Here is a 72089-nt window from a genome sequence, read left to right as displayed (position 1 = left end):
TATAAATACCCTCATGATGGCTTTTTCCAAATTACCACGTGATGTCACTGAACAGGAACAGAGAAGAGATGTAAATATCTTTCCGCAGCTCCTGCAAACAGGTTCTACATAACTCTGAGTAGGCCAGCACATGCTGACCTACTAGGGCTGATGTTCTTGGGTCTTCAGTCAGCCAACAGATGTTTATTGAGCAGCTACTGTACAGGGAACACCAGGAGACAAAGATATGCAGCTTTTGTGGGACCAAGAGATGGAAGATGAAAAATGGACATAATTAAAAACCTAACAATGAGGAAAGAGACTGTGTGTAGGGTCAGAAATAAGATCAGGAAAAGGGTACAGGACAGAGTGAGATATAGAATGTTGAACAGTGTGGGCTTCTCTACGAAGAGGGCTTTGAAGGAAGTAGCTGAGCAAGACATCTTGTTATCTAGAGTCAGGATATTGTTTTTGCTTTTTTGGGACAGGTTCCTCTGTGTATCCCTGGCTGCCGGAGAACTCACTCTATAGAGGAGGCTGGCCTCGAACTCTCCTGCCTCTGCCTCCCGAGTAAATGCTGAGTTCACAGGCGTGCACCACCCCTCCTCCCTCCCCCTTGCCCCCAGTTTGCTTTCCTCTTCTCATGAGGACACTGCTCATCTCAGAGTAAGAGCACAAGTTGACCCAAAATGCCCTTATCTCGACAGTTATACACAACAATGACTTTATTTCCAAATGTAGCCTGACCCTCATTTATAATGGTTTGACTTATCTCCCTTTTCTTTTTGTAAACTTCATAATGGTACAAGAGCAATAAGCATCCAACAGAAGCCATACTTTGAATTTTGAGTGTTCCCTCAGGCTAGCCATATGCAGCATGCGGCACTCTGGCTTGTTGGGTAGCAGCCATGGGTTGCAGTTCCTTCCTAGGCCCTAGACATGGAGGAGGAATGGCTCATAGCCTACCCTGAGCTGCAGATGTCTATGGGTTAAGTATAGTGAATGCATTTTCAGCTTAGGATAGTTTCAATTTATAATGCACTTATTACATGCACTTATTACATTACAGCAAAAATCATGTCACACACCAAGGAATATCTGTAATGTCAGACTCTGAGGTTTCTAGGAGAAGACCTTTACAATTTTAAGAGACATGATCCTTGGCTGGGCGTGGTGGCACACACCTATAATGTCAGCACTCCGGAGGCAGAGGCAAGCAGATCCCTGTGTTCGAGGCCAAACTGGTCTACAGAGAGAGTTCCAGGACAGCCAGGACTACACAAAGAAGCCCCATCTTGAAAAATGAGAGAGAGAGAGAGAGAGAGAGAGAGAGAGAGAGAGAGAGAGAGAGAGGATCCAACATATAACATGGCGTGACATACAACAAGTCAGGGTTATGAGGAGGCCACAGATGCAGTGAGTTCTTTTGGGGTTGGGGTAGAGTGAGAAAGATCAAGATTTCCAAAGAACACAAAATCATAGCCACATAGACAACTAGCTCATTGTTCTACGGCTGAAAAGGGAGCAGAACCTAAATTATTGTAATTTATGTGGATTACATCACAATAAGCCAGAGAAAAACTCCTCTTATTAGAAAATCTAATATACTTTGTGCACAGTACTCCGCCCCGTCTCTCGAGTGAGAACTTGAATAATTTACATCCAGAGGAAGCTCTAAATATTCCCCTTCACACTTGTCAGACACACTTTTGTTTTGCAAACTCACCTTTGTACCGGGATAGTTTAACACTGGGGATGGGGGTGGGTCGGGGGAGAAAGGCTTTTTGGGAATCCGCAGAAGCTATCTGAGCTCTAGAGCGGTTCTATGGACAGACGTCTGAGTAAATGCTTGCCTGTTATGTAAATCAGGTGTGTGTGCCCTTTCCTGACAGTAGTGCAGTTGACTTAATGTTCGGAACTGAGTCATTTTCAAGTAGTTCTGTCTTAGGAGTTACTGGATGGTGCAGACTGAAGCCACTTCCAAGTGCCCTAAATAAAGGGACAGTTCTATTGGAAGACACTGGAGTGCCTCCCTCAAACCGATGGAACCTGAGAATCTGGGCCTAGGAAATCTACGGGACCTCCTGTAGTAGTTCAGTACTTATCCCTAGCATTGGTGTGGACTTTGGGAGCCCATTCCACATAGAGGGATACTCCCTGACCCAAGACACACGGGGGGTGGGCCTAGGCCCTATCCCAAAGGATACAATAGACTCTGATGACCCCCTATGGAAGGCCTCACCATCCAGGGGGAGCAGAAAGGATATGTGATAGGTAGGGCTTTACAGTTACAGGGTGGGGGTTAGGGGAGAAGGGGAGGGAGAAGGGAACTTGGATTGTCATGTAAAACAATCTTGTTTCTAATTCCAACAAAAAAAAAATCTGCAGGAAACAAAAAAGAATCTAAGACTGCCACTCTTGAGCTCCACAGCGCCCTCTGGAAGGTCCAGGGCTCCTGACTCTGTGTCCTGTCTATGTATGGAGTTCATTCACCCTTCTAGCTGGCCACTCGCCTCAGCTTTGCTTGTCATGCCACCTACAACGACATCTCTAGCCTCCAGAACACGAGTTCGCAAATTTGGAGGGGGCTTGGTCCAACCTGCTGTGTCACCGGGAAATGGCAATTACCCTTCAGGGCAGACGCCAACCGAGATCCTAGCTCCTGGCTTCAATCCCTTGCTCCTGTACAGGGAGTAGAGACCTCACTCACAGCAGCTCCAAATGCATTGATGATAAGCAAAAGTGTGTGTGTGTGTGTGTGTGTGTGTGTGTGTGTGTGTGTGTGTGTGTGTGTGTGTGTTTCCCTATAAATCTGCATCTACCTGTGGTATCAATTGGCTAGTGGCTGGGCTTAAAGAAGGGTGGCCCCGCATCCTAAAGCAATGTTCCACTTTAGAGTCAGCCTGAGCGAGCCCACACATTGATCCTTTTGGCTATAATGACAATAAAGGCCTTCATCATCTTCTGGACCTCAGCAGAGGCCACGCCACATGCTGCTTTTGCTTTTTTGCCAGTGAATAAGAATCTTCAGCTCTTCACCAGTGCTTTCCCGGGCTGACCTAGCGCTCTTAGTGGCGGGCTGAGTGGGAGGGGCCTGTAGTCCCGTCTACAGTGCAATTTAGCTTGGCCAACAAGGTGAGTGACGCACTATCAGATAATAGAACCACTGTGGTTAACCTTTTAAAAATTATTTTACATTTTTAGCTTAGATAGAATAGACAGAGTCTCACTGTGAATAGCCTGGAAGTCTCTATGTAGACCAGACGAGCCTGGAACTCTAGCTCTGTACCCCAAGTTCTGGGATTAAAGGCATGTTCCGTCTTGCCTAGCAACTTCTTTTTTACTGAGTTAAATGTCACTTTACAACGTGTATGTGATCTCATTTAATCATCCAAGGACAAGACCCTCATTTTATAGATGAGAACGTTTAACAAAAACCTAGACCAGGCCCCCTGAATGTGGGTGTCAGTTGGGCAGTCTGGGCAGTCTATGAGACCAATAGCAGTGAAACCAGTATTTATAAACCGTAGTCCACGAATGGGCTTTGGGAGCCCATTCCTTTGGAGGGATACTCTCTCAGCCTAGATACACAGGGGAGGGCCTTGGTCCTACCCCAAATTATGTGACAGACTTCGATGATCACCCATGGGAGACCTCATCCTCTCTGAGGAGTGGATGGGGGGTGGGATGGGGAGGTTGGTGTGTGTGGGGGGAATGGGAAGACTTAAGAGAGAAGGAACTGGGATTGGTATGTAAAATAAGATTGTTTTTAATTTAAATAAAAATTTATAATATAATAATAAAAAATTAATACAAAAAAAAGCTCAAGTAATTTGCCTTTGAATCCTTAGCTGCAAAGTGATGATGAAGATTTGGACCTGGGAGCAGTTACTTACATGCCTTCAAGACACTTCAGGTACCCTCAATGTCTGGGACTTCTAACTGCTCTCAGTATTTTTCCTGGGGTAGGAATTGAAAGCTCCATGGAGATGCCCCCTTTTCCATTTGCATTGATTTCTTTATACTTTAGACTAAGAAGCAAGTAGGATTTTTTTCGTTTGTTTTTTGAGGCAGGGTTTCTCTGTAGCTTTGGAGCCTGTCCTGGAACTTGCCCCTTGTATATAGCAGGCTGGTCTAGAACTCACAGAGATCTGCCTGCAAGCAGGATTTTTAACCAAAAAGGCCGTAAGCAGAGGATCTGTGAGAGTTACAGCTTCATCAACATCAACATACACAACTTATCTCTCAGAAAAAGACAGAGCAGGCCACTGAGCACCCTGCACATTCATTTAGCTAAGAAGGATGTTGAACACTGAGCCCGTTATTCCAGAGGCCTGTGTGATGGTCAGGGAGTCTGAGAGACTGTGGAGTAGCTGTGGTCTGTGAATTACCATCTGCTCATTGGTACCAGAAAACAAAAAGGACATTGCTATATATTGGAGTGGAGGAGGTGGGGGCTTAGGCTCCTTATAAGACATGGGCCTAAAGGTCCCAGTTAATATGTCCTAAATTCAGTCCTTGTAACACTTGCAGCTTCCTTTACATTAAGCAGAGTTCACCACGTCATCCGATGTTCTATAATGTCCCTCAGATGGATGCTCATTAAATTATGCTGTTGTCCCACAGTCATATTCTTTTGGGGGGTGGGGTTTGAGACAGGGTTTCTCTGTGGCTTTGGAGGCTGTCCTGAAACTAGCTTTTGTAGACCAGGCTGGCCTCGAACTCACAGAGATCCGCCTGCCTCTGCCTCCCGAGTTCTGGGATTAAAGGCGTGCGCCACCACTGCAGGGCTCACAGTCATATTCTTATTGTGAATTTATGATCTGTGAGCTCCGACACATAAAAGGGTTTCTGTGTTCTGCGTGCTGCTGAAACACTATTGCCCAAGCACTTTGGTATTCAGGGGACATTTGTAGAAGGCCAGACAAAAGGAAGCAAGGTAGCCTTACTAGAGACCCGAGAGAGAGAGAGAGAGAGAGAGAGAGAGAGAGAGAGAGAGAGAGAGAGAGGAGAGAGGAGAGAGAGAGAGACAGAGAGAGACAGAGAGAGACAGAGAGAGAGAGTCATTCTCTCTGGCTACTTTGGAAAGCTTTTCAGTTGCTAGGGTCCTTACTTCTAGGATTAAACCTCTATAATAAAATGTCTAAAGCTCTTGCAGTCGGCAGAGGAATCTGTCCCTGTGGCATCCTTTTATGACTTGGTACTGAGCACAAGGTCATTTATTCTTGGTCACTTGTGAATTCACAAACCGAACCTCTGACTCCCTCTCCCTCTCTGTCTCTCTGTACCTCTCTCTCTCTCTCTCTCCCTCTCTCTCTCTCTCTCTCTCTCTCTCTCTCTCTCTCTCTCTCTCGTATCCATAATAACCCTCTCTCGAAACAGTTTGTGCATCGTAAGTGTTATCTACCATGAAGTCAAATTGAATTTCATTCCAGGGTAGTTTGTCATTTCCCCATCAAAAGTTATCAGAAGTGAAATTTATTCAGGTAATCACAAATTTACTAGTAGATTTTAGTCTCGAAGATAGTAATCTTATTATACACAAATCCGTGTGCTTTAGAAGCATACTGTTATCTAAGTTATAATTTGAATTGGTGTAAGGAGAAAAGGCAGCATCTCGGGTAACTCTGACACAATCAATTTCCCGACTTGGACCTGGTGCAGATGTAAATCCCAGACGTCAGGACCGTTATGGTTACAAGAGACAGAAAAACGACTTGCGGAAAAATAGACTTTATTGGGATCCAGAATGGAAAAGTTCAGAGAGAGACTGTGCTTCTATCTCAGATGGATTCAGGTGTTTTCATTTTTTGGAACCCATCCCTAATTTCTGCTTTGCCTTTTACTGAGGTATGCGTTCTCCATCTGTGTCTTTACCGACGCTTTAGTGTCAAGACTACGAAAAGAGATGATCTCTGTCTTCTTCTGTCTTCCTTGCCCTAAATATCCTAAGAATATACAGCTCCCACACTACTTGAGGAAGCCATAAGTGTGGGGCTGGCTGATGCTCTGTCTGATTCTGTAGTCACGGCACACACTCAACGATGGCTGTGACAGTGAAGCTGACTCCACCAGAAATGCCCCCAAGTACGGGTGGGTGAATGTGTTTCACCAAGGAAAATGCCAGGCTGCCCAAGGAGGGTGGAATGGAAGCTTACACGACAGAAACAGACGGCCGCTGCTTATTTCTGTGTATTGGAGTCAAATTAAAATTTTACTTGGGTTATTTGTATGGGTTCATATGTACCAGTATTTCTACAAGCTGTGGTATATATAGTTATAAGCTCTCGGTATAATTAATTAATCCACTTTTCAGCAACATCATAACCATTAGGTGAAGATGGCACCTGCCATGGCCTGAATATTTGTGTCACCTTTGCTTCCATTAATGTGTTGGAGTCTAGCCACTAACGTGTTGGTATGTGATCAGATCACCTGAGGAGTGCTGTTCTTTTTGTTTAAGTTTAAAATTAGAAGACTCGAGATGGAACACGAAGCATACGGAGTACATTAACCAGTTTATTACAGGGTAGGAGAGGAAGATAGAGAGAGGGAGAGACAGAGAAAGGGTAAGAGTGAGGAGTAGAGAACAAAGAGGAAAAGAAAGGTAAGAGAGCAGAGAATAAGAGAGCAAAAGTGGGCGGGGGCGGGGGTCTGTCTTTTAAAGGGGTCCTTCACACCTGTGCGCAGGCCAGAATACTGCCTGAGTGCATTCTGCCAGGTAACCGGGGCAGGCCAGCATAATGCCCCAACCTTTCAGGGAGAACATTAAAAATCACCTGCCACAGGCTGCCGCCCACTTCTGCCATGTAGATATACAGCCAGAGGCACACCTGTTAACCAAAATAGAGTCCTCAACAGATACCAGGTCTGCTGGATCCTTTGTGAAGGGACCAGCTCCCCATTTCGGCAGCCATAACAGCTGAACACGTGCTTGTCTGACCTTAGTCACTAAGAGGTCAGATGCCTGCCTTCTAACCAATCAGAAGTTAGCTGGTGCTAGCTATGCTTTACTGCTCTGGGTGTGCTTTACAGACAAATGCACAGGAATGACGCACAGAGCATAGCAACCATCCTGGGAGGGCCTATGGGCCAAAACAACCAGTTGACCAATCAACACAGGGCAAGCCCTCCAAGCCTGGAGGCACACCAATCTTGAGCCTGTGTGTACCCCTAGACACTCCCCTTATGCAGCTCTATAAGATCTCTATGCAGATGCTTCCAGCCGTCTTTCCTAGCCATCCGCCATGGTGGGTGGATGAAAGACCCGAGCTCACATGGGATTAGCTTGCTAAACAACATCAATAAAGCCTCTTGCTGTTTGCTTCAAGCTTTTGATTCCACCTGGTGATTGGGGTGGCCGCGTTCCTGGACTGAAATCCTGGGGTACTGAGCCTTCTGGGGGTCTTTCACTTTGTTTTGGACTTCCCACACCCCCCATGAGAAATAACTTTCTGTTGTTTGTAAGACAGCCAGTGTATGATATTTTTGTTATGGTGACACCAAAGGGCTAAGATAATACCCATCACCCAGATGAAGAATTCCACAGCCTGTCCCCATCTATGGCTCTCCATTCTTGCTTCCTCCATCTGGTTTTGGCCGCCAGGTATAACTAACTGGAAATGCTGAAAGGGAGTAGGACTATTAGCAAACATGACTTTATTGGAGTAAGTATGGTCTTGTTGGAGGAAGTGTGTCACTGTGGGGGTGGGCTTTGAGGTCTCCTGTGCTAGAGCTACACCCAGTGACACAGTTCATTTCCTGTTTCCTACGGATCAGGATGTAGAACCCTCAGCTACCTCCCCAGCATCCTGTCTGCCTGTGTGCCGCCATTCTTCCCACCATGATGATAATGGACTGAACATCTGAAACTGTAAGCCAGCCCAATTCAATGTTTTCCTTCATAAGAGTTGCCTGGGTCATGGTGTCTCTTTACAGCAACGGATACCCTAGCTAAGACAAGGCACGTGAGTTCGTACTCCTAACTGAGGACCCGAGGATTGCTGATGGCTTCTGGAGGAGGGAGAGTCAGTTTTCTTCAATGGCACAGCTCCTGGTGGGTCAGCCGTGCTCCACGCCCAGGAGTACATAGACAGCATAAATTCAATAGATAGGCTATTTTTATTTAAAGGAGGACACAAAGCTGGGCTTATAGGTAGGCAGGGGTGAGTCATAGAAGATAGGACTTGAGGGTAAATAGGATCGAACTACATAATATAAAATTCTCAAAGAATCCAAAAAATATTTTTAAAGTAAATTGCAAAAGAAAACCCCACAACAACTAATAACACATATGCAATAAAAATTAATAACAAAGCCAAAAGTCTCCCTCTCTCCTTGACTATCAGAACTATTTACACAGCTTAGGGATTTTGTTTGCATGACAGGACTAAATGCCCTTTGAAGTTCAATTGAATTATAACAGCTCACAAATGTGATGATATTAAATTATATAAGTGTATACCAAAGACCCATTTTTAGAGACATAATTTCCATTGTAGGGGGCAATGGCAAAGGGGTTTGGAACCAAGTCTGGTAACTTGAGTTCAATCCCCAGGATTCACTTAGTGGAAGAAGAAAATTTACCCTTGCAAGCTATTCATTGACCTCCATAACCATGCCGTAGTGTACACTCCCACCCTCTCTCCTAGCTCCCATGAAATAAATAAACAGATGTAAGAAAATAAATAAATTAGAACTTCAATATTCAAATACCTTGTGTCTTACATCTCGGTATTTAAAAGACAGTTTTTGGATAGATGTGTAACAAAGGATTATGATTAATTCTGTCATTTTGTGATGTTGTCTCAACAATGCTGCCACGTAACATTTTTTTTTCCTTAAAAAAAAAAAAAAAAAAAGAAATTTCTTATCCAAGCCAGCACTGCATTTTTAAAGGTAACTCATCTCCGCCCCTAGGGGGAGCTCCAGCCTCCTCTACAAATCACCTCCTCACCATTCTGCAATATTTATGTTTTATTTCTTTTCTTTTTTTGTTTTTACTATTTCTTTATTTTTTTCATAAGTTGTTAATACACACACACACACACACACACACACACACACCCCAAAATACATAAATACAACTTGCTCATTCTGTACAATGTTACTTGTATGTATGTTTTCAGGGCTGACTATTTGGTATTGGATAACCCATTGGTATGCTCTGGGGGATGTTTTATTTTTTTTTACTTTACATTAGAGAGAAATTGAGAAGAATCGGTTAAGGGCAAATTGCTGAGTATGTTTCTTGAAGTGTAGGTCTTCTGTCCAATCATCCACTGCAACACCTGTCCAAGTTTTCTGCTGTTTGAGACTATCCCACTAAGAAAGCCTCTAGTTGGATTTTGCTGTCCACATTAAATAGTTTTAGTGTGTTATTTAACTGCTTAGCAGGTGCCAAGTACAGTTATGAATGCAAAGAGCAGTAAGCAAGTGATAGAAGTTGTCTATTTCTTGATATATACACCCTGGTGTGTTTTACTAGCTCTGCCTTGGTCCATAGAAAGAAATCTTAAATACAGTTTCAACCTTAGTAGGCTTACCTACCCTCCAGATTCCTAGTGATGCAAGGTATTCTTAGTCATTTCCATTTTGGCAAGGATGGGTACTTAAATGTAGACTGCCATTGGGTTAACATGTGTCCCTTCCCTCCTGACCCTCACATGTCCTAAAAAAAAGTAATTGACTCGGGGTATTTGACCAGAAGAGCCCATCCTATGGGTTGATGATATTGTGGCCAGTTCTACAGAGACCTTGGTCATCAACATTGACCTATAAGATTCACTCTCCTTGGAGTTATTAACAATGAGGTATTGAATTGGTTTGCCACAGCTATTACAACAGATACCAGAATTGTTATGGCTTAAATAATAGGACTTAATTTCCTCACAGCTTTGAATGTTAAAAGCCTGTCATCTAGTGTTAATAATATTGGCTTCTCCTCCTCCTTCTTGTTTTTGCTATCTGTCTATTCTCTCTCTCTCTCTCTCTCTCTCTCTCTCTCTCTCTCTCTCTCCCTCTCTCTCTCTCTGTTTAGTTTGGAGACAGGGCTTCTCTGTGTAGCCCTGGCTGTCTTGGAACTTCTTCTGTAGACCAGGTTAGCCTCAAACCCACAGAGATCTGCCTGCCTCTGCCTCCTGAGTGCTGGGATTAAAGGCGTGTGCCACCACAGCCAGGCTGTTGGTTATTTCTGAAGCTACTGCCCCATGGTTTGTACAGGGCCAACTCCCCCTAGGTCTTCACTGTCATCCCTCTGTGTGTCTGTACCTTAGTTTCCTGTCATGAGGACACCAATCATGTCACATTTGTACTCAGTTTTCTAAGGACCGTGCGTTAACTTAGCCACCCCGCTAGAGACCCTATCTCCAAATACAGCCAATTTCTGAGGCCCAGGGTTTAGGAACTCAGCATAGGGATTTACAGAAGGTACAATTCAGTCTGTAATAGGTACAAAGAGAGGGGTCACTTGGGGACGGGAGGAAAAGTTGACACCGCCTCATTATGAAGAATGTGCCAAAAGAAGCAAGACCTTTTTAGGAGTTGAAATGTACAAGAATGAACGTATAAACTGTACTTTAAGTCCATATTAAACAGCATCTATTGAGTTAATATATGTGAAGTACTTAGTTCATTGGCTTGGGCAAGAATATTGGCTATGACCACAGAAGCACAAACAACAATACCAGTGTAGATAAGTGGGAAAACAGCAGAAACTCTTCTCTACATCAATGGAAACAATTCAGCTCAAAGAGTGGGAAAAATATGGACAAGTCACAACCTGACATAAGGACTACAATATTAAGGAGTGCTTGTTTTTTTTTTTTGTTTGTTTTGTTTTTTTTTTTTCGAGACAGGGTTTCTCATCTAGTGTTAATAATATTGGCTTCTCCTCCTCCTTGTTTTTCGCTATCTGTCTATCCTCTCTCTCTCTCTCTCTCTCTCTCTCTCTCTCTCTCTCTCTCTCTCTCTATCTCTTTCTCTTTCTGTTTATTTTGGAGACAGGGCTTCTCTGTGTAGCCCTGGCTATCTTGGAACTTCTTGTGTAGACCAGGCTGGCCTCGAACTCACAGAGATCTATCTGCCTGTCTCTGCCTTCTGAGTGCTGGGATTAAAGGCGTGTGCCACCAACTCCCAGCGGACACAATATTAAAAAACAAATCTCAACTCAATAGTAAGGAAGATAAATGTTCAATTAAAAATGGACAAAGTATTCTGGAGAGATGGCTTAGTAGTTAAGAGAACTGGGTGCTCTTCCAGAGGCTCAAGTTTCAATTCCGAGCTCCCACATAGTGGCTCACAAACATAACTAACTCCAGTTATAGGTGATCTGAAGCCCTCTGGTCTATTTGGGTACAAGGTACAACTGTAGTGCATAAAACATATGGACAAAACATTCATACACAAAAGATAATAAGCAAAAATGTTTAAGTGGGCAAAGGTTGTGAACTGGCATTTATTCAGATGGCCAACTAGTACAAGAACGAATATCTGCCATAACTAATCATGAGGTAAATGCAAATAAAACAACCGTAAGATGTCACTCCACAATGGCTAGAATGATTTTTTACAAAAAAAAGATAAATGCCGGGACCACAGGATGGTTCACCTAATAGAAGTGACTACTGCCCAGTTTGAGACTCTAAACCCAATCTCTAGGACCCAAACATGGAAGGAAATGTATGTCTGTTGTGTATCGGTTTCCTCCTAGATTGAAACATTTCGTTCTGCAGGGAAGTTCCTTAAAACAGATGGTAAACAACTCGAAATAGCTTCAGGAAGTCCCTGAAACTGACCAGAGTCGTTAGTTCCCCCACCCCTCCCAGAGTAAGCAATATAGCCTCCCTGCAAAGAAGACCCGGAAGCCAGCCAAGCTGCCTACAAGTGGTTTAGAGCAACTGAATCACTTGGAAAAAGCAAGTTCCAAGTACTAGCTGGCCATCTGAGGAAAAGTTCGTACAACCTATGAACTGCCTGGGGGCTGTGCAGTGTGCTCCAGCTTCCCAGTTTTGGTGAACAGTCACCTGTGCTGGGGTAAGTTTTGGTGACGCAGCTGTCTTTGAGTCATTTCTGCTTCTGTAAGTAATCCCTCATTCGTAATCCTCTAAGTAACCCAAAGAAAACTCACTGGTTCACCAAATTGGACTTTGGTGGTATCCCTACTTTGACCTGTTGTGGACTCCCTGTCTGGGATGAGTAGACATGTGTATTGTGTCTCCCCAGAAAAAATCTTGTCACACAACAATATCCCAAACAAATGAATAAAAAATAAGATATAAAAAGCATGAATTCTAAGAGTTGACTAGTATATAGAGAAAGGGAGATGCAGCCACTTCGCAAAGTTGTATGGGAAACTCTTTAAAAGCAGTAGGTAGAAATAACACATGGTCTAGTTTCCTCAGTTCTGGGTATATAGCCAAATATCAATATGTCAAAGTGATACCTGTACTCCCATGTTCATGTAATGTCGTTAAAAACAAAACAAAACAAAGCAAAAACCGAGATACACAATCAACTTAAATGCCCAACAGTGAATGAACAGATAAAAACGATGTGGTATATAAACACAGATATAATATATATGTGTTCATGCATACACAATAAATATTTCAGCCTAGGAATATGTGTATGCCATTTGTGACAACATGGATAGGTCTGGATGACATTGTGCTGACTGAAATCAGCCAGGCATATAATGACAAATAACTTGTGATCTTACATAGGAATCTAAACAAACTAACCTCCTAATTAGATGGTTCCCAGATTCTAGGGTTTGTGTTGATCATGGTGGTGTTGAGCAAAGGATACAGAATTTCAGCCAACAGGAAGAGCTGATATCACAGCTTATGCACAGTAGAGTAACAATTTGTCAATAATGATATATAATAATTTCAAAAATAACAGAGTGGATTTAAATGTCTAGCATAAAATAAAATAATATATACTAATAAATTTGATTCAGTTTTTCTGTACTGTAAACATTACAAAAATACCACCTTGTACAATTCCATAAATGTCTAAAATTATGGTTTGTCAAGCAAAAATAATAGTAAATTTTGTCAACTAAATTTAATCTTAAAAATGCTCAGTGTAGTGGTGGCGATGTATACGTTTAATCCCAGCACTTGGAAGGCAGAGGCAGGTGGATCTCTGTGAGTTCAAGGCCACCCTGGTCTACAGAGCGAGTTCCAGGACAGACAGAGCTGTTATATAGAGAAACCAGGGCTACATGGTGAAAACCTGTCTTGAGAAACAAAAAATAAAGTTCAGTGTGTTGCTAAGAATACATTGACTCTGATTTTACCCATTTCAGTGAGAAAACTGAGGGTCAGAGAACTGAGGCACTTTGTCCACATCAAAGAATTTTGTGGAAGAACTGAGATTTGAACTCAAATCTCAAAATCAAAGTGGCTTGGAGGCAGAAGAGGAGTGCGGGCCGAGTGGAATCACCATGGCTGGATAGGCTTATGCAATAAGGTGGCCATTCAGACAGCATTTACAGCTTCCAGGTGGTGACTCGTGATGTTTGGGTGGACTGTGATATCGCCACAAGGAACTTATAATTACTTTTAGAGAATAGATTGCTTGAAGGAGGAAGGGAAGATGAAAATACATTAATATTTCTTGTTCTCTAGTGTGCTTTTAAAACTTGTTCTGAAGGTAGTTTTAAAACTGGGAGGAATTTGAGACAATGTCAGTACTACAGACAAATGTACTTTTCCCCAGGGTATTATTATTTTGAAGTCTTGGAGTCTGTTCAGATGTGTCTGTCTCATTTTCTGAACAGCTACATGTATTGGGATTCAATAATAAGTAAGATACAATCTCCTCTCATGAAGTTTGTGATGCACTTGGGAAAGCAGATAGGTAAATAGTGATTTTTATTGCACCGAGATTAGCGGTGTGATAAAACTCCTACCAACCATAAAACCCTTTGGTTGTAGAATATGCAGCATCAATCTCACTTTGTTTGGCATCAGCAAGATAGTGTGAATGAGTAAATAAATGTATTTCCTTACAAATATTTTTAAAAATCATTCTTCATAGGAGTTTAGGGACAGCCGGATGGGGAGGTGATGTTTGGAGTGGCCCTCAAGGTAATTTCACAATACACACACAAAGCAAAAACACTGAGTCAAGCTTCTTACATGTAAGCACCAGTGAGGAAAGCTGTAGTAGTTACTTTTCTAGCTCTGTGCTAAAACACCATGACCAAGGCAACTTACAGAAGAAAGAGTGCTTTGGGATTCTGGCTCCAGAGGGCTAAGAGTCCGTCAAATTAAGGGATGGACTTAGAGCAGAAACAGCAAGTCAAGAGCTCGTATTCTCACCACAGGCTGGAAGCTGAGAGTGAACTGGGAAGGGTGTGAGTCCTTTGAAATCACAAATCCCACCCCCAATGACATACTTCCTCCAGCAAGAAAACGCCTCCTACACCCACCCACACAACGCCACCTCTGTGGAACCCACAGTGACACATCTGAGCCTATGAGGGACATATCCTCATTCAAACCTTCACAAAAGAATTAATCTTTGTTTCCCTTGAGACAGAGTCTGCCTTACACAGCCCAGTCGACCTCAAACTCGAGCTACTCCTGTCTCCACAGAAGTCTGGAATTATGGGCATGCATAGCTTCATAGCAAGCATCAGGGTTTTATTTCACACCCTTTATCTTCAACGTTTTGCCTTTATTTGAGCTGCCCACCCTGCTTAAATTACGTTCGCTCTGGTGGAAGTAGTGGGTTCTCTGAATGAATAAACGACAGTAGTACAATCTACCAAATGCAAGTTAAATAAATGCTGGCTGCTCAAACCTAAAGCTTGACAGGAGAGACCAGTGCCCAGCAGCCCTGGCTTCATACCCGGGGTAGTTATTGCAGCCATCCCGAGCACCCGGTAGGCTCTCACCACTGTTGAAGGGGTTCAACACTTCCCCAGCTTACAGACTCCATGTTGGCGGGATCGACTGCCAGCCACTTTGTGCTATTTTTCAGGCCCTTTCTTACCAAGGCACAAAACCAGAAATGAAATACGAGCTGGATTTCTCACCTTCTCACCCTACCAGGCACAGGCATCACTAGAGCAGGGAAGATTCTTTGGGTATAGGCCAGTGCCTCTCCAGGGTGGTCCACAGAGCCCCTGTGTCAGCATCACCCAAAGCTGTGCCGGCTCGGCACGCACTTTCCTGGGCTCGCAAGACCTACTCAATGCACGCTTTCATGGGGGAGCCTAGAATGTGCGTCTTATTTAACTTTGATCTTTCAAGCAAGCTAGCCTACAAAATAAGGGGTTTTATTATAGTGTTTTTGTGCCTATGCCATTATCCTCTGTGTTAATTTGCCCCGCCCCCCCCAACCATTAACCTCTCTTGTTCTCGTCCCTTGCTGGTCCCCTTTTTACCTCCAAATAGTCTCCTCTTAAGATTGCAAGTGACATATATCCCATTGTTCTTTCTTGTCTATCCTCTCATTTTAGGCCTCACTTCCTTACCTCCTATTTCCATGGTGTGGTGTGTGTGTGTGTGTGTGTGTGTGTGTGTGTGTGTGCGCGCGCGCGCGCGCGCGCGCTCGGACTTAAGTAATGACTTTCAAGTATCTTGAAATTTGAAATCCATTCAGAAAGATGTAGGAAATGAGACTCTTACCCTGCCTTCCTGTGGCTTCTAGAAATGGCTGGCAGCATGCTAGCCCTTCACCTGGGGCTGCCCTTCACTCCACAATTCTCCGCACAGGACAACTCAATTGCATAATTGTTACTAAGCCTGTTTTTACAAATGACATGGCTGGTTCCAAAGGCCCAGTGCTCTAAAGTTCACAGGTGACTTTGTGGCTTTCTCACTGGGAAGGTTGAGTTAAGGGGTGAGGGTGCTTGCTCTCACTGACATGCCAGCAGGGTAGGGGCTTGCACAGAGGCCCCGTAGAAATGACTAATTGCCAGCCACTTCAAACCTCCAGCGCTTCGGAAAGAGCAGGTTGTGAGCTCGTTTCGCTTTATTACCTTAAGCGCTGGGATGAACCTGGGGCCTTGGGATTCTAGACAAGCCCGTTACTACTGAGTTATTGCTGCCAGCCAAGGCTGCCAGGTCTTGAGAGACAATATCTTGCTTCTTCAACATTCTTTCCTTCCTTTTTTTTCTTTTTCATGAATGCAGTTACACATTTGTAGAAAAGTAAAGCATAGTGATATGACCTAGAAACTAGATTTTAAAATCATAAGCATTCCTGATAGGGACTGGTGATGTAAAACATAGCATAGTTCCCCTGCTACAGAATTCTGTGCGTCCACCAGTAACAAATTCTCACTTTCCAGAAGCAGAGGTAAAAGGCTCACAAGCAAGTGTGAGGCCAGCTTGATCTAAATAGCAGGGTTCAGTACACTCAGACCTACACTGAAAACAACTAGCAACTAACAGTGAATAACACTGGAAAAAGAAAACAACAACAAAAGCAAAAATGAAAACTGAAGCAGGGAAACAGGCATGATTACTGGAAGAGCTTCAAGGTATGTGAAGTAAAAAGGAATGTCAGAACATTAATAGGATCCCAAATATATGTACAACGACACAAAAGATGCACTTAATATATGTGTACTCACATATGTAAGGTTTATAGATGCAGAGAAAGGGGGAGGCAGTTGTTCACAAACTTGACAAACGGAGTAGCTTGGAGAGGAGCACATTGTGTTTTGTTTCATTTATTCTGTTCCTGAAATATATATTTCTGTGGGGCTGTATTAAAATATGTGTGTATGAGCACTCAGGAGGCAGAGGTGCATGGATCTCCGTGAGTTTGAAGTCAGCCTGGTCTACACAGTGAGCTCCAGGACAACCAGGGCTGTTACAGAGAAAATCCTGTCTTGAAACAAAACAAAGCAAAAATTTAAAAAAAAAAATGTGTGTGCAACTTAGAAGCAGCACTGTGACTTTTTAACAGTGAAAGTCCAGGACAGCTTAGCTGGTCTGAAAATGAAGAGCTCGGTATATGTATACTCATACAATCATACATAAATATTTATCTGGTGGATGCTGGATGAAGTGCTAAAGGTCAGTAAATACCACCCCTTGGGACCTTGACAGAGCCAGGTGGGGGCAGTTCAGCAGTAGAGCACCTATTTTAGCATGAAGAAGGGCATGAGGTCAATACCCAGCACTGAAAAATAAACCATTAAATACAACCAAACAAAACAACTAAATAACACTTTGTTCCCATGACTGGGTTAAATATGTGTATTAGGACTTGGGTTTGGAGCCGTGGTTCTCAACCTTCCTAATGCTGTGACCCTTTAATCCAGTTCCTCATGCTGTGGTGACTCCCCAACCCTAAAATGATTCCATTGCTGCTTCATAATGGTCATTTTGCTACTGTTAGGAATTGTAGTGTTAGGATATCCAATATGACCCAAGGGGTCATGACCTGCAGGTTGGGAACCACTGATTTGTTGAATCAGGCAACATTTGTCAAGAAAGAGACCTGTGCTAAGTCCCAAAGGATACACAGGAGTTAGGGAGAAAATGTGAAGCTAATTCTGCTTAATTTAATGACTTCAGAGGAGAGTGACCTGATTTCTCCTGACCTGATGGGAAACACTGGTCTCGGCTTCCCTGGGGGCAAACAGAATCCCATCAGTTGCCCAGTGGTTCTAGGGAGAATCCAGAGAAGGGGAAAATAGCAGGAGATTTTGGTTTTTCTCTATCTTGGCCTCTTTCAAGCATAGAACAAGTAAAGTTGGTGACTTGGGACACACTTGTAGTCTTCTTTCGATTTTAAGTGACACTTAAAAACGTGTTGAGTTGATTACCAACACAGAAACACTGGGAAAATGTACACACAAATGCGAAATAATTAGCTTTTTCAGAAAATACTTCATTATCTGGCCTTATTGAAGGGGCAAGAATTTTCCATTTCCCACGCGCCACTCTTGACTCATTGACTTGTGCCATTTGTCCCAGTCCCTGTGAATGCTTGAGTTCTGATACCTTTTTACAGTGGCTGTACCTTTCCTTGAGTCCTTGCAGAGGTTGGTGGGAAGACCCTTAGCACTGCACTCAGGAGAGAAGTCAATACACTCCCATGGTTCTCCCATGGTGACCAGCAGAAGCGGCCAGCGGCAATCTCCCTGTCTGACACCGAGACAGGTTAACAGAGCTTGGCACTACCTTTAAGTAATGCATGTGATAAAAAAAAAAAATCACCCCACTGCCCATTCTTTCTCTATAAATTCCCTTTGCATGTTTATTGCAAATGGAAAAGTGATGTGTTAGTCAATTTCTGGGTTGTATTGCAGTTTATCAATGTAGTTGTCTACCTGAACATCAATGACATATTTCTTAATAGCTACATCTTTATAGTAGCTTTGGGAGAGAAACAGTGTGGGTTTTCAATTTTGCTCTCTTTCCAGGTTGTTTTTTATTATTCTAATCCTTTGCTTTGCTTACAACTTACAGAATCTGCTCATCACTCTCCACAAAAGTGCTACTAAGATAATCAACGAAATTGTGTTGAAATTATATACATATATATGACTAACTATATCGTCTATCCATATGTCTGTCTACCTACCTATATATATGAACATACAGCTTTGATATCTGGCCCATAAACATACTATGTGTCTTCATTTATTTAAGTACTTAGCTACTGAAAATGGCAGGAAGACATCATTAATAACAAGCCTAGTGGGTTTAGTAAATCTACCTTTCAGTTCCTATTTGCAGCATTCACTATTCCTTTGAAATACCAGTCAGGACTGGCCTTGGCCAACAATAATCTTCTATCTTGCAGAGTTTAAAAAAGCTCATGTTTTCTGACCATTCCATGTTACAGTTGCCTTTGTCCAAGATTGGTATCTCACCATAGTCAAGGAACTTGTATACAAAATAGTGAAAACATTTTTCTCACTAGGGAGAAGAAAGACAATAATTGATCGGAGTCCAGCCAACCTGGGTTTTGAAAGACCACGACGTCCTTCCTTCTTCCCCGTTTTTTAAGGCTCTCATGTATTTTCTTTCGGTAGAGAAAGAAGATATAAATTCAATATGACTTGTAAAAAACCAAGATAGCAATGGCTATAAAAGAAGTGGCCAGGAGCAACCGGTTTATTCTTTCACCTCCCATGGTATATGCACTTTGTCAAAAAGCAATAAAATTTTAAAATTCACCAAAAATAACAAACAAGAACCACAAAGTCAATTTCCTAAAGGTTCTGGAGGCGGGAAGGACAGGCAGGAGGGTGTGGTGGCTTAGATAAGCTATGTCCCTCAAAGGTTCAAACATTTAAACACTCGGTGCCCAGGTATGGTGTTACACGTAAGTATTTCATTCAGTCTTGCCAAGGAAGGACGTCACTGGCAGTGGTCTATAAGAGTCCATAGCCTTGCTCTTCTTCCAGTTTTTACTACTCTGTCTTCTTGTGCTTGCTACTAAAGACATGATCTCTTAGCTCCTTGCCCTACCTGCCGGCTGCCGTGATTTCATTGCCATTAAGGACTTTCTCTCTGGACCCTTAAACCAGAATAAAGGCTTCCTCTTGTGAGTTTCCTTTGGCATAGTACTTTATCACAACAGTAGAAAAGTCCCTCGCTCAGAGAGTAAACTCCAAGGGGAGAAATCCAAGTACTGGAAATCCCTCCAGGCACAGGTGCTGGCAAATGGGAGAAAAGAGCTGCCGAGAAGCCTGGGGTCCACTTAGGCTTGGTGTGGTGGTGATCTGCTCATTGCTGTCAGAAAGACTCAGCCCTCCATGAGAGTTCCAGCTCTCACACAAAAGGTGCAAGCCAGGACCTTTGGCAGACTATGGGCCTCCCCTGGTGGGGAAAGAAGAGAGTACAGAGACCCCACAGCCTCTGCACTAACCTGCCCATCCATCAGGTGTAACAATAAATCTTTACACCAGCCACCCGAGTTCTGCCCACAGCCACGTTACCGCTCCAAGTAACATATAGAGGCTTATATTAATTACAATGCTGCTGGCCAATGATTAGGATTTCTTACATGCTTGCTCTGTCTTGAATATCAAACATAGCCATTAATCTATATATTTATAAAGACTTATCTTACAGAGGATGCCAGAGGCTTGCATCCTCCCTTGCCAGGCGATCACATGGCAGCTCCATAGAGAAGAGAGGAGTAGGAAGAGAGTGACTTCCTGCTTGTCCCTGCTTATATTCTGAGTCTGCCTGCTATGTCACTTCCGGCCTGGATCACAAGACTTCTCTTTACTACATTTCCCAGAATCCTCCTTGACTCCTGGTCCCTCCTAGGAGTCTTGCTTCCCTATTGACCAACAGTACTTTATTTATCAACCAATAAGACAAACATATATACAGAAGGATGTCACCCATCAATCATGGCCTGCAGCATCTTCAGTTTCGTGGAGACAGATGCAGTGGAAGGAAGTCTCTGTAGAGATGGAGGTGTCCAGGGCCAGCTGCAGGCACAGATGGTCCTGAGGAAGAGTCTGCTGCTCATGTCTCCCTCATGTAAGTTTTCAAGTGTGTTGACAGACAGTTGTTAATGACAACGACAAGACAAGATATTTTATCTTCATTTTCTAAGTGGTGGAACTGAAGTTCAGATAAACATAAAAAAAAAATTCTTAGTATTTCTCAGGTACTGAAAGTTATAGGTGACACTTAAAACCGGGTCAATAAAATTCCAAATCCAAATGCTTGCACAATATAGCACGCTGAAGCTACTGTAGTCAGCAACGCTGGCAGCTCTTGGGAAGAACCTTAAAGGTTGCAGAACTTAAGGTATGTGGATGTACTTTGGTGCTTGGGTTGCCTAGCAATGAAGGTGGTTTGCCAAGCATCTTCAGGACCCTGAATTTTATCCCCTGAAATCTGGATTCAATCCCAAACGCTGAGAACAGGAAAGGAACTCACGAAGCGAGTTTTCCCTCCACTCACAGTCAGCGGAGCATCCCGATGAAGGGATTAGAGCTGTCATCGACCAAGGCTGGCCTGGCTTGACTCAATCTAGGGCAAGAGGAATGAAATGAGGGCACTTGAGTGGTGCTCTCATCATGAATTCATTTGGAGGTTCGGGGCACTGCTGAATTCTGCCCTTTGAAATCTAAGCTCAACTTCAACAGAGATTGACAGCTTTCCCTTAGAAGAAATATCATGTTTGCTCAAAGCCCTGGGGAGAGTTGGCCGATGTCATGCTGTTCTACTTTAGTATGTCCTTTGAAAACAGAAACAGGGAAGATGACTTTTCACAATCCTGGGTATTGGCTCTGAGGTTATGATGCAGAGGCCAGGATTCAATTTAGTCCAATTCAACAAACATTTATTAAACAGCGTGTATATGCTAGGTGCTGTTTTAGACTAGGAAATCAAAGGAGATGCGAAACGGTTCCCACCCTGCAGGAAGTCAGGGTAGCCAGGGAGACGGCTACAGTCATTACAATAGGAGGGAATAAATAGGACACAGAAGATGAAGAAGGCCTCTGGGGAGCAGAGACCCTGCATGGGGCTGGGAATGTCAGGCCCAGACTCATCACATATCACTTGGTTATTTTCTGTGCAGTTTTTTTTTGTTGTTGTCTTAAGACTTTTTACTATGAGCCTGTACTATTCCAGGTACGTGACAATCACGTCATTTTTGTTGTTGTTGTTCCTGGTGATTCCTAATATAATCCCAGGCCCCTGTTCTCAGATTAAACTCAGAGGAAGAAGTGAATTCCAGGTGGAGTTGTGGTTTGCTGACCCTCTGGCATCCTCTGTGAATTGAGGATGGCACCCAGCCTTTGAATTGCTGTAAGGGATTGATCCTGTAAGTATACTTTGTTTGGTCACTTTCCAGGTCTTATTAGGAGTGGCCAAGAGTTTTTTGGCAGAAAGATATGGTCAGGATTCATTTTTGAAGGATGACGTTTTTCTGAAATATGCGTTGAAATTAGATCATAAAATGACTATATTCTACAGTTGCAGAAAATAGCTAAGCTACATCAAAGTAGCTTAATACACCCATACTAATTACTTCTTTTTCCCTCCATTTTTTAATTTAAATTAGAAAAAAGATTGTTTTACATGTCAATCCCAGTTCCCCCCCTCTCCTCCTCCCCTACCCCCCACTAACACCCTACCTATCCCATACCATTTCTGCTCCCCAGGGAGAGTGAGCCCTTCCATGGGGGGGTCTTCAGAGTCTGTCATATCCTTTGGGATAGGGCCTAGGCCCTCCCCCATGTGTCTAGGCTCAGGGAGTATCCCTCTATGTGAAATGGGCTCCCAAAGTCCATTCCTATGCTAGGGATAAGTACTGATTTGCTACAAGAGACCCCATAGATTTCCAAGACCATGACACATTCATGACATCTGGATCAGTTCCATGCTGGTTTCCAAGTGATCATTCTGGGGGTCAAGAGCTCCCACTTGTTCAGGTCATCTATTTCTGTGTGTTTAACCAGGCTGGTCTTGTCCACTTTGCTCATCACTCCTCTGCAACTGGATTTCAGTTCAGTGTTTAGCAGTGGGTGTCTGCTTCTACTTCCATCAGCTGCTGGGTGAAGGCTCTAGGATGGCATATAAGACAGTCATCAATCTCATTATCAGGGGAGGGCATTTAAGGTAGCTTCTCCACTGTTGCTTAGATGGTTAGTTGGTGTCATCCTTGTAGATCTCTGGACATTTCCCTAGTGCCTGATTTCTCTTTAAATCTATACTGGCTCCCTCTCTGATGGTATCTCTTATTTTGCTCTCCTCTGTTTTTCCCCCTACACAACCTTCCTGCTCCCTTATGTCCTCATCACTCCTTTTCTTCTCCCCTTCTCATTCTCCTAGCTCCCTCTCCCCTCCCTCCATGTTCCCAATTTGCTGAGGAGATCTTGTCCCTTTCCCCTTCTCTGAGGGACCATGTATGTCTTCTCTCTTAGAGTCCTCCTTGTTGCCTAACTTCTCTAGTGGTGTAGGCTGGTAATCTTTTGCTCTATGTGTAAAATCCATATATGAGTGAGTACATACCATGTTTGTCTTTTTGTGACTGGGTTACCTTTCTCAGAATGGTTTCTTCTAGTTCTATCCATTTGCCTTCAAATTTCAAGATTCCATTGTTTTTTTTTTTTTTCTGCTGAGTAGTACTCCATTGTGTAAATGTATCACATTTTCTCTATCAATTCTTCAGTTGAGGGTCATCTAGGTTGCTTCCAGGTTCTGGCTATTAAAAAATAATGCTGCTATGAACATAGTTGAACAGATGTCCTTGTTGTATGAATGTGCTTCTTTTGGGTATATGCCTAAAAGTGGGATTGCTGGATCTTGTGGTAGACTGATTCCCATTTTGCTGAGGAGTCGCCATACTGATTTCCAAAGTGGCTGTACAAGTTTGCACTCCCACCAGCAGTGGAGAAGTGTCACCCTTTCTTCACATCCTCTCCAGCATAAACTATCATTGGTGTGTTTGACTTTAGCCATTCTGACAGGAGTAAGATGGTATCTCAGAGTTGTTTTGATCTGCATTTCCCTGATGGCTAAGGATGTTGAGCACTTTCTTATGTGTCTTTCAGCCATTTTAGATTCCTCTGTTGAGAATTCTCTATTTAGTTCTGTACCCCACTTTTTAATTGGATTATTTGGTGTTTTGGAGACTAGCTTCTTGAATTCTTTGTAAATTTTGGAGATCAGCTCTCTGTTGGATATGGAGTTGGTGAATATCTTTTCCCATCCTGTGGGCTGCCATTTTGTCTTACTAATTACTTCTTTAATTATTATTTTTCTTTGAAAACCTGTACTCCACCAAATTAGAAAGTCTAAAAGAAATGGATAATTTTCTTGATACATACCACTTACCAAAGTTAAATCAAGATCAGATAAGCTATTTAAACATACTTTTAAACCTTAGTGAAATGGAAGCAGTCATTAAGTCTTCAAACCCAAAAGAGCTCACAGCCAGATAGTTTTAGGGCAGAATTCTACTAGACTTTCAAAGAAGAGCCAATGCCAATACTCCTCAAATTATTCCACAAATTAGAGTCAGAAGGAACAAAGTCTAATTTGTTTTACAAAGCCACACTTACCTTGATATTCAAACCACATAAACACCAAACAAAGAAAGAGAATTACAGACCGATTCCCCTTATGAATTTAGATGCAAAAATACACAACAAAATACTCACAAACCAAGAACACATCAACCAACATGATCAACTAGGTTTCAACCCAGAGATGCAAGGATGGTTCAACATGTAATCCATCTTATAAACAAACTGAAAGAAAAAAAATATGATCTTTTCATTAGATGCAAAGGACCTTTGGCAAAATCTAACACCCCTTTATGATAAAAGTCTTGGAGAGATTAGGACATACTTAGACATTGTAAAGGCAGTTTACAATGAGCCCATAGGTAACACCAAGTTGAATGGAAAGAAACACAAAGGAATTCTACCAAAATCAGGTACAAGACAAGGTTGTCCATTCTCTCCATACCTATTCAATATAGTACTTGAAATCTTAGCTAGAGCAATAAGACAACTAAGAGTTCAAGGAGATACAAATTGGAAAGGAAGAAGTCCAAGTAGCCTTATTTACAAATGATATGATAGTACACAGTAATCCTAAAAAATCATCACGAAACTCCAACAGCTGATAAAGACTTTCAGCAAAATAGCTAGATACAAAATTAACTCCCCCAAATCAGTAGCCCTCCTTTATAGAAAATGACAAATGGAATGAAAAAGAAACAGGGAAACAATATTTTTCACAATAACCTCAGATTATATAAAATATCTTGGGGGTAACTCTAATCAAGCAAGTGAAAGATTTGCATGATAAAAACTTCAAGACATTGAAGAAAGAAATTAAGCCAGGCAGTGGTGGCTCACGCCTTTGATCCCAGAACTCCGGAGGCAGAGGCAGGCAGATCTACAAAGCTAGCTCCATGTCAGCTAGGGCTGTCACACAGAGAAACCCTGTCTCAAAAAAATAAAAAGAGGAAAGAAAGAAAGAAAGAAAGAAAGAAAGAAAGAAAGAAAGAAAGAAATTAAAAAGGATATCAAAAGGTGGAACGATCTCTAATGCTCATGGATCAGATGATTAACATAGTAAAAATGCTCATCCTACCAAAAACAGTCTCCATTAAAATTTGTACATAATTCTCCACAGATCTTAAAGGACAAAAAGAAAAACACACACAAAAAGCTAGAATAGCTAAGATAATCCCAAATAATAAAAGAACTACTGGAGGTATCATCATCACTGACCTGAAATTATACTACAGAGCTATAGTAATACAAACAGGATGGCATTGGTACAAAACCAAGACACTGATCAATGGAATTGAAGTGAAGACTCAGACATAAATCCAAACACTTACAGACATCTGATTTGTTTTTTTAATAAAGAAGCCAGAAATACACATACACACTGGAAAGAAGACAGCATTTTAAACAAACAGTTCTGGTCAAACTGGATGTCTACATGTAGAAAAATGCAAGTAGATCCATACTTTTATCTCTGCACAAAACTCAACTCCGAGAGGATCAAAGACTTCAACATAAAAACATAATACACTGAATCTGACAGAAGAGAAAGTGGGGAATAGCTTGATTTCCTTGGCAAAGGAGAAGAAGTTCCAAACAGAACACTGATCATGCAGGCACTGAGATAAAGATTAATAAATGAGACCCCACGAAACTGAAAAGGCAAAAGACACCACGATTTGAACAAAGCAGCAGCCTACAGAATGGGAAAAGATTTTTTTTTACCAACTACACATCCAATAGAGGGTTAATAATAATATATATAAAAATTAGATATCAAGAAAATAAAAGCCCAATTAAAATTTGGGTACTGATCCAAACAGGGAATTCTCAAAAGAGAAAACGCACATGGAAACAAATGTTCAGCATCTGATATGCAAATCAGAAGTCCTTTGAGGTTTCATTTTACAGTTGTCAGAAAGGCTAAGATCAATAGCAAAAGTGACAGCTCATGCTGCGGAGGCTGTGAAATAAGGGAAAATTTCATCCATTTGCCGGCGATAATGCAAACTTGTACAGTCACTATGGAAATGAGTGTATTGGTTCCTCAGGAAGACAGGGATAGATCTACCTGAAGATCCAGCTTTACTATTCTTAGGCATCTTCCCAAAGGACATGTCATCTTACCAAAAAGACACTCGCTCAACCTTCTTCATTGCTAATCTAGTCACAATACTTAGAAACTAGAAACAACCTAAAATTTTCCTCAAAAGATGAATGGACAAAGAAAATGTGGTTGCACACGCCTTTAATACCAGCACCTGAGAGTCAGAGGCAGGTGGATCTCTGTGAGTTCAAGGCCAGCCTCTTCTACTAGCTACACAGAGAAACCCTGTCTCGAAAAATAATTTTAAAATGTGGTGCATTACGCAGTGGAATATTATTCACCCATTAAAAAATTGAAATCCAGAAATTTGCAGGTTAATTGGTAAAACTAGAAAAAAAAATCATCCCGAGTGAGTTAACTCAGATCCAGAAAGACAGATACGATATGTGTTCACTTATAGTTGACATTAGCTGTTAAGTCAATGATAGCCAGGATACAATCTGTAGAATCACAGAGGTTAGAGCAAGGTACGAGGGTCAACAGATATCCCTAGGAAAGGAAAATAGAATAGATACTTATGTACTGGGGGGTGGGTGGTACTGGAGCAGGAGGCTCAAGTGGGGAAGGGAAGGGAAGAAGGTGACTAGGGAGGGAATATGGGGCAGACAGCTGAAATTAAAGGCCATTTGGGGGGTAGTGTGAAAACTTAATACCGTAGAAACTGTAAAATAATATGCATATTTGAAGGAGAACTAAATGAAATCACCAAGAGGGGAGACAGAACCCCAACTGGAAATCTCTTGCCACCAATAAAGCATCCTCTGTGTTTTAGAGACTATCATCCTGATTTCGCTTATGCCATTATGTCCCCTCTCCTCTGGCTCCTCCTGCCTTTATAAGGGGCCATGTGACTAATTGGGCAAATCCAGAAAATCCAGGTTCCTACGTTTCAAGACCTTGAATTACACCATCAGAGTCCGTATTGCTATATAAAGTAAAAGTCACTGGTTCTATCGTTAGAGGAAGAAAGAGGGAAGCTTGAGGCGTGGCTTCTGGTTGCCTTCCTTTCCCTTGGGTCATCAGATTCGGTAGGAAGGGCTGAGAAAGGCTCCCGCAGTTCTTTATATTATTCTGTATAAGTGTTCCCCAATGCACACCCATTTATCATTTATCTTGGGTCTAGTGAAATCATTACACCAACACCTTTAGAGTTTCATGGGTTCTGTGGGGGCTTTGGAAGCCATGAAAATTAGGCTTTTCAGCAGAACGGCTACATGCCATCATGTTCTCTCTCCGAAGTTCCCAATATCATGGTTCTTCCACTGGGAGAAGTGTGGTAACCTAACCACACACAAACTCACTTTTTTGTTTGTCTTGACATCCCGACCAACTTTCCCCCTCCCTCCTCTCCTCCCAGTCCCTCTCCCCACCGGACACTCTTCACCTCCCCATCCACTCTTCCTCCTCTGTTCCTCTTCAAAAAAGAATGGGCCTCCCACAGACGTCAGTCAGCCATGGTACATCCAGTCACAGTGAGACTAGGCACCTCCTCTTCTATTCAGGCTGGATGAGTCAAACCAGCAAGAGGAAAGAGTCCCAAAAGCAGGCAACAGAGTCAGGTACAGACCGTGTCCCACTATTAAGAGTCCCACAAGAAGATCAAGCTACACAACTGTAACATATATGCAGAGGGCCTGGATCAGTCCCATGAAGGCTCCCTGGTTGTTGATTCAGTCTCTGTGAGCCCCTATGAGCCCAGGATAGTTGACTCCATGGGTTTCTGTGGTGCCCTTGACCCCTTTGGCTCTTACAGTCCTTCCTCCCCCTCTTCTAAAGGATTACCAGAGCTCTGTCTAATGTTCGGCTGTTGTCTCTGCATCTATTTCCATCAGTTGCTGAGTAAAGCCTCTCTGATGGCTCTTGGGCTAGGCAATGATCCTTGAGTATAGCAGACTATTGTTAGGAATCATTTCATTGACTTTTTTTTTTTTTGCCAGTTATGTTTGGTTCTTTCCTAGGTCAACTCTCTTTTAATCAGATCTATTCATGCCATTAACAAAAAAACAAAATTGCAGTATCTCAATGGCCTGAACATTTTTTTAACATTTTAATTCTTTGAGAAATTCATAGTATATGTGCTTTGGTCATAATCACCCCCTCTAACTCCTGACAGATTTACCCTCGCTTTTCTTTCTGTCTTTTCATTTTGTTTTTTGTGAGACTGTGTAACAGCTCAGTCCATCTTGAAACTAGCTCTGTAGATCGGTCTGGCCTCGAACTCACAGAGATCCAAGTGCTGGGTCTGAAGGAGTGTGCCACCATCACCCAGCTCGACCCTCACTTTTTTGTTGTTGTTGTTTTAATCTATCCAACTTTCTGTCTTGTCTTTTTAGTACATCGAGTCCAATTTGTGTTACCCATTTGCTCTTGAATGTGGGATCATCCACTAAAGAGTACCTGACTCACTAGGCTCCCCAAGCTTAAAGATAACCAACTCTCCTGCTCTCATCGTGCATCACAGTTGCCAATATCTCCTCAACTAGGGATGGGAGTTACTCCAATTTAATTTCAAGGAATTCAGTCACTGGTATCAATGATTAAGGTCTTTGCTTCAGAGTACAGAACATATATCAACGGCATCAGAAATACCTTCGAACGCTGTGGAGAAGTAATAAATCATTTACATTGTAACAATATCCAGGTGGAGTGCGTGATCTCCGGACGGACTATTTATTGTAGCCTTTTTGGCCTCCTCTGATTTTCGTTGGTGTTGACAAGGCCTGTGTTGACTGAAGAGCAGTCAAGGTTGATACAGCAGGCAGGGACAGAAAGAACAGTTAACTAAGACTACAAACACGAAGAGCCTCATGACTGAGAGTCATACTCCTCCCGAGACTATCATCATGCTTACAGGGAAAGCTCCTCCCACTTAAGGGGTAGTTAAACCAGAACAGCCAAGACCTGAAACGGCTTTTCATAAGTTGTCTGAAGCACCCCAAGAAAATACAGCTTTGCCAAGAAAATGGTTTGGGCTCCATCCCTGTGTGGCTCTCCTAGACAACTGACTAATTTGTCCTCCCATGTGTTTGTTGTTATGGTAACACAATGGACTGATTAGGGTGAAGCCATCATAATGTGAAGTCATTTTGTTGATCATCTGTGAAACTTTTTTCTATCACACATAAATCACCAGTGGGGGCTTGTATCTGGGGCTGGTCTGGTGCCCATTCTATTAAGAAGCACATGGCTTTCATAGTGTTGCTAGCCAAGGGAATGTCCAACCCTGAGCAGCAATACCTAGGAGGAAAAAAAAAACAAAGATAATGTGCAGAGGAAAAGAATGACTTTAGAATGATATCCAGGAACATGGCTAAGCAGGCGATAGGGCTTCAAACATCAGATACACTTACTCTATAATAGAGTTGAAAAAGAGGCTTGGATTCTCTGGGCTTGGGTCCAAATCTTAGATACTGTGCTGATTAGAAAAATGGCTACAGCATCAAGTAGCAAACTAGAATAAGGTCATGGATTCTCTCCACTAACCCCTGTCTGAGAAAGCCACTGAATGCTTGGGATTCATGCCCATCTCCTTGACTTCTTTTCATTTTTGTTAGTCTTGCTGTGTAGCCAAGGCTGGCCTTGAACTCTTGGAGATCCTTCTGTCTCAGCCTCCCTCATGCTGGTGTTACAGGTATGAGCCAACACACCTAGCTTGCATGATGGGGAATGGTCTTCTGTGTATATGTTTGTCTTATTGGTTGATGAATAAAGAACTGCTGGCCAATTGGGAAGCAAGATAGGTGGACTAGGAGTGGAGGAGGATTCTGGGAAATGTAGTAAAGAGAAGTTGCCATGTGATCCAGGCAGGAAGTGACATAGTAGGCAGAATCAGAATATAAGCAGGGACAAGCAGGACATCGCTCTTCTCCTCTCCTCTCCTCTTCTCTTCTTTGTGGAGACACAGAACAGATGTGATATAGACCCCAAATGGAGTAAGAGGACCGGACCTCCGGTAAGATAAGGCCATGAAGAAATAATTGGATTAGTAGAAAATGGGTGACTAATTAAGTGAACTGGCAAATAAGAAACTTAATCAATGGCCAAAACTTAATAACAAATATAGCATCTGCATGTTTCTTTGGGGCAGAGAAGGGCAACAGGACTGAGCAGGGCCAGAGAAGAAACCCTCACATTACACTGGCTTCCCTGAAATCCTTTCAGTTCTGTCTTCTGTTAGCATTCTCTTCAGATTGACAGGATGGCCACGGCTATCCTAGATATTAGTTCTTATGCTTCTGTGACTTATACTACATCTCATGCCCATAACTACACCAGAAGCCAGAATAATAGGCTCAGAGTGGATTAGACAAATAAAAACATATTCTCTGGACTTTATGATAGAGCTAGCCTTCCTAGAAAAAGTGGAGTTTTAGAGAAAGAGGAATAAAACAAAAAGGATTGTGTGACAAGAGAGGAAAAGGCAGAATGTAGACGGATGCAAGTTGACGACCCAGAGCATCAGGCTAAGGCTGGACAGCATCTTCAGATGAGGAATTTAACGGGGTCTGCTTTGTGGCTGAGGGGGTTTAAGAAGGACCAGTCGGAGCTGGAGAGATGACTCAGGGCTAACAGCTTGTTAGCTGGCCAACCCTGCCAGCATCCATGTTAGCGACTCACAACTGCCTGTAACTCCACTCCAGGGGATCCACTACCCTCTTCTGTCCTCCACAGGTGGCTGCACTCATGCACACATCACCTCTCTCTTCTCTCTCTCTCTCTCTCTCTCTCTCTCTCTCTCTCTCTCTCTCTCTCTCTCTCCCTCACACACACAAATTTAAAACACAAAATAAGTCTTCCAAAAAGAAGTAGTCACCCCCAACAACTTTCCCCAGATTAACAAAAAGGTTTCCAATAGCTTTTCATTAAGAACAAAAATAAATATTACCACACCTGGGAATAGTATCAGAATCAACCAGATTTCCAGGAACTAAGCCCTAACCCATTTTCTTTCTAATTCTCCAAGCTTGGGAAAGAAGCTCTAGGCATCTTTCTGAGCACAGGTGGAATGGGATGGGGCATGGACAGGAGCAAAACCGTCTATCTTTGTGGGCTTGTAGCTTCATGTGGGATTGGAATACAATTCTATAAAAAAAAGAAGAAAGTTAGCGGGGTAGTGGTGACGCACGCCTTTAGTCCCAACACTGGGGAGGCAGAGGCAGGGAGATCTCTGAGTTCTAAGCAATCTTGTTTAAAGAGTGAGTTCCAGGACAGCTGGGGCTACAAAGAGAAACCCTGACTTGAAAAATTAAAATAAATAAATAAGAAGAAATTGAGAAATTGGTAGCTATGTTATTATTTCTTCAATTCCAAGTAAATCTGTAATTATTTCCTTATGATAAATTTAAGTAAAAATATTACACTGTTGTAATATTTTTCCTTATAACTTTTATTTTGTTTTTTTGGTTTTTCAAGATAGGGTTTCTCTGTGGCTTTGGAGGCTGTCCTGGAACTTGCTCTTGTAGACCAGAATGGCCTTGAACTCAGAGAGATCCGCCTGCCTCTGCCTCCGAAGTGCTGGGATTAAAGGCATGCACCACCAAGGCCCAGCTCTCATAACTTTTTCACACTAAATGTCACATTAAAATTTCCAGTGACAAACATCTCTACTGCCTGCCTCTCCTTTCCACACTTGGATTGAATACTTCTTTTTTTTTAACTAAATTATCTTTAATAAATAAGGTATCATTCCTATATTCAGGTTCTTCATCGGTAAAATGAGAATGATGGCACTGAGAGACAGAGGGAGGGAGAAAGGGAGAAAGGGAGGAGAGGGGGGGTGTTGTCCTCATTCTCCAAATTAAATACAAACACATACAGAGTAATTTGTCTAGAGCTGGACAGATAGCTGAAGGTGATTTAAAGGAGTTCATCAGACCCAGATAAATTATTAACAGGTATTTATTATGGGAGCACTCACACAATGATAGTAAATAACCCCCGTTGTCTTCCTGCTCCTGGAGATGCAGGCTCTGCCCTTTCAGATGCTCCAACCACAGCCCAAGAGAGATCCAGCCAGCCCCTCGTCTTTCTTATAAGAGGTCACATCTGCACACTTGAAGCCACGCCCCAAGGATGCGGCCACCATCGTAAGTCCACTGGTGGAACAAGATGCCACTACAGATAGCCAAATCTAATTAAATGCTCTTTATATAAAAGCCTCTCGGAGCCAAATAACCAGAATACACACACAGTCACAGATGATTGTATAAGAGGAGGGTTCATTTTAACGACCGTTTCCAAGCAACAGAGTCAGTGAGGGTCCTAAAACATGCACCCCCTCCTTCCAGGTTGGGCGTTATAACTGTGGTTTGAGCAGTCTCACAGACTCTTATGCTTGGTTTAGTGTGTTTCTGTTAACCACCTTGAAATTCTGATTAAGTTTTCAACAGAGGGCCTTATGTAAGCATGTGTGTGTATCCATATGTATGTGTATCTCTCTCTCTCTCTCTCTCTCTCTCTCCATATATATATATATATATATATATATATATATATATATATATATATATCACATGTCTGTATATACATGTCTGTTTTTGCATTGACACATAAATCACATAGCTGGCATACCCCCTTAACCAAGCCACCAAAGTCAGTATTTTCCCAGAGTGAGCAAGACTTGCCCAGCCATTGCTCCCACCCAATGGTAGAGACTGGAGTCCCTTCCTCCTCTTCAGACAAAGCAGAGGCTCACTAGCTCCTCTCTCCTGACCGTTCACTCATTCAAAGATACTCCCAAACCCATACAAAGAACATTTATCCGAAGATGGATTGATGGAGGATGTCCTTCTGTGAATATGTTTCTCTTATTGGTTAATGAACAAATGCTGATTGGCCAGTAGCCAGGCAGGAAGTATAGGCCGGGCTACCAGACTAGGAGAATTCTGGAAAAGGAAAGGTACAAAAGTGGTTTCCAGACGGAGAGGCCATGTAGCCACCAGGAAGGTAGGATGCTGAGATTTTTTTCTGGTAAGCCAGGACCAAATGGAGATACATAGATTAACAGAAATGGGTTAATAATTAAGAGAGAGTTAATCTCCGTCTTAGTCATGAGCCTCTGTGTGTTTATTTGGGACCAAATGACTGTGGGCCTTGGTGGGACAGAAACTCCATCATCGGTGGACACCTCATTGGTGGCCTGGAAAGGATAACCTCCAAGTTTATGGCTTTGGGACTTTTGTTAAGCCATTGCTCATTAGATAGAAGGATTTAGTGGACAAGATCAGGGCTCTTCACAGCCACAGTAAAAATAATAATCCGTGGGGCTTGCAAAAACAGAGGAGGCACAGAAAAATCACTAAACTATTGCTTTAATTGTATTTCCAAATTGCCCAAACCACTACGAAAGGCTGAAGTGTCAGGAGAGGCATTCCTGGGGTTTTACAGACAACACGAGGAGGGCATTTCTCTGTGGGATGGCCGGGGATGCAGACAGGAAAATGATCCAGCAAAGAAATATTGTCCTTGGAGCCAAAAAGTATGAGTCCTGTTTGTCCAGGTGCGGCACTTATGAGGGAATGTGTGCGCTTAGTGGCTGTGCCAAGACAGCCAGGTGTGCCCCAGGTCACCCACTTAGCCTCTGGGAATCTGGATGGCTTGTGAAGCCGGGAGGACCCAGGGAAGCAGTCTGTGGTGTGCCTGGAATGACAATGGATGGAAATCAAAACCAAAGGAACCCACAGCCCGGGAATTCCAGCCAGGTTAGCCATGATGAAAGTGAAAAGAAAACTTACCTGGGGTTCAGACTGGGGCTAGAGTTATGACAGTTCATATATCAAAGTCCTGGAAAGTGCTGTCTAAACCATAAAACTAGGAAGTTGCAATATTGTCACTAAATAAAATATTTCCAAACACTAATTATTATCCTTCCTGGTTCTCCTCTGCAGACATCTTTTCTTTATTCATACCAAGGTTTGTTTCCTCCAGGAGACACCAAAATAGGTCCTGCCATTCCTGGCTATGTAAACATAGGCCTGCTATTTAAGATCTCTGGACCTTAGCACATTCCTATATAAATGGATTTGATAGTAACTGTTTATGGAGATGTGTTCTTCAAATGCTTCTCAGCAAATCTGGAGTGAGAAAGACAATTTAATAACATTAGGCAATAAAACCACCCATACACCTGAGGGTCACTGGAACAGAGATTTTATGAACTAGCATTTCCAATGACTGAATTTGATATACTCATGCATCTCATCTTTTCTCCATTCATTATTTTATTTTATTTTTTTCTTACTCAAATCATTTTAATTAATGAAAATGATAACCGATGAGAAGTTAGTTCTGAAAACTTCACAGTTGAAGCCTGGGCTACATACGAAAACACTATGTTTTCCCAGGTGTACTCCGTTCATTTTTTAAATAAGAAATAGTGGTTTTGACCAGCCAAAGTTACTGCACAGCTGAGTGTTTCAAAAACATTAAAAATCATAGTATGTGTGTTTAGCTTATAGTGTTCAGTAAATATTAATGCCCACATTTCTTTCCTCTAGGACAGTTAAAGTTAACATTCACTATGGTTTGGGCTTTGGAATTCTATGACATTTACATCTGATGCTTGTGGAATTTTCACAATTCAGTAAACTGAAAACACTGGACATCTTACTAGCACTGCTTGGTTGGTATGAACAGATAAGTGGATAGATAGTCTGAGCATTAGGAATTCATAAGACTCTGGATCATATTTAGTTAGCAACAAACCAATAATCTAAGAAGTAAACTTTTTTTTTTTTTGAGAAAGGGTCTCTTTAAATAGCCTTGGCTGTCCTGGAACTCACTATGTAGACAAGGGTGGATTTGAACTCCCAGAGATCCACTTACCACTGTCCCTGGAGTACTGGGGTTAAAAGTGTGTGCTATCACACCTGGCTTGAAGTAAATTTGTTTTTAAAGGACTCTTTTTTTAAAATTATTATTTTTTTAAAGATTTTATTTATTTATTATGTATACAACATTCTGCTTCCATGTATATCTGCACACCATTAGAGGGCGCCAGATCTCATAACAGATGGTTGTGAGCCACCATGTGGTTGCTGGGAATTGAACTCAGGACCTCTGGAAGAGCAGCCGGTGCGCTTAACCTCTGAGCCATCTCTCCAGCCCTATTATTATTTTTATAATCATAATTTTTATTGATTCTTTGGGAATGTTGCATCATGCAATTCAACCCCACTTATGTTACGATAAATCTTTCCGCCAAATGCCGCCTTAGCCCCACCGCCACGTGTGAGCTTTACGCCAGCCACCGCCCCAGTTAGGTCCAAATGAATACACAGAAATGTGTATTAGGTTCAAAGCTGCTTGGCCAATGACTAGGATTCTCATCTGTTAGCTCAGTCTTAATTATCATAAATCTATATATTTTATAAGACTTATCAGACGCCTTATTGGCGTCCCTCCTTGCCGGTGGCTCACATCCTGCCGCTGGAGGAGGCGAATGGGAAAAAGAGAGCGACATTTCCTTTTTCCTCTTCTTAAATATGAGTCTCCTTGCTATGTCACTTCCTGTCTGGAACACCACTTCTCTACTACATTTCCCAGAATCCTCTTTGACTCCTAGTCCAGCCTAACTTGCTGTCTCATTGGCCAAGCAAGTACTTTCTTTAACAATCAATAAGATAAACATACACAGAAGTATTTTTCCCATCACACTTATTTCTATATCTGCCCTTCATTCTTGCAGTGTCCCCCCCAAAAAAAGAAAAAAAATAAATTAATTAAAAAAAACGCTTTGCTCCTCCATCTTTCCCACCTCTCCGTCATCTGTTCATTCATCTTAGTGGCACTGGGAAATTCAGTGTGTCACTCCGTATACTCTCTTGTCCAAAGAGCTTTACTCCCAATTGTTCGTTGTCATGAGTTGTTGTTGGTCTGGGTCAAGGCCTAAGGCTTTTGGTGCACCATCAATACTGGCCTTCACTGAAACTCCTCTCAGGAGTCCTGCTGTGGCCCCGAGTCATGGAGATGCTGCATCTTGGGTTCCACAGGACCAGTCCCTTCACGAACTCCTGCAGACCATAGATGGGTAGATGTTGGGGCGGGCCAACTTAAAGCACTGGATGGTAGCTGGGTAGTAGCTAAGTTGGTCAGTGGGGGACTCTGCTAGGACAGCCCCCTCAGGTGAGGGGTGGAGTCAGCCCTCCTGAACCTGTGATGAGGGGTAAGGCCAGCTGCAGCAGGACCGGATCTCCCAGGGCCAGGAAAGGGTGGAGCTGGCTCAGTGCAGCTCTTGGATTTCACACACATTGTTTGAATGGTCCCTGATGGTTACATGGGCCATGGCCATCAACACAGACCCTGGCTGCTATAGCATCACGAACCCAGACATGGCTCTCAGCAACTGCTCAGGCCTGGATGTCATTATGGTCCTGGGTGGCAGCTCAGGCCACTCAGATTGGCATAGCCCCAGTAACAGTGTGGCCCTTGGTATCAATATGGACTCTGGTGGTGGCCCAGACTCTGAACATCCACGTGGTCTTTGATAGTAAATATTTTAAAAAGTTAAGGATCACGTTTGTGTCCTCAACCCTATCTAGAGGTTAATGTTGGGAGAACTTTCAAAAAGCTGCCAATGATATTCTGACCATGAAGTGTGTACAGCCTGGACTCCAGTGTTTTCCAGAATAGCCTGGGGCTAATCTATTGTGTGCCCAGTTGGCATAAAACTGAGAAGATGCCATATAAGAACACAGTGAGTACTTACCATTGCTCTAGCTGCCTAATTCCCTGGACATTACACATGAAATCTCTGCTGGAAAAAGAGCTCAACAACTGGTTTGAATTGTTGTGTTTACCAATCACAAAATGAAATGTCTTAGAAAGCATTCTTGGGGCTGGAGAGATGGCTCAGTGGTTAAGAACACTAGCTGGTCTTGCAGAGGTCCTGAGTTCAATTCCCAGCAACCACATGGTGGCTCCCAACCATCTGTCATGAGACCTGCTGTGTTCTTCTGGTGAGCGAGCATACATGCAGGCCGAACACTGTATACATAATAAATAAATAAATCATAAGAAAGAAAGCATTCACAATGCAGACTTCATGATAATTACTGTTGACTGTGAGTGCTTGAGGATGAACTGTGGGGTCTAAATGCTTACCATCTGCCTTAGCGGGCGACCTCAGGAGGGTAGAGACTGCCCTACTCTTTGTGCCTGCTACCTGCAGCAGCCTCCTCTTTTCTGTGCCCACCACACTGGGTTCACTCTGCTGCTATGCTCTGGAGACTGTTTAGATGTTCATCCTTTCCAAGCGTGTTTAACTTGGTTAAACACGTGTGTGCCATGGTTTAGATGACTCTAAATTTCCCACCCTAGCACCGGGCCCAAGGTGTAGAAACTCAGTCAATTTTGTTGAGTGAATAAACGAGCACTCTGTGGCTGTCTGGGAAGGTGAAACAGAGTTGGACATTACGGTAGCTTCTGAATCCTTTTACTGCTGCATCCCTTTTGGTAGGAAGATGGGTTGCTCTATTACAATGTCATAGGGAAAAGAGTTCTCCATTAAACTACAATAGGGTATGGGGGTGCATGTCTGTCATCCCAGCACTCTGGAGGCAAAGTTGGGAATACCACTGCAAGTTTAAACAGAGGGACCTTGTTTAAAATCACAAACAAAAACTCTAAGAAAAAGAAGACAAAGTACTTACAATATGCAGTCTCAAATTCTGAAATGGATTTCTGGCATTTGGCATCTGTCTGTCTTTTAAAACAAAACTTGGAAGTGTGATGCAATGAAAGGCACCCACAGTCCCCATGCCTGAGAAGTAGGGCACGGTTACCAGGAGTGCACGGCTATCCTCTGCTACATCACAAGTTCAGGCCCAGCCTGGGTGGTACTGAGACTCTGTCTCAAGCAAACAAAAAAAACGATTGCCACCAAACAACTTTTTACAGCTTCTAATCTGATCATAAAGGCAAAACATTAAAAATCTATGGAAGGCAGTAAAACCAATCATAGCCTAACTCCACAGGGAGACATTGAAGATACTTTTGTGTGTACATTTGCAATATTCTGTGTATTTATGTGCATAAAAATATTACACACGGCTTTGTAGCCAAAATATTCACTTAAATATGCAGTAGGGTCCTGAGGGTTTATATGCAGTTAATGGTTGATATGGAGCAGGAGAGACTTTATTCCCAGTGGGGCAGTCATGGCAAGGTGCCCAATGCCCCACCCAAGCTCCTACAACAATTCTAGTGAAACTAACTGGGCTTTACTCACACGCAAGTGTGCTCACACACACACACACACACACACACACACACACACACACACGAGAAGGGGCAGTAGAAGGAGGGCTAAGAGAACAAGGGATGAGAATGGATGATGAATATGATCAAAATACACGTGCATGCTTGTAAAAATGTCATTATGAAAACAATAATAAAATATTCAGGAAACTGGGGAAGCAGTTGAGTGATAGGCCACTTGCCTGACATATGTTGGGGTTTTATTTGCAGCACAGCGGGAAAATCCACAAAAATCTGTAAGCAGCTCGAGATAAAATTGTTTTTTTCTTTTTCCCGAGACAGGGTTTCTCTGTGTAGCTTTGGAACCTATCCTGGCACTCGCTCTGGAGATGAGGCTGGCCTCGAACTCACAGAGATCCACCTGCCTCTGCCTCCCGAGTGCTGGGATTAAAGGCGTGCGCCACCAACGTCTGGCCTGATAAAATTGTTCTTATTGAGGCTGGAGAGGCAGGAGGCAGTCACTGGCTCCTTTTCCAGTTCAGTTCCCAGCACCTATATGGTAGCTCACAACCATCCCGGGGTAGCTCACAACCAATCCCAGTCCCGGGGGATCTGATGCCCTCTTCTGGCTTATGCAAGCAATGCAGGAATGTCATGCACAGTGCAGGCCAAACAAACAAACAAACACCCCATACATATAAACTAAGAAAATAAAGGGGGGGAGTGTTCTTATCTCTGTAGCGTTGGAGACTGTCCTGGCACTCACTCTGTAGATCAGGCTGGCCTTGAACTCACAGAGATCTGCTGTCTCTGCCTCCCGAGTGCTGGGATTAAATAAATGCGTGCACCATCACTGCTTGGCACCATCACCTTTTTCTAGCTCAGCAATCTGCTACCGGGTATTCATGAAAGCCATCTATCTTTTTCCAGGCTGGTCATGCTGTTAACGAATTCAGAAGCACAGGACCTGCCGGGTACATAAGGTTCTGAGCCACACATGCCACGGGTGGTCAGTGGTGCGCACGAAACTGAAGGGATCAGCTGCCTCCACAGCCGGTTCCCGTGTGTTCAGCGCTTGTGCAAAGGCTGTCCCCTGGGGTGAAGTTCCCTCGCACACACAATTCCCCAAAGACAGCCTTTCAATCCGGAGTTCAGGTGACACAACGGGACACTCTTGGTCCACAGCATCTGCCTCCTACACGGAGGACTAGCAAGTAAGTCTGCTGCCCAATCTGCAGCTCAGCATAGTTCCTGTCCTCAGCAAAGGTGACCTCAATGCCCACCTCCCATTAAGGTGATGGGACAAACCTGAATGCCCCTCGGGTTTGGGAATGAATTATCTTGAGACACTCAAGTGAGTGGGATTTCGTCTCTTTTCAAATTGCACATTAAACCTCAGCTTTTCAAGAATTGCTCTGATAAGTAGGGCTGAATCTGTATCCCGGAGAAGCGCCACTCTTCCAAGTTTAAATTGGGATTCCGTCTTGGAGCGCTTCTATTTACAATCACAGTTTATGTAAATCGGGCCCCACTTGGTCCCTGGGAGTCCGGTTTGCTTCCTAATGGTATCGTTCAACTGTACGCGATTTGCATTTTGATGAACACATGCCCTGTAGACACTAGGGAAACAACAGGGTTAGGTTAGGGGGACAGGAAAGAAAACCCCAGAGGCTTGTATGCTTTATTCATGTATTTGGCTATACATTAGTTCACTCAACATGAAACATTTATTTATGTCTGGCATTGGGATAGCTGTTGGACTACGGAGGTGAAAGGTACTGACTTTGTCCCCTAGGAGCTCGCATTCCTGTGGGGCTGGCAGACACCCAAGAAACAATTACATTACGGTATGGTAACACTCTCAATATTTGTTAACTGTGTGCCAGAGACTGTCTGGAGCTCAAGGTAGAATAGTGTATTCACAGAACTAGACACTATAAGTTTACATCCCAGTCTTAAGAGGAAACTACAATTGTCTGCTGTGGGAACAGTTATGAAGCCATTTAAAGATATTTAAATTTGTGGGGGAGTCACTTAATTGAGGGGAGTCCTTCCAACTGAGCAAGAGTTCTCTGAATGAAGGCTGTGGAAGATACTCCAATGTGGTGGAATATTACTTTAACTAGGTGTCCGGACCTGCAGGACATCAACCTGGGGCAAGAGAGTCAGGGATAAGGAATGGGGACAAGAGACGCAGAAAGAACGACCACAAGACAGGATTCTGATCAAGTAGCAAACTTTACTTTTTTCTCAGGCTAGCTTATATAGTCAGGATATGGGGAGGGGCAGAATGGGTTGTTTGCTCACCAGGTGTTAGTATAGGCAGGGTATTAGGAAGCCACAAAGAGGATGTTTGGCAGGGTAAAGAGTTCATGAGTAAGAGGTCCAGGAAGGGGTTGCCTAGGTGACTGGGCCTGTGGGTGGAGGAATGGGTTGTTTCTTTTCTTGAGCTGAGGTTCTAAGGAGCTGCTATGTAAAGGTTAATTATGTGGCCTGCCAAGCATGGCTTAGGATCTCACGCCAAGCCCTGAGATTTGGCCTCCAAACTAGGCAATGATGTTTGTTTATGCTGTGGAATATTATTTTAATAGCGTAAACATGTTTTGCATTTGTTTATGCAGTATCTGTGTAATGATATAAAGACACATTACATCTGTTATGCTGCTTTTGTTTAACTATGTAAAGACGTGTTGCTGTTTCACCTTGCCTGCCCTAAAGCACCTGGTTGGTCTAATAAAAATCTAAACATCCAATAGATAGGCAGGGCTGGTGGGCAGAGGGAATAAGTAGGAGGAGGAATCTAGGCTCAGGAAATGAGAGAAAAAGGAAGACCCTCAGGGCCAGCTAGTCAGGCAGTTGCCAGACAGACTTGGAGGAAACAGGAAAGTAAGATATACAGAATGAAAGAAAGGTAAAAAGCCTGAGGCAAATGTAGATAAAGAGAAACACATAAAACAAGATCTAAGATAAGGATGAGCATTCATAACTAATGACAAGTCTCTGTGTCATTTTTGTTGGATGAGAAGGATTAGAAAGGATGAATTCAGACTGAATTTACTTCCTGTGGCTGACGTATTTCCGTGGGGCGGTGTGGTAGTTGCTGTCTTGGCTACGACATCATGCTCAAGAAAACAACGGAAAGAAGTACGGGTTTATTTTAACTGTGGTTCTGGAAGTTGCATTAACAATTAGCATGTGACCCTCCAATTGGGCCCGAGGTGACACAAACATCCTGCAGTACAGTGGCAATTAGCCATTTCATTGCTGTGACAAAATACCCTGGGAGTTGAAGGGCGCAGTCCATCATGGTGACATCCTGCTTAAGGTAGCTGGCTACATTGCGTCTGCAGTTAGGAAGCAGAGGACAACGTATGCTGACGCTTGCTTTCTCCTCTGTATTTAGTCTAATAGTTTGAGCCGATCTTCCAACCATAACTAAACCAATCTGCATCATTCTTCACAGGTTGTCCTGTGTCCAAAGATTTGTCTCCAAGTTAACTCTAGATCCCGTGAAGTTCTCGATCCATTGGACCTGTCCCAGTGGACAGGTGGTAGAGGAAGCTTCTTACCTCATGGCAGCCAATAAGCAGGAAGCAGAAGAGGAAGGAGCTGGGCCAAGGCAGATGCTTCAAAGTCAGTGCCCCACGTCCTGTAACTCTCTTCTGCCAATTTGTCCCCACCTCCCAGTGGTCTATTCAAAATGTGGAATCCATCAATGGGCTGGATGACTACTTAGGCCAGACTCCTCATGGTCAAGCCATCTCTCACCACGCCCTCACAGACACGTCCAGTGCTCTCCCAAGCGTCTCTCAATAGAATCCAACTCGAAAGATTAACCATCACAAATGAGAACCCTAGGTATTACCTGGGGTGGTCCTTTGCTAACTTCCAGGTTCCCCTGTAAAAATGGCCCCACTGCTGTGGTGCTGACAAAGAGTTTGATGACCCACACAAGTCCTTTTAGGCTATGAATGCAGTATGACATATAGGCACATATAGGCTTGTGGAGGCATGTATACCTTCACTTGGCTCCATGTGCTTCTAGATATTGTATCCGTTTATTTTATTTATTTATTTATTTATTTATTTTTGGTTTTTCAAGACAGGGTTTCTTTGTGGCTTTGGAAGCTGTCCTGGAACTAGCTCTTGTAGACCAGGCTGGTCTCGAATTCACAGAGATCCGCCTGCCTCTGCCTCTGCCTCCTGAGTGCTGGGATTAAAGGCAGGAGCCACCACTGCCTGGATGCATCCTTTTATTTTTAATGACCTGTTAATACAACAGTGTGGTGCTGAGGTCATCTGTCAGGCTCTGGAAACCAGAGTTTTTGGACACAAGCCTTAGCTTGTTCCTCACTTGAGGAGTAACTTAGGATGAAAAATGGGACGACTTGCTTGCTCATCACCTTCTCTCAGTGAAACTATCCTAAGAATGACACCGGCCTTGTGGGCATATCGTGAGAGTTCAGTTAGTTAGTTCTTTGCAAATCTAGCCTGTTTGGTGAAAGATAATTGCTCATTGGCCATCATCTCTCATTGCCAAATTGTCTTCACAGGAACAAACCCTCCAGGGGTCTGTGATAATTCTTGTACCGGATGTTTGTTGCTTACCCGGAAAGCTCTGTCTCCTAACCAGACCTGTGGCAATGACTCTGCATCTGTTTTCTTCATCCACTTTTACAACAGACTTAGAGGGTATAGTGTTCCTGGTGTAAAAGAGAATGCCCAGTGCGTGTTGGTACTAAATGTGTCCCAAACAAACAGCTAGCCAGCAAAGGAAAGGTGCAAAAGAAAAGTGTCTTGTCCCCAGGGTCTCATGAGCTGTTGTGAGGGCAGTCAGGGGATAAAGTAGCCAGACGTTTCCAGGGAGGCATGTATAGGAAGGGTCTCATTATTACAGCATCATGGACCACCTTGGCCCTCTGGGTATTAGAGCCTAGTCCGGCACCACATATCGTTCAATAGGTAAGCTAAGTGTGGTAGTTTGAATAGATATGGCCCCCACAGACTTATGGGTTGGCCCATAGGGTTGGCACTATTAGCAGGTGTGACCTTGTTGAAGTAGGTGTGGCCTTGGTGGAGGAAGTGCGTCACTGAGGGGGGGGGCAGGCTTTGAGGTCTCCTATGCTCAAGCTACTCCCAGTGTGGGACGCAGTGTCCTTCTGCCGCCTGCAGATCAAAATGTAAAACTCTCAGCTCCTTCTCTAGCGTCATGTCTGTCTGCGTGCTGCCATGTTTTTCACCATGATAATAATACACGAGACCTCTGAAACTGTAAGCCAACCCCAGTTAAATGTTTTCCTTTACAAGCGTTGTCATGGTCATGGTGTCTTTCCTTCCCGGACATCCAGCCTACCACTGCCAAGTGCTTCTCCTTCTTCTTTCAGGGCTTTAGAACTGCTTCTAGAAATCTTGACTGGAAGGACCTAATTTAGCAGCTTGCAACCCGTTGCCACACAGGAGATGGCGAAGGTCACTTTAAGTTGCAGTCACCTCAGTTGTGTTTAACTGAATCAGAAAAGCTACTTGGAAGAGAGCAGACTTTGAATACGTCTCTCTTCTGTGCTCACTCTCTGAATTTCCTCCGTCAGTTCCCGCACAACTCGCGGGATCTCAGTGAGCATCAAACATCGGCTTTCATTCTGCTTTCCATCTAGGCTCCTGATGTGCCGTGAGCTGCCGGTTTTCAAACAGATTTATCTGGTACATGACAGTCACAGGCTGTTTGAGAAGGCGAGGAATATTTACCAACCCCGCTGTCTTTTCCAATTGCAAGCTGAGACATTGAGAACCTGGGAGCCAGTCACTGACACAGATTCTTTCCAAGATGCTGAGGTCAGAGAACTTTGTTCCCCCCAGGTCCTTTGGAGCCTCCTTTCCAAAAATCTCACACAGACAGCTCTTCCTAAGGTGTGGAAACTGGATTTCTAAGTATTTAATTGGCTGCTGAAAGCAGATATATTTTCTCTCTGCCGAGACACCACCCCCTCCCTGCCAGAAACACCTCTGCCTCCATTAGTCAGCTGTGGCTACCCCAGCACGGCTGGGTATTTGAAACTCTACACATTAAAACAGACAAAATAGGCTATGGGCCAATCTGCCAATTCTCCATCACCCCTGAGAGTTTTTGTATCTAGAGCATCCCTTATCCCACTGAGGTGATGGGCAAAATTCCGCTTACGTATGACTTTCCGAGAGTTCGTCTTTACATTAAGAACCAGGAGGAGTTTCAAAGTCCTTGGTTGAAATGGACCCAGAACAGATCTCAAAGAGTGAGGACATTTTTCATGTGTATATTTTAAAAATACGGTCTGCATTCAATTATCGATGGTGATTATAAAGTCAACAGAAAGGTCACGCACTGAATCGCAGACTCGGGAAGGGAAGTGTTCTCATGGGGGCAGGTGTGCACTCCACTGGCAGACAGGAAGTTGTCTCCGGAGTCTGTGGGTGATTTGGAGGTGTTGTGCAAAACACTGAACAGCAGATAAGTTGAGAAACCAGAGAAAGGAATGTTGCTTCATCTCGAGCTGCTTTGTTTTGATACCTAAAACCTAATTCCATTTCTACATTAGCTACAACAGGACAGCCTTTTCCTTTCTTGAAAAAATTAATTTCGGGGGGCTGGAGTGATGGGTTCAACATCCCAGCACACACACGGCAGCTCATAACTGTCTGTAATTCCAGTTCCAGGGGACCCAACACCCATGGTGAAACAACAATGTGCATAAAACAAAATAAATTAAAAATTTTAAATTGCATTGTATAGAAGTATATATCATATATAAAAATTAATTTAGTTTGCTCTTCACCATATTTCGACACGTGCATCGTGTAGAAATGATTATTCTCTACCCTCTCTATGCCACTCCCATCTCTTATCATCCTTCTGCTTGCCTCCCCTGCTCCAGACCCTTTCTCAGAGCCGTTTCAGTTTTGTTTTGTGCCCCATTTAGTTTAACCAGGTCCAGCTGTGTCTCAATGGGACCGGCACTCTCCAGTGGAGACTGGTGGGTCAACAGCGGGTTCACAACTGGTCATGATTCCCTCCTCTCCCTGAATCTATCAGCAGCAAATAGTTCAGTGGGGGAGAGATGGGGTCCCGTGGGCCCCTCCTGTACTTCTGTGTATGTTTATCTTATTGATTGTTTAATAAAGTTCTGTTTGGCCAATGAAACAGCAAGTTAGACAGGACTAGGAGTCAAAGAGGATTCTGGGAAATGTAGTAGAGAAGTGGTGATCCAGGCCGGAAGTGACATAGCAAGGAGACTCATATTTGAGCAAGGAGAAATAGGAAGGGTCCCCTTTTTCCCTTTCCTCCTCCATCGGTGCCATGTGAGCCACCAGCAAGAGAGGGTGCCAGCGAAAGGCATCCTCTATAAGTCTTACAAAATATATAGATTTATGGTAATTAAGACTGAGCTAACAGATGAGAATCCTAGTCACTGGCCCAAGCAGCTTTGTACCTAATATGTCTCTGTATTATTTTGTGCATCCAAGTGGCGGGCAGAACTCGGGTGGCTGGCGGAGACCGCACACGTGGCGGTGGGGCTCAGAGGCTTTTGGCAGAAAGATTTATCGTAACAAGGAAAGGTTTCATTTACTTCGGTGACACAGTCGCTGGTAAGTTTCCCATGCTTCAGTAACTAACCCTTTCCCTATGTTCATGTAAGGAACCAATACTTTTGGTGAGTCACAAAACGAACGAAAGTAAGACAGGGAATGGTTTGGTGGAGAAGGAGTTCATCAGAAGTAGAAACTGTATGAGAAGGGGTATTGAGGCATTGAAATGTCAAAAATAGATTCTGTATATATGAAATTGTCAAAGAACAGTGGATAAACATATACTGGATTAAATTTGCATAGACTTTGTTGAGAATCTTTTCGTCTATGGTTAAAGGCATTTGGGGCAAGTGGATTCCAGCTTTATTAACATCTTTCTCTTGTGACTTTTAATTTCTCTCTGCTTTTATCTTCATCACTTCCTTCCCTACACTTATCAAGTGTCAAATGAGTTCTGGTTCTTGTGTATTAAATAAGCGCTAAGGACATCGATAGACCTCTGTTCCTCAGTGTGATGACCTTCTGTGTGCTTTTTATTATGCATATGAATATTATGTGATATAGGGCTTCATTATAACATTTTCATCCATGTATATAATGTAGTTTGGTCATATTCATCCACTAGAATAATCTTGTCTCTTTCTGCTCCCATCAATCCCTTCTTCTTTCCAACTGTCTTCTCTTCTACTTTCATGTCTTTGTGTGTGTGTGTGTGTGTGTGTGTGTGTGTGTGTGTGTGTGTGTGTGTCTGTTACTTAGAAATATGGGTAGGTACTTATTTACAGGAGCATGGCTAACTTAACCAGTGGCTAAATCACTTTAGCAAATGTCCCCCTCAGCAACCATGAACTATTTATTGATCCTTGGGGAAGGGTGGGGCCTTAGGCTATGAACTGACATAAATTCGCAGGCAGGGTTAGGACATTGTGAGACCTTTCCCTCCAAATTTCATATATTTTAATGGTTTATGTTTTCTTTTTTTGTTTTTTGTTTTTTGTTTTTTTTTGTTTGTTTGTTTCCAGAGATAGGGTTTCTCTGTATTGCTTTGGAGCCTGTCCTGGCACTCGCTCTGTAGACCACACTGGCCTTGAACTCACAGAGATCCACCTATCTCTGGATTAAAGGCAAGTGCTACCGAAGCCTGGCTGGTTTATGTTCTCATTTTTACCAATTTCAATTTATTCACAACCTCCCTTTTGACTTATTTGTTGAGCCACAGTTTATTTCAAAGCCTTTATTTAGATCTGAATTTTCTAGTTGATTTCTAGTTTAATACCACTGTGGTTGAAGATCATGTATTTGATTCACTTCTAATTCATAATTTTTAAATCTTGCTTTGTGATCCATGAGATGGTGAATTTTGATCACTGTTCTGTACATGTTATCAGAGAACGTGTATTCTGCTTCTGTTGATGGTAGAGTTCTATGAATGTCATGGAGGTCACGTTGACTGACACTCTTGCTTAAGTTGGTCATATCCTTGGTGGTTTTCTGTCTACTTTTTCCTTACAGTTTTTATGAAAGAGATGAGGAAAATACACAACTCTAATTATGGATTTGCCAATTTTTCTTTGTGATCTATTGAATTCACTTCATGGATAATGAAATTCTGGTATGAGGTGTATAAATATTTAAGCTTCCGTGCTGTCATGATAAATTGACACTTTTGTGATTGTGTGAAGTAGTATACCTGGTAATAGTTTTTTCTCTGAAATCTCTGTGAGATAGTAATATAGTCACTCCAGTTTTCTTTGGATTATTGTTTGAATAGTCTACCTCTTTCCTTCTTCCTTTCTTCCTTCCTTCCTTTCCTTCCTTTTCCTTTCCTTTTTCCTTTTTTCCTTTTTCCTTCTTTTTCCTTTCCTCCCTTTTTTCCTTTCCTCCCTTTTTTCCTTTCCTCCCTTTTTTCCTTTCCTCCCTTTTTTCTCCCTTTTTCCCTCTCCTTTTCCCTCCCTCTTTCCCCTCCCTTTTCCCCTCCCTTTTTCTCCCTCCCTTCCTCCCTCCCTCCCTTCTTTCTTTCTCTATTTCCAGACAGGTTTCTCTGTGTGGCTTTGGAGCCTGTCCTGGAACTCGCTCTGTAGACCAGGCTGGCTTTGAACTCACAAAGATCCGCCTGCCTCTGCCTCCCGAGGGCTGGGATTAAAGGCGTGCGCCACCACTGCCCAGCAACCACTTTCCATTTCTTTATTATTAATCATTTGAATTATTATAGTAAAATGACTTCTGGCCTTCGAGATATTTAACTTGTGTTTCTGGTGAAAAATAAAATGATTGCTTTCATCTTGGTTCTCTTCTGCATAACGAATCTTTAGTTTTTGGTTCCTTCCTAACTGGTGGTTTTAAACAATTGATTGTTCTGTAGAATTCATCTTGCTTATTATATTTGAGTTCTTTTGTTCTTCTTTCAGCACATTTAAGCAAGTTTTCTCCCCTGTTTGCCTAACACTTTTCTGCACCTCTTTTGTTCAGGGACTCTATTTAGTTTATGAAGCTGCCTGACCTTTCCCCGAGAGCTTCTTGACTTATGTTACTTGTTCTCTCCTTATGATTTATTTTGGAAAGATCTGATGGCACATCTTCAAGTTTGCTTTTTCTTTTACTACAATGTCTCATAGTCCATTAGTATTATATTTAGTAACCTTTTCATTCAAATCATTATATTTTTCACTTCTAAGAGTTCAGTTTCGGCCTTTAAAGACTTTAGTGTCACTTTCCCTGTTCAACCCTAGCCTTCTTTAACATATGGGAAATTTCACAATAATCCTTTACTCTTTGCCATCAATCCTGCCATCAGGATCATTTTGACTCACCATGGATTTGCTTCTGTGAGCTGTACTATGGTGGACGCTGAACAGTTTCATTTTTCTGTGTTCTCAGAATCGCTGGCCTGCCTGCTTTCTATCCTTTCCTCCCCCTCTCCCATCTCTCTTTCTCTTCCCCTCTCCCCTCCCTCAGCTTCCTGAGTCCTGGGATCTCAGGCCTGCAGCACTGCCACCAACTGCTTGTGCTTTTCTTCCATGGAATATGTATGTTCTTTGGGAACACTTGGCTCTGTCCAAGTCTTTCCCTTGTTATTAGATGCAGAATAAATTTAATCTTTCTCTTGTCCCCACTGCTGAGGCAATAACTTTCTGAGGTCTTTACCGAACAACCATTCATTGTCAGACTTGCCACTATGAGGGATGGAACCCAAACTCTCTTATAGTCTCTCTATAGTCTGTTGATGTCCCAGGCTCTCCTGCTGCACATGTGTGGACCAGTTAGCATTCAGATGAAGAGTCGAGGCGGACCGACCATCTTTCAAATGCTCAAGGTTTCTCTTTGCAGTGTTCTCCTTTTAAAGGTGACTGAATTTTAGTCACCTCGACTTTGTGGCAGTCCCAGTTCCACCTAACCCAATCATTGGGACTGTTGGGAGCTACTAAGGTTTCCTTGTCCTGAACTGAAACCTGGAGGCTTTCTCCAGTTGGTGAGGTGAGACAGGATTTCTTTCTTTCTTTCGTTTTTATTTGAATTAGAAACAAAATTGTTTTACATGACAATCCCAGTTCCCTCTCCCTCCCCTCCTCTCCTACCACTCTCCCCCAACCTATCCCATACCCTTTCTGCTCCACAGGGAGGGTGAGGCCTTCCATAGGGTGTCTTCAGAGTCCATCGTATCCTTTGGGATAGGGCCTAGTCCCACCCCCGTGTGTCTTGACTCAGGGAATAACCCTCTATGTGGAATGGGCTCCCAAAGTCCATTCCTATGCTAGGGATAAGTACTGAACTACTACAAGGTTCCTTAGATTTCCAAAGTCTCCTCACTGACACCCACGTTCATGGGGAGACAGGATTTCCTGTGTAGCCTTGGCACTCCTAGAACTCTGTCTTAGTCAGTGTTCCATTGCTGTGAAGAGACACGACAACCATGGCAACTCTTATAAAGGAAAACATTTAATTGGGGCTGGCTTTCAGCTTCCGAGGTTTAGTCCATTATTGTCACGGTGGGAAGCATGGCCTCAGGCAGGTGGACATGGTGCTGGAGAAGGACCTGAGAGTTCTCCATCTTGATCTGCAGGCAGCAGCAGGACACAGTCACACTAGTTTTAGCTTAAGCATATGTGACCTCAAAGACTACCTCCACAGTGACACACTTCTGCCAAGGCCACTCCTACTCCAAAAAGGCCACACCTCCTAATAGTGCCATTCCCTCTGAGTCTATGGGGTGTGGGTATTCCTATTCAAACCACCACAAACTCATTCTATAGACCAGGCTGGCCTTGAACTCACAGAGATCCGCTTGCCTCTACCTCCCAAGTGCCGGGATTAAAGGTGTGCGCCACCACTGCACAGTTTAGAGAGGTTTTAATTTTGTATTTATACTATTTGAATGTAACTTGTAATATGTTTAAATGACATTTTCATTTGTTAGACTTTCCTATGTGTTTTTCTCCTGTTCCATATTGGGCAGTTGGACCTTTGCTTTTCCGTCTCTAAGTCTTCTTTATGTGTTATGAATATTGGCATTCTCCCTTTTGGTCTCTAATTCATGTCTTCACTTTGCTTAGAATTATTCCTATTCCTTAGCTAGAACTTCAAGTACAATATTGAAGAGATATGGGGAGAGTGGACAACCTTATCTTGTTCCTAATTTTAAAGGAATTGCATTGCATTTCTCTCCATTTAGTTTGATGTTGGCTGTTGGCTTGTTGTATATTGCCTTTATCATGTTTAGGTATGTTCCTGTTATCCCTCAGTTCTCCAAGACCTAGTGCATGAATGGACTTTGGGAGCCCATTCCCCATGGAGGGATACTCTCTCAGCCTAGATACATGGGGGAAGACATAGGCCCTGCTCCAAATGATGTGACAGACTTTAATGATCCTCCATCCCTGGGGAGTGGATGGGGAGGGTGGGATGGGGGGATGAGTGGGAGGCATGGAAGGGAAGGAGGGAGAGGGAACTGAGATCAATAGGTAAAATAAGATTGTTTCTAATTTAAATAAAAATTTATATATATAAAAAATTATTCCTAATCTCAGAACTGCTGGGGAAAACAGGAAGAAGGGCCAGCATGAAATTCTTAGCAGCTTGATAAATAAAATGATAGATTTGAAATTTGGGGATTTTTCAGAAAACAGAAACATCTTATATATTTAGACAAGAGCCATTTTATTTACAAATGTTTGACTAATTACAAACACATGGTAAACTTCCCAAATTGAGGGGTATGAAGAGTCATATCATTTGGACCTTTGTTGATGGATTATTTTGGGGAGCAGAGAGATGAATCAAATGAATTAGTTTCTATCCACCTTAGAATATTAATTTGAAATCAGACTTTCAAGGGATCTCCACACTTGAAGGTAAAAGGATGTTACTGTTATTAACTCCTCATTGAAAACAGCATTCCTACTGGTGTTATGTTCAGGAAGTGGTCTTCTGTACCAATTTGTTCACTTTCTCTTCTAAGTACTTCCCACTTTCTATTCTAAGAGGTTCAGTGTGGCTTGCTTTGTGTTGAGGTCTTTGATCCAATTGGACTTAAGTTTTGTGCATGGCAATAGATATGGATCTATCTGTAATCTTCTACATGCCAGCATCCAGTTTTGCCAGCACCATTTGTTGAAGATGCTTTCTTTTTTCCATTGTATAGTTTTAGCTTCTTTGTCAAAGATCAGGTGTTCATAGGTATGTGGGTTAATATCAGGGTCTTCAATTCCATTCTATTGGTCTCCGTGCCTATTTTTTGGCAATACCAAGCTGTTTTCATTACTATAGCTCTATAGTATAGCTTGAAGTCAGGGATGGTGATGCCTCCAGAAGGTCCTTTATTGTACAGCATTGTTTTGGCTATCCTAGGTCTTTTGTTTTTCCATATTAAGTTGAGAATTGTCCTTTCAAGGTCTGTGAAGAATTGTGCTGGGATTTTTATAGGGATTACATTGAATCTGTAGATTGCTTTTGGTAAGATTGCCATTTTTACTATGTTGATCCTACCTATCCAAGAGCATGGGAGATTAGTAAATGGGATCTCCTGAAACTGAGAAGCTTCTGTAAGGCAAAGGACACAGTCAACAAGACAAAATGGCAGCCCACAGAATGGGAAAAGATATTCATCAACCCCACATCTGACAGAGGGCTGATCTCAAAAATCTACAAAGAATTCAAGAAGCTGGTTTCCAAAACATCAAATAATTCAATTAAAAAATGGGGTACAGAACTAAATAGAGAATTCTCATTAGAGGAATCTAAAATGGCTGAAAGACACATAAGAAAGTGTTCAACATCCTTAGCCATCAGGGAAATGCAAATCAAAACATCTCTGAGATACCATCTCATTTCTGTCAGAATGGCTAAAATCAAAAACACCAATGACAGTTTATGCTGGAGAGGATGTGGAGAAAGGGGAATACTCCTCCACTGCTGGTGGGAGTGCAAACTTGTACAGCCACTTTGGAAATCAGTATGGCGATTCCTCAGCAAAATTATTTGTAATAGCCAGAACCTGGAAGCAACCTAGATGCCCCTCAACTGAAGAATGGATAGAAAAAATGTAGTACTACTCAGTGAAAAAAAAAAAAAACACAATGGAATCTTGAAATTCGAAGGCAAATGGATGGCACTAGAAGAAACCATCCTGAGTGAGGTAACCCAATCACAAAAAGACAAACATGGTATGCACTGACTCACATATGGAATTCAGACATGGAACAGGGGATTGCCAACCTACAATCCCACCACCAACGAGTCTGGAAAACAGGGAAGGCCCTACAAGAGACATGCATGGTACCCCAGAGAAGGTACCATGGGACAGGATCTCCTGTGCAAATTGGGAGCATGGGGGTAGGGGAGAGGGAGCTAGGAGAAAGAGAGGGGGAGAAGAGGAGGGGAGAGGAGGGCATGGGGGAGAAGGAAGGTTCAGTTGGGGGAAGAATAGAGGAGAAGAGCAGGATAAGAGATATCATAATAGAGGGAGCCATTATAGTTTTAAAGAGAAATCTAGCACTAGGGAGATTTCCAGAGATCTACACTGATGACACCAACTGGCAATCTAAGCAATAGTGGACAGGGTACCTTAAATGCCCGATAATGAGATTGAAGAGACTACCTTATATGCCATCCTAGAGCCTTTATCTAGTGGCTGATGGAAACAGAGGCAGACACCCACAGCTAAACACTGAACTGAACTGGAATTCAGTTGCAGAGAGAGAGAGGAGTGATGAGCAAAGGGCTGGTGAAACCCAAAGAAACAGCTGAACAAAGGGGAGCTCATGGTCCCCAGACTGATGGCTGAGAGGCCAGCATGGGACTGATCCAGACCCTCTGAACGTGGGTGTCAGTGAGGAGGCCTCGTTAATCTATGGGGCCTTGGGTAGTAGATCAGTATTTATCTCTGGGGCACAAATGGACTTTGGGAGCCCATTCCACATGGAGGGATACCCTTTTAGCCTGGACACATGGGGGAGGGCCTAGGCCCTGCCTGGGATGATGTGACAGATTTTGGGGATCCCCCATGGAGGGACTCACCATCCCTGGGGAGCAATGGGGGGATGGGGTGGGAGCTTGGGGGTGTTGTTGGCAGTGGGGGGGAGGGGAGGGACAGGGAGCTGGATATGACATGTGAAGCAAGCTTGTTACTAATTGAAATAAAAATAATAAATTATATAAAAAAGAAAACAGCATTCCTTGCCATTATAAACACAGACAACAAACATGAAAATGTCCATGGCCTTATCAACCCAAAGAAGGCACACATGTCTCCATGTCACCCTCTAGTTACTGTGACTAGAGGCAAGTGAATAATTTCTGTTGTTTGGTATTCATGATCGCTGTTGTAATTTAAGAAAAGCGGTACATGAGAGAAAGACGCCATGCGACAGTGTTCAAGCAGAGGGTTTTTTTTTTTTTTAATTAGGGAAAGGAATCATAAAATGGGGAAAGGGGAGTGGGGAGGCTGGTTTCCAGAGACAGGAGCAGCAGGAGAGAGGAGAGAGAGGGGGAGCAGACAGAGAGAGAGAGAGAAAGAAAGAGAGGGAAGGATGGGAGATGGGCCGGGCCTTTTTAAAAGGAAACATAGTGAATGTGCACAGGTGGTGCTCTTAGTGGCTGCAGCTGAGGGCGTATCCTGTCAGAACCCCAAGGACAGGCCGGTCCAGATGCCTGAATACTAACAATCACATCAGAATTATGACTGAGAGAGACTTGGTGCCAGACCTTGTGACTTAAATACATTAATAAGCATTATTTTCTGTCATAAATGTGTCTCAAACATTCTGTTACCTATATTTCCACAAAATTAGGTTCCTTAGGTCATGTACCTTTAACCTTGCGCATGTATAAACACGGTTTTGACAGTCAGTCGTCTCCATGGCTAGAGGCATAAAATAGATGCTGGTTGGAGTCACCTTATGAAGAGAATTGGAAGGCATAAAGCAGTTCCTAGTTTTCCACGTCTGGCTCCACTCAGCTGGAAGACTGAGGGTGTAACTTGACTCTCAGAGAACCTGACTTTCTCCAGGGGTTTCCAGCCCAGTGAACCGCAGGCATCCAGCAGGTCTGACAGGGTGGCTTCCATCAGGAGCAGTGTTCAGGAGATTTGGGGGCAGATACGTCCCTGCAAGGCTCCACTGCTGCCAACAGAGGTAGCTGCCAAGATGACTTTGCACACGAAGGAAACTTTCAAATCTGACGTTCCAGCTTGGGGCTACTCTCATTTCATCAGCGCCATCTACCCCTGTGTTGAAATTCAGGGCACCAGGGCTGGACCATCTCACCGGCCTCTGCCTCCCAACCTCCCTCCTTTGTCTCCATTATCTCCAGCTGGGGCAGGTGATGAATCCAGGAGGCAGCTGGGCTCCAGCATCCTGGCCTTGCCAACCTCTGCTGAGACAAGCTATCAGTTTTCACTCTTCACAAAACAGAATAACAGGACATCAAGTCACTTGGAGTTGAAGTCACTGATGTTGAGTTCTTTGACACCAATACTCTCTGACCCAGAATTTGTTTTCTAAGATAGATCCAATGACAAAACTTTTCCATTTTTGTTAGCTGAGAAGATTTTACTGCTGCATACACAGCTATTTTCTGGTTTAACTGTAGAAAGAGGAAGCAACATTTTATGGTTTCTGAAGTGCTTTCTTAGTAATTCCTCAAGTCTGAAAGTGACAGTGGATAACAGGTTTTCTTGTCCCCCCCTTGACATTCAAGACTATCTGATGGCAAGTCAGACAGCTCGGTGGGTAAAGGTGCAGGATGGTTAGCTTTCCTTCTCAACCTGACATGACCTAGAATTGTCTTCGAAGAAACTCTTAATGAGAAATTGACTACGTTGGATTGACCTGGGGGGCATGTCTGTGGGGATGCCTTAATTAAGTTCATTTTTCTGGGAGGACCCAGTTCACTGTGGATGGCACATTCCCTAAGCAGGGGGTCCCAAATTATATTTTAAAAAGTCCAGCTGAGCAGCAAGCATCCACTCATTTATTTCTCTCTGCTCTTGGCTGTGGATGCCATGTGACTAGCTGTTTGAAGTTTCTATCCTGACTTTCCCCTGGACTGACTGTAATCCGTAATTGTAAGCCAAATCAACCATTCCTCTTCTAAGTTTTAAACACACACACACACACACACACACACACACACACACACACACACACACACGCACGCACGCACGCACGCACGCACGCACCACTAATAAATAAATGGATTTTACTTATCATTTATTTATTTATTTTTGTTTTTAGAGACAGGCTTTCTCTGTGGCTTTGGAGGCTGTCCTGGAACTAGCTCTTGTAGACCAGGCTGGTCTTGAACTCATAGAGATCCACCTGCCTCCCAAGTGCTGGGACTAAAGGCATGCACCCAAATAAATGGATTTTTAAAAAGCTATCTAAGCTCAATGGTTTTGAGACACAAGCTGGGTGTTAATCTGGTCCGCCTGCCTCCAGAGGCAATGTTGTTTCTACTGCCTGTTGCTTCCTGCTATAGGATGAGGTGACATCACTGAAGATGTCTCAGGCTTTTTTTTTTTTTTTTTAATGTGTTCTGCATATAAGGTTCATTTCTTTTGGACAGAAATCATACAACTTCCAGATATTTGAAATTTTCAGGCTGTGGGGATAACTCAATCAGTAAAATACTTTCTGTACCAGGAAAGAAAAGATTGGTAAAACCCTGGGGCTGGTTGACTGGCCAGCCAGTCTAGCCTGCTTGGCAAGTTCCAAGACAATGACAGGCACTCTCTCAAAGAAAATGAGGTGGACAGCATTCAGGCAGTGACAGCTTAAGTGTGATCAGGTGCACACACACATTTACACAAGTAAACATAGATATTTAGAAGGGATTTTGGTGATAGGGGATGTCATTCTGTATATATGTTTCTCTTATTGGTTGATGAATAAAACACTGATTGGCCAGTAGCCAGGCAGGACGTATAAGTGGGGCTACCCAGACGAGGAGAATGCTGGGGAGAGGAGACACCATGTAGCAGATGAGGAGTAACAGGTCCGGACCCTTCTCCAGTAAGATAAGACCACATGGAAATACTTAGATTAATAGAAATGGGTTAATAATTAAGAGAGAGCTAGCCAGTAAGAAGCCTAAGCCATTGGCTAAACAGTTTAATAATTAATAGGTCTCAGTGTGCTTATTTGGGGCTAAACAGCAGCAGGACCAGGAGGAACAGAAACTCCAAGTACACTAAGGCAGTTTAGTTCAGCAGTAAGTCTCTCCCTTAGACCTATGTCCTCCCTAGGGTTGGTTCCTGACGGGGCTCACAGTACCAGTATGGGTTCCCTTCTGTGGAGCAGGTCCCAAATCCAATTAGAGGATGGCTGGTTACCCTCATAACCATTGTGCTACGATTAAACAGATGGGGACCTCTGTGCTTGGAAAGTTGGTTTTATAATTTGTAGTGTTCACAGTTTATTAAGACTATGTTTTTCTTTTATTCTTCTCTCATACATTATATCCCAACCACAGTTTCCCCTTCCTCCACTCCTTCCTGTTCCTCTCCTCCCCGATACATACATTCCCTCTCCCTGAGACCCATTTCTCCTAGATTTCCCTTCAAAAAAACAAAAAATAGAGCAGGCCTCCAAGGGATATCCATTGAACATGGATATCCCTAACAATTTACAATAAGAGTAGGCACAAATCCTCATATCAAGGTTGGACAAGATGGCCCAGTAGGAGGAAAAGGGTCCCAAGCACAGTGTTTGGGGTGAGATTTAAAGGGAGAAATGATGGCTAGCATTTATTGTTAACCTGAACCATCTGGGAGATGCAATTCTGAGCTTATATTTGAGAGCATTTCTAAAGAGTTTTAACTGAGGAGGTAAAACCCACCCTGAAGGTAGACAGAGCCACCTCACAGATCCAGTATTCTATTCCAGCAGGCCAAAGTGCAGGAAGGCAGGCCTGGGAACCAATTCTATGGGAAATGCCACTTCCACTGTCTGCCTCTAGTTTCTTCACCTGAGAAAAGTACACACACACACACACACACACACACACACACGAGAGAGAGAGAGAGAGAGAGAGAGAGAGAGAGAGAGAGAGAGAGAGCTAGAAATGGGTAACAAATGGACAAATGTCAGGGCTTGAAAATGGCTTCTGACATCTAAGAGTTTGTTTGTTTTCCTAGTTTGCACGTAATTTCCTAGAATGGTTCCCTTTTCTTCTGAATTCCAGTTTTTTTAGAGCAATCTCCTAATGACCAGATATGTCTCTACCATGTCACAATTTAGTTCTCCAGGATGGGCTAGGTAGGGTGACTGTACCATGAGACTAGTGGGTCACAGACAAGAAATACCTCTGCATAACACAAGGACATGCTAGGCTAAATGGACAAGGACAGAGGAAATAGCAACCTATAGACAATGTTGTATTTTGAGCACTTATTTGTGTCTTATTTGTGTTTTGTTTTTACATTGGAGAGAAAGACGCGGACGGTGATGTTAGCGCATAAGACAGGCAGCTAAAAAGGAATTCAGGTTACACAACTCAGGGACCAGGATGCTGTAGCATAATTACTCTAGATCACACTTTACAAGATCACCCTTTGAGCAAACTTCATACAGGGTGGCTTCCGTGTGTGAGGATAAGGCTGTATTGTCTTAATGGATTTTTGATGGAATACCAAAATTTGGAGGCAATGGGGCTGTGCTTTAATCAAGAAGTAATTCTCCGTACAATGCATTTTTCATTTTAATGTGCAGCTCGGTGGCTTGCTCATCACACTTGGCTTTCTTTCTCAGGATCATCTGAAGTGTATTTTTCCAGATAGCAACCGCTGACAGCCCCCAGAACCCTGTGCTGAGAGCCCTTCCTGCGAGCATTTCAGGTGATGGTGTTCTTAGTGTCATCTTTCTGTCATCTTTCTTATGCTTTCATTTACTTTCTCAGCTGCTGAAAGTCCCCCCATTTATCTGTCTGCTTCCTCTTGTGGCGGGCTGTTCTGAGAGGCCATTTCTCATCTTGTCGGTTTCCTTATCCCATCGTCCCATTCATTTTCTTAGCCCTCTCCCCTTCTTCCTGGATTCCCCCTCCTGACAGCCTTGCTTGAGTCAAGTTTTAAAGTGTTCAAGGGCTGACAGATGGTGATCGGACTCAAATGCAAAGATGATCTGATTTAATGGCGATGACAGGGTTTTCAGATCAATCACTGTATCGGTTGTGAATGGTAGAAACTCAGGTTACCTTAAGGGAAGGGGTATACTGAAAGCCTTATTGGAAAAATGACTGTAGGCTGGCTTAGAGTTTCTACTGCTGTGGTGAAAACACCAGAGGCTGCTTGGGCAGGAATGAGTATATTTAGTTTATAATTCCACGTCACTGCTTATCACTGAAGGCAGTCAAGGCAGGAACCTGGAGGCAGGAGCTGATGCAGAGACCATGGAGGGGTGGTGCTTACTGGCTTGTTCCTCGCACTTGCTCAGCCTGCTTTTTTTACAAGAGCCCAGGACCGCCAGCCGAGGGATGGCACTACCCACAATGCGCCGGGCCCTCCCCCATCAATCACTCATTAAGAAAATAACCCAAAGCTTGTTTATAGCCCAGTCGTACTCGAGAGAGGTTCCCTTCTCTGAGATGACTCTAGTTTGTGTCAGGTTGACATGAAAACAAGGTACCACCTGGGGTGAAAGAGAATGGAAGACACAGATGGAGGATGGTAGTAACCAGCGCCAGGATTCGGTGTTCCTAGTCCTGGTACATTAATTACTTCTCTTGTTGTGGCAACAAAATACCCTGATGAAAGGATAACGTGATGGATGCTGGTGGTGCTGGTCACACCACAACCACAGTCAGGAAGGATAACGTGATGGATGCTGGTGCTCTCCTTAACTTTTCTTTCTTATTCAGTCTAGGACACCAGCACAGGGAACAGTCCTCCAGCATTTTGGATGGTAAGTATGTGCCCAGGGGCTTTTCTTCTAGAGAATTCTGTACCCTGTCAAGTTGATAATCAATATTGATCATACACAATGAAATGACTAAGGTAATGCCATTCTGTCCCAAATTTGTTTTGTGCCTGCCTGGGCATTTCTCAGCCCTCCACCCCACTCCCACTCTTAACAGCTATATTCTCCTTGGCAACACTTCTGTGATGTCTGTGACCTTGACTAAGGTCCCAACATATTAGGTGCAGTCTGGAAAATACCGCTAAGCGTTGCAAAGGGAACAGGCATTACGTGACCACCCCAGACCCTTTGCTAATACAGCTCCCAGCACTGATGTAATTTTGGATTTACCTTTTAAAATGCTGTATCCCTAAGCCTGGGTACCAAGAGACTTTCCCGAGGCATGAGTCTGTTCTTGGTTGGTCCACTAATAAAAGGACTCAAACTTTAATTGGCTTTATCAGCACGGTTGTCAACAACTATCTCACATGGGTCATTTCAACATGGCTTGCCTTTTCAACCCTGCTCATTCTATAAGCGGGATGTCTCTGTGTACTGAGAAATGTACCTCTAGCTTTTTAAGTCCAGATTTACATTTTCTAGAAGATACCTTCTCTGTCTCTGGCTCTACACATTACTGCCAGGGAAGACAACCAGTTGGTTTCACTGGTGGGGTGGGCCTGACTCCGAACACCAAGCAGATCTGAGTCACACGGCGAGGCGAAAGGTCGAGGTGTGACACTGGTTGTATTGTAACCACGTTCTGGGGACACAGTGGATCTTCTACAGGAAAGAGTAGACAAAAGTGGCTTGTGGGTATTATAGAATGTAAGCTGTCTTTAAAAATTGTCTTCTTGCTGTGTAGTGGGTGGTGCGTGCCTTTGATCTCAGCACTCAGGAGGAAGAGGCAGGCGGATCTCTGTGATTTGGAAGCCAGCTAGTTCCAAGACAGTTAGGGTTACACAGAGAAATCCTGTCTCAAAAAAACAACAAAAAAACTCTTCTTGCAAGGGGAACACTCCTCCACTGCTGGTGGGAGTGCCAACTCATACAGCCACTTTGGAAATCAGTATGGCGACTCCTCAGCAAAATGGGAATCAGTCTACCACAAGATCCAGCAATTCCACTCTTAGGCATATACCCAAAAGAAGCACATTCATACAACAAGGACATCTGTTCAACTATGTTCATAGCAGCACTATTTGTAATAGTCAGAACCTGGAAGCAGCCTAGATGCCCCTCAGCTGAAGAATGGATAGAGAAAATGTGGTACATTTCCACAATGGAGTACTACTCAGTGGGAAAAAAAGGCAATGGAATCTTGAAATTCGCAGGCAAATGGCTGGAACTAGAAGAAACCATTCTGAGCAAGGTAACCCAGTCACAAAAAGGCATGGTATGTACTCACTCATAGGTGGATTTTAGATATAGAGTAAAGGATTGCCAGCCTGCAGCCCAGGCTGCCGGAGAGGCTGGTAAACAAGGAGGACCCTAAGAGAGACATACATGGTCCCCTGGAGAAGGGGAAAGGGACAAGGTCTCCTGAGAAAATTGGGAGCATGGGGGGAGGGGAGAGGGAACTAGGAGAATGAGAAGGGGAGGAGAGGAGGGGTGAGGGAGCCATGATGGGGCAGGGAGGTTGAGATGGGGGAAGAACAGAAGAGAGCAAGATAAGAGATAATATATTAGAGGGAGACATTATAGGTTTAAAGAGAAATCAGGCACTAGGGAAATGTCTGGAGAGCTACAAAGATGACACCAACTAACAATCTAAGCAACAGAGGAGAGGCTACCTTATATGCCCTCTCCTGATAATGAGATTGATGACTGACTTATATGCCATCGTATAGCCTTCATCCAGCAGCTGGTGGAAGTAGAAGCAGACACCCACAGCTAAGCACTGAACTGAACTGGAATCCAGAGGCAGAGGAGGAGGACTGATGAGTAAAGGGGTCCAGACCCCCTGGATGTGGGTGTCAGTGAGGAGACCTTGGAAATCTATGGGGCCTCTTGTAGTGGATCAGTACTTATCGCTAACATAAGAATGGACTTTAGGAGCCCATCCCACATGGAGGGATACTCCCTGAGCCTAGACACAAGGGGGTTGGCCTAGGTCCTATCCCAAAGAATATGACAGACTTTGAAGACCTCACCCTTCCTGGGGAGCAGAAAGGGTATGGGATGGGTAGGGCATTAGTTGGGGGGGGGCAGGGGAGGAGGGGAGGGAGAGGGACCTGGGATTGACATGTAAAATAATTTTCTTGCTAATAAAAAAAGAAAAAAAAAAAAAAACAAAACCTCTTCTTGCAAAACCATGCAGGAAGCTGCTATGTCTTCTTCTGGTGGTATAATGCTATGTTGGGAATTATAGAATAGAAATTTGCCAAATAGTTTTTGTTTAAAACTGCCAGATTATCATCATCATCATCATCATTATCATCATCATTATTTTGGGGTTTTTTTGAGACAGGGTTTCTCCATAGATTTAGAGCCTGTCCTGGCACTCGCTCTGTAGACCAGGCTGGCCTCAAACTCACAGAGATCCACCTGCCTCTGCCTCCCAAGTGCTGGGATTAAAGGCGTGCAGCAGGCACCACTACCTGGCTGGATTATTTTTTAAATGTCTATGGTAATGGAGAGATGCCTTGCTAGACACAAGGGGTGTGGGGGTGGGGAGGTGCCTTGGTCCTGTCTTAAGGAGATGATGGGTCAGACTTAGTAGACTTCCTAGGGGAGGTCTTACCCTCTTCGAGGAGCAGATGGGAGGGGGTGTGAGGGGAGCGGAAGGAGAGGAGAGAGGGGGAACTGGAATTGGAATGTAAAAAATAAAAAAAATTAAAAAGTATCTATAGTATCCCCCTTCCCTGAATCCTCACTGTAAAAATGGTTTCTTGTTGTATTGACTCTGGACTTCAAGAATATATTTGGAGGGCTGGAGAGATGGCTCAGCTGTTAAGAGCACTGAGTGCTCTTCCAGAGGTCGCAAGTTTAATTCCTGGCTCCCACATGGCAGCTCACAACAGTCTGTAACTCCAGTTCCAGGGATCCAAGACCCTCACACAGACATATGTGAAAGGAAAACACCAATGCACATGAAATTAAAAAAAAAAAATAAGAAAGTGTTGTTGCTCTCTTTCCGGCTGCTCCTGTGAAGAGGCAGGCAGGCCTGTCTTCCTCTCTCTCTCCCTCCCTCTCTCTTCCTTCCCTTCCCCCAACAAAACTTCCCACATAAAAAAAAAATTGTCTTCTAAATTCCATATTCATACTGTGGCATACCCTACACACACACACACACACACACACACACACAAATATACACACACATAATAAATAAATGCATTTTAAAAAAAGAATATATTCTCTTTGGCCATTGGAGAATAGAAAACATAATACAAGGCAGAACTCTGAAGCATGTTTGGCACTGTCTTCTCGTCCCCTCCCGCTGCTCAGTCCTTTCAAGCCTTGACGACAGGGCCCCACTGAGTGACATGCAGCAAGGTAGTGTCTGTCGTCTTTCAAAATGACCATTCATAAATCAGACACATGAATGACACCCTCAACCAACAGGTGACAACCATACACGAGAGGACTTAGCTGCTATCTTGCCCACATGTGGCAAATTGCAGAATTCAGGGAGGCTGACGGGGTATGAGCCGAGGTTTTCAGGATTCCTTTAGAGTAGACATTAAAAACCTAAGTAGGAGTCAAGGGATGACTAATGTATATGGAATTATCCTGAAACTACAGACTAATCGTCACAGTGTTGTGTGGGGAGCAGTCACTGGTCATGGGATTTGTGTTAACATCCTGAGAAACCACGGGAGAGGGGAGGAAAACCAAGTTGTAGGATTCTCCACAGGTTGAAATATGTACAGCTTGAAAGAACCGTGGATGTAAGATAATAAAGGAATGTGTCTGACTTCTTTTACTTACAGAATGCCCTCAAGGGCTATCACATGGTTACAAAAGACAGGATAGTGTCATTTCTTCACCTATTCTCCTGTCCTGTGACACTTAGGTTGATAAAGAGAAAGGCCTTAAATGCTGAAATTCCCTCAAATCTTTTACATTTCTTACACTTAAAATGGCTGCCCTGCCTCTCACCAATGAGAAAACAACCCTCACTGTGTCACTGTCTTACCTTACGGAAACCGACTTTCACACGAAGGCGTAGCATTGCCATCCTTCAGCGAGGCCTTCTTTCTGGAGAAGCTATTGTAACTATGTTTGTGGAGAGTTCTAGATTGCAAAGCTGGTGCAAACACATTCCCCAATCAGTGCTCACAAGAATATGGGGTTTGGTGAACCATCTCATTGTAGCTTCTATAATCGAGCACCTTCATTAATCTCTGTGACTTTAGTAGGGTCAATCTAAATAACTTGGGGGTGGTTTGGGGGTTGGAAAGAAACTGTGTACATACCAGATGCTATTGCTATCCAAACAGCAGGAAGAAAATGTCACTGTTATTTCCTAGAAAGCAAACGCCATTCCAGTAATGAGAGTAGGGACTTAGAATCCCAAATCACGGATTCTCCCCTACTTTACAATCTATTTGAATGACCTGGCTCTTCCAAACTGCATAATGAGCCTTTGGTCATTCAGTCCTAACAACATTACAAAGGCAAGCCCTCTAGGGGACACTGTCTTCTGCTTTGGTGGATGAGGCAGGGGACTGCTTGGTGGTCTTAGAATGGCTGGGGGAAGCTAACACTCCACCGATGTAAGTTTTGTTTTGTTTTTATTTTTCGAGACAAGGTTTTTCTGTGTAGCTTTGTAGACCAGGCTGGCCTCGAACTCACAGAGATCCATCTGCCTCTGCCTCTGGAGTGCTGGGATTAAAGGTGGGTGCCATCACCGCCTGGCTCAGATGTAAATTTTTGACTGTTAGGAGTTTGTAGATAAATATTTCTCCCTCTGTTTCCTAAGACAACGAAACTTAAGGATGGTAAGAATTTCTACTCTGCTCTCAATACCAGTATCTGTGGTTGTGGGGTTTCATCTTTTGCCAGTTGTCTGTTGCATCCAGTCATGCTCAACTCACTCAGTCACACACAGAGCCAAGAAGTTCTCTCTCGGGCCTGGCGGTGGTGGCCTTTAAGCCCAGCACTCGGGAGGCAGAGGCAGAGGCAGGCGGATCTCTGAGTTTGAGACCAACCTGGTCTACAAGAGCTTAAAATAAAATATATCTAAAAAAGTTCTCTCTCTCTCTCTCTCTCTCTCTCTCTCTCTCTCTCTCTCTCTCTCTCTCTCTCTCTGTCTGTATCAAGCAGCTAGTAGCCTGTGGCTCACATGGGTTATACACCACCACCACTGGTGGGTGCTTTCTTTATGTTAGGCTAATTGAGAGAGCAAGACTGAAGAAGTTAAGTTAGAGGGAGAGGCAACCCTGAACACACCTTACTCCGGTCTCACTTGAAGAGTTGAGATGCTGTTCTCCTATCACGTGACCATCCACCCGCTGGCACCCTTACTCACTCATGTTCACAATACTTGGGACACTGGCAGCAGCTGGGACAATCAGAAAGGAAAGGAAAATCCCTTTGATCATCTGCCTTCTGGAAATAACACGGTACCAATTGCTCATCATGGCAAGCCTCATTGCATCTTTGAATTTTATGGGAATTCCCATGCAGCAGCTGTTGGCCAAATGAGAACCCATTAGTCCCTGATCCTTACTAAGTGCTCATCAGAGGACAAATCCCTCCCAGCCGGTGCTCCCACCAGTTGGCCACACACTTGACATGGCAATCACGCCTAGGAACGGCCAGCCTCAGTATCACAGCGGTGCTGGATACCATCCTGAACCAAAATTAGCACAAGCTCCATTCCCTTCAATGTGTGACATGGGCTTACAAGTCCCTGTGGAATCCCTGTGCTGTTTGGCTTTGGAGATTTGAGATGAGATTTTTTTTTCTTTAGGTTTACATTCAAGTTCTGCTTTCTCCTAGGTTGAGAATAGTTAACAGGGTCAAGGGTCATGGTGTCTGAGTGTGTGTGTGTGTGTGTGTGTGTGTGTGTGTGTGTGTGTGTGTAATAAAAAGGCAAATCCATGATATGCATGTATCACTGTTGATGAAGTCCAGTCTTTGGTGGGTTCATTAAAAATAGCCTCATCACAAGCAGAAATTTTGAGTCAGGTGTAGATTAGAAGAAAGGACATATGATAGGTAGGGTTTTAGTTGGGGGGGGTGGTAGAGGAGGAAGGGAGGGAGAAGGGAACTGGGATCCTCATGTAATTCAATCTTGTTTGTAATTCAAATATATATAAAAAACTAAAATAATAGCCTCATCACATAAACTTTTAGCATAAACAAAGTCAGGCTGCCCACTCTTCCTTTGGGTCTGTAGGATAAAATAAAGGCTGTGGGAGAAATGAAGACAGCCAGCTTGTGCCACTTGAAGCTGACAGAGGAAAACGGGCAGGCAGTCTTGGTTTAGTTAAAATGATTTTCCTTGTAGCCCATACAATGGACTACACATCAAAGCCCCTGTGTCCAATGGAACATAATGCCTGAAACCCTAGCACTTTGAGAGACTTCAGCAGCAGGACCCGGAATTCGAGGTCAGCCTGAGCTACACAGGTGAGACCCTCTCACAAACAAAGACACCCGTCATGAGACCTAAGGTATAAGATATCTTTGATCCAAATGGATCAAAGACCTCAACATAAATCCAGCCATGCCGAACCTCTTAGAAGAGAAAGTGGGAAGTACCCTTGAACAAATTGGTACAGGAGACCACTTCCTGAACATAACACCAGTAGCACAGACACTGAGATGGACAATTAATAAATGGGACCTCCTGAAACTGAGAAGCTTTTGAAAGGCAAACGACACAGTCAGCAAGACAAAACAGCAGCCCACAGAAAGGGAAAAGACATTCACCAACCCCACATCCAACAGAGGGCTGATCTCCAAACTTTACAAAGAACTCAAGAAGCTAGTTTCCAAAACACCAAATAATCCAATTAAAAAGTGGGGTATAGAACTAAATAGACAATTCTCAATAGAGGAATCTAAAATGGCTGAAAGACACATAAGAAAGTGCTCAACATCCCTAGCCATCAGGGAAATGCAAATCAAAACAACTTTGAGATACCATCTTACTCCTGTCAGAATGACTAAAATCAACACCACCAATGACAGTTTAGGCTGGAGAGGATGTGGAGAAAGGGGAGCACTCCTCCACTGCTGGTGGGAGTGCCAACTTGTACAGCCCCTTTGGAAATCAGTATGGAGATTCCTCAGGAAAATGGGAATGAGTCTACCACAAGATTCAGCAATTCCATTCTTGGGTATATACCCAAAAGAAGCACATTCATACAACAAAGACATCTGTTCAACTATGTTCATAGCAGCATTATTTTTAATAGCCAGAACCTGGAAGCAACCTAAATGCCCCTCAACTGAAGAATTGATGGAGAAAATGTGGTACATTTACACAATGGAGTACTACTCAGCAGAAAAAAACCAAAACAATGGAATCTTGAAATTCACAGGCAAATGGATGGCATTAGAAGAAACTACCCTGAGTGAGGTAATCCAGTCGCAAAAAGACAAACATGGTATGAAATCACTCATATATGGATTTTAGGTATGGATCAGGGGATTGCCAGCCTACAATCCACACTGCCAGAGATGCTGGGAAACAGGGAGAACCCTAAGAGAGACATGCATGGTGCCCCAGAGAAGGGGACAGGATCTCCTGAGCTGATTGGGAGCATGTGTGTGTGTGGGGGAGCTGGGAGAAAGAGAAGGGGAGAAGAGGAGGGGTGAGGAGGACATGGAGGAACAGGAAGGTTCAGTTGGGGGAAGAATAGAGGAGAGCAAGAAAAGAGATACCATAACAGAAGGAGCCATTATAGATTTGAGGAGAGATCAGTCACTAGGGAGTTTTCCAGAGATCTACAAGGATGACAGCAACTGGCAATCTAAGCAATAGATAATGAGATTGATGACTAACTTATATGCCATCCTAGAGCCTTCATCCAGTGGCTGATGGAAGCAGAAGCAGAGAACCACAGCTAAACACTGAACTAAACTCCTGGAATGCAGTTGCAGAGGGAGGAGTGATGAGCAAAGGGGTCAAGACCAGGCTGGAGAAACCCACAGAAACAGCTGACCTGAACAAGGGGACGCTCAGGGACCCCAGACTAATGGCTGGGAGGACAGCATGGAACTGATCCAGACCCCCTGAACATGGGTGTCAGTGAGGAGGCCTCAGCAATCTATGGGACCTCTGGTAGTGGATCAGTATTTATCCCTGGTGTATGAATGGAATTTGGAAGCCCATTCCACGTGGAGGGATGCTCTCTCAGCCTGGACACATGAGGGAGGGTCTAGGCCCTGCCTGGGAGGATATGACAACTTTGGTGATTCCCCCATGGAGGGCCTCACCCTCCCTGGGTAGTGGAGGGGGATGGGATGGGGGGTTGGTGGGAGTGGGGGGGGGAGAGGGAGCTGGGATTGACATGTGAAGAAGGCTTGTTTCTAATTTAAATAATAAAAAAATCTGCCTGCAGAAGTATGGTTTACATGGCATCGACTGTGATCCTCAATCCTGTTTTAAAAATGGGGAGTGTTCACTTTATTTGCCACAAATAAACCTGATTATGGCATAACACTGTAACGCAGGCATACAACAAACACACAGTGATCCGAGTAACTGGCATGTCACCTCAAGACACAGTTTAGAACATTCATGATCCTGTTTCCTACATATTTTCAAACATCCCACTAATTGCTGTCGACTATAGTTAACACACTGTTACAGCGCGTTTAGGCATTACTGCTCCCACCCGATGCATGCATGCCTGTACCCAGAAACCATGTTTTCAAACCCTTCCTCCAGACCTTGCAACACCTGAGGTTCTCTACTTAGAGATCAAGCTTACGGCTTCCACATATGGGAACATGCGTGTTTCCCCGGGTTTGACTTTTATATCTGGAGAATTTCATACAACGTATTTTCTATATATATATAGAAAATATATCTTCCCCAACTCCTCCCAGATCCATCCCTACCTTCCTGTAATCCCCCCAACTTCATATTCACTTTTTTTTCTTTCTTAATAACCTGCTGGAGTATGGTCTACCTACCAGGAGACAGACCAGTGAATAATCCCGACTCTCCGCGCCCCCAGAAGCCATCAACTGCCCCGTTTTCCAGTTAGAGGTGGGGGCTCTCGAACCCCTTCCTGCTCCATGCTTCAGTATTGACTGGGCTGACCTTACCCGGGTATAGTAAGGTCTTTCGTCATTCTCTTCCGTCCGTATCGCTTCTCAGGCTCCCATCCTTCTCGTGACATATGCATACCGTGTCTCTCCTTTATCCACTTACCTGTCAACGGACACTTACACCTATGTGCCATTGCAGACATCTTTTAATATCTTTCTCCATCCAGTCTGTTCCCACTGGACCACTTTCTCTCGGCTCTCTGGGTTCCAGCCATCGCTTATGAAATCACCATTTTGAGGCTTAATTTGATCTATTTATAATTGTTTGGCCAATGACTTAGGCTTTTTATTGGCTAGCTCTTTTATAAATTAACCCCCCCCCAGTTTTTTTTTTTTTTTTTTTTGAGACAGGGTTTCTCTCTGTAGCTTTGGAGCCTATCCTGGCACTCGCTCTGGAGACCAGGCTGCCCTCAAACTCACAGAGATCTGCCTGGCTCTGCCTCCCGAGTGCTGGGATTAAAGGCGTGTGCCACCAACGCCCAGCTAAATTAATCCCTTTTCTATTAATCTGTGTATCTCCATATGGCTGTGGCTTACCTAGGTGAATCTCCTGGCATCCTCTCTCCTGTGACTACATGGCATCTACTCGACCCCACATACTACATCTATCCCTGCCTGGCTTTACTCTGTTAAGCCATTTTATTCACCAACCAATATAAGAGAAACACAAGAACTCATACCCTTTGTATAGTGGCCAGATTGACATTTTACCAACAGTATGAAGGTGTTGTGTCTTGTATTTGAAGTGTCCCTCACAGGCTCCCGTGCTTAAACACTTGCTCTCCCCGTTGGTTCGGTGAGGTTGGGGTGGTGGGGACTGCCCATCTTGGGAAAACAGACTGGCTGGTGGAAGCTTATTTATACTCATTCAGGAAGACTGCCTCCTATTCTGCACAACCAACTCTACATGCTGAGCCTACTAGCCCATGATGGGCCAGACTCTGAAAACATGACCAACTTTCCCACTCTTTCTTCTGTCTGGGATTTCATGATAGCAATGGAAAAAAGGAACTAAAGCAAAGGGGTCCCCTATTCACACATCTTTCCTGGGCTTCTCTTGCTACCCTTCCCAATGTAGCCGTGTGTGGTTGTCTGTACTCACACATGGAATTTCAGTAGGGTTTCCACCTTCCGATTCCCCACTTTACTCTTGACCTACTGCAGGAATGGTCACTGCCGGGCCCACTGCTGCACTGGGTTCTGAGATCTTTTTATCTGACAGGGGACCAATAGTCCCCAATGCCAACCAGTTCATCTGGTCTAGCTAGCGTGGTCAATCAGTTTAATTGGGATTGCTTACAGGAGGAATACAGGCAACTTACAGGAAGCCATAATACCGAGTTTCTGTCCCCACCAACTGTTTACGTTATCTTCAGGGAGAAGAGGGACCTTGTATGATGGATGCCTGTGTCCTCGGCTTTCACAAGGGATGCCACCGAGTCTGACTTTGGCAGGATTCATGCCAGCTTTAAGAAGACAATGGCTACCGTGTGCTCAAGGACAAGTTCTCCAACACCTACCATTTTATGGACTTAGAGCAGCAGGGAAAGAGAGCAAAACACAAAAGGGGCAAATGTTGCTGGGCCCACGTGTTCTCGAAAATAATGTTACAACTCACAATAGCAAAGATTCGGGATCAACCTAACTGTCCACCCGTGGAGGAAGGGACAAAGAAATACTGTCATAACAAGGGAGGAAATGCTACCATCTGTGACAGTATGAAGGGACCAAGGGAAACACAGCTGGCCCAAGTTAACTGCAGGACTTCTTGTGAAATGACATGGATGTCAGAGAAGCAGAAGTTGCCAGCGATTGGGGTTGGGGAAGTTACAGAAAAGTCACTGAAGCCACAACTTTGGATAGATGGATGTCCACAGCCAATTCTATCAATGGAAACAGCTAGATTTTTTTTTAGATGGTCTCACCACAGAAAAGCAGTAAATATGATGGATAAAGCAGAATTCTTGATTTTACTACAAAACATATTCATGTGGAGAAACAACATCCTCTACCCCATAACAGCAGTGTCATCCGAAACATTCCCAAGCTTCCTGCTCTGCCACCTGCTTCAAGTGCCTGTGAAGACCTCGTTTAGTGTGGCTGTCCCTACTAAAGCCCTGGGGGACCACCAGGTCCAGGGATTGCTTCATGAACTTAAGGAACATGGATTCCAGTTTTTAGAGAATACCGACTTTAACACCATAAAAAGGTCTGCAGAATGTAGCTCTCCCAATGTTTTGTAGGTAGTTATACCCATTGGCGTCACAAACCCTACAAAGCATGGCCTGCTCTACAATTTCACTGATGAAGAGAAAGACTTGGAGAGATGTTCACCTGGGGTCCCATCAGTGACTGACAGAGCCAGGCTTTATATCCAGGTAAGGTCTGACATCTCTACCAAGAGCTTTAGTACAAGAGTCCCCCAAACACAACAAACTAGGTTCACGGGTGGTATTTTGAGAGGACACCCCAGCTGATCCCTTCATACACTACTACATAGTATGGATGCTCAACCTGCCTTTGGGCTAGGCTTTTATCACAGGCGACCAATTAGAAGACCAATCCCGAGAATTCTGAGAGCTTGGGATGCTTCACATATACTTAGCACTGCGTAGTCAAACTGGCGGCAAGACAGCGATCTTAAACCTTAAAACGAAAAGCTTCAAGTATGGCCAGTTATTCATGCCATTTGCTTCCCGGGGACTTAAAGTGCAACAGCCAGAAAGCCTGACCTAGTGTGTACAGGGTGTGGACCAGCACAAGTTTCTGAGGCCTTTACCCTCTGCTGCAATCTGAGAGGCAGGCAGCATTTACTGCTCACATAAGCAATTCACACGGTAGACAGCGATGACAGTATGCTCAAAGCAGGGATTCCCAGTAGTCTCTCCGGGCTCCTTAACACCCCGCTGTTATCAGCATCCTGAAAATAGCGCGTTTCAAAAAACAGGAGTTCCTTGTCTTAAACATTTTCACAAATCATTTTATTCGATACCTAGTTTTAGACACTTCACTGTTCTTTATGCCATGATTTTAAAGACCTCAAGACCAAATTTTGTAATTGAGAAAACCAAGACCATACTAAGACTGAAAGGCGGAGTGAACGTCCCAATCCTGGTCCATTTTAACTGCAAGTACCAAGTCTCTTCTAGTGGACACATACTTCGGGCTGTGGTGGCATGATGCCAGGAATCAACTCTCAATCACACTGTAAAAACATCTTTTGGAAGCATCAATATTCCCCCAAGACTTTGCCAGCGAACACACTGCCATTCCTTCCATTCGCTCAGTTACTACTGACGAGGAAGTGAGGGGCCAGGCCACTCCGCAGGGCACAGGCCCATCTAGCCGGTCTGTTTAAGGCTCACTGGGTGTGTGGACCAAGTGGACAGCAACGTAGAGGATAGCCATAGGCAATTGGAATCTTACCAGCTTCTGCTCCATCTGCTGCCTTTACAGTTCCAGCTATGCTGACCTCTCCCTTTCTCTATACCTGGAAATGCACCTTCTCCAAGGGGCTTCTTCGGCTACTCTGCGCTAACACTGCGGCCTATGCCAGTAGTGATGAAGGCGTATTGCGGCTTGCCTCCCCGCTAGAATGTAAGCTCTAGGAAGGCAGAGCAATTTGTCGTGTATGGACTCTTAAGCACCT

General features: G+C 43.6%; 1 long non-coding RNA gene across 5 annotated transcripts; it reads left to right on the top strand.

Annotated features, from left to right (window-relative positions):
- The first annotated feature begins 45617 nt into the window (after positions 1 to 45617).
- LOC113834277 lies at positions 45618 to 67240 on the top strand. 5 transcript variants are annotated; one of them, XR_004771258.1, is made up of 3 exons: positions 45618 to 45662; positions 45756 to 45878; positions 59166 to 59654. It is a non-coding gene; the product is annotated as an uncharacterized LOC113834277 (long non-coding RNA). The 5 variants fall into 5 exon arrangements; XR_004771259.1 differs by lacking the exon at positions 45618 to 45662 and adding an exon at positions 67183 to 67240 and having other exon boundaries at positions 45717 to 45878; positions 59166 to 59209; XR_004771261.1 differs by lacking the exon at positions 45618 to 45662 and adding an exon at positions 60215 to 60274 and having other exon boundaries at positions 45717 to 45878; positions 59166 to 59209.
- The last annotated feature ends 4849 nt before the right edge of the window (positions 67241 to 72089 follow it).

This window comes from Cricetulus griseus, chromosome 10 (assembly GCF_003668045.3).
Source record: "Cricetulus griseus strain 17A/GY chromosome 10, alternate assembly CriGri-PICRH-1.0, whole genome shotgun sequence".
Taxonomy (NCBI): Eukaryota; Metazoa; Chordata; class Mammalia; order Rodentia; family Cricetidae; genus Cricetulus; species Cricetulus griseus.
Note: the sequence above shows the minus strand (reverse complement) of the source record. Positions and strands in the feature narration are given on the sequence as shown.